General features: G+C 44.3%; 1 long non-coding RNA gene across 1 annotated transcript; it reads left to right on the top strand.

The window, feature by feature from the left end:
- The first annotated feature begins 22,935 nt into the window (after positions 1-22,935).
- Positions 22,936-39,253, top strand: LOC141420669 (uncharacterized). The gene is made up of 3 exons (XR_012445192.1): positions 22,936-22,999; positions 31,617-31,862; positions 35,002-39,253. It is a non-coding gene; the product is annotated as an uncharacterized lncRNA (long non-coding RNA).
- Positions 39,254-60,948: the final 21,695 nt, after the last annotated feature.

Below are 60,948 nucleotides of genomic sequence, written 5' to 3'. Positions count from 1 at the left end.
TCTCAGCACAGGGACAGTATGTGCGTCTGTGCTGTCAGTTTATATCCTGATCATAGAATGTCTCAAAGTCTTAGTCAATTGCCCCACTCTGTAAATGGTGATGGGTGAGGAGTAGAAAAATACCTTGACTGAAAAAACTAGCATAGTCTCCTCCCCCCGCAATCTTAATTTCTGTTTCAAATATGTGTTTTTTAGAACTCCCTCCTGCATATCATAATGCTAGGAATTCACAAAGCTGCAGTTCACACTGCTTGTGGGGCTCTCAAACCTCTGAAATTGTGTGGGAGACATTGCAGTCAGATGAGAGAGAGAGAAAGAGAGAGACTCTGAAAGTAGAGACAGATGGAGGCAGAGCCCCACAGCCAGCAAGAGAGATGGTGAGCCAAAGACAGAGTGCCAGAAATAAGAGCAACAAAGAGTGGGAAAGAGAGGCATGATGTGTTTGGGGGAGGAGAGGCTCATGCTGCTATGGGATGCTCAAAATGTCTGTTCCTAGCACAGATGAAGAACCAGGGCTCTGAACCTTGGAGCCCAGGTATAGGGGAAGCCGCAGCTAGGCCTTGGATGTTCTGGGAATGGCTAGTCCCTAGCTCTATAGCCCAGCCCCAGCCCTAGACCGAATTTCCTGGTCTCCTTCTTTCCCACCTCCTCCCCAGGAGGGTCCCTTTTCTGAATCACAGCTTCTGCCGAACATGCTACCCCAGGAGCAGGTGCCACCTGTCTGCAGGGAAGGCTGGCCTGGGCTCCTGCCTGCCCCTCCCAGGTGCACATTGGCTGCTCAGGGGAGGGGTCCCAGGACTCCCTCCCTCCCACCTCCTCCCATGGGTTCTCATGCTCACCTCTACCTGCTCAGTTTCACCTGTCTATGTCGATGGCCCCCACTCTAATCCATGCCCACACCCTTCCATTTTCCATCATCCCGCCTCAGTTATCATGCAAACAAATTACAATGATCATATCCAAATACAGAGCAATGGTGCGAGGAAGGTCCATGCTTGGCCACCTTGTCCCTGGGAAAAATGCAAGGAACAGAAGGAAAAGGACAATGCTGTGTCCCTTAACAAGACAACTTTTTTCATATATACTTTTATTGCTTTATAGCTGTGTAAAGAAACAAAGCTATTACATTATATTTGGACTGGGAATTTTAATTCCATAAAAATTTTATACCTTCTATAAAGTGAGGAAGGGAGCCCTTCCTTGCTCTTTTTTGGTTCATATTTTTATCGTAAGTCTCACTTAACCCAATGTACTGCTCCTTGATTTATGATTTTTATGTGAAGAAAGCACTAGAGATACTTCTTATCACCATTGCACAGAGGAAGTAGGTCACAAGCTTAATGTTAGGACCAGAAACTGCCCTGACTTTAGTATTTGCTCAGTTTTTAGCCACCTGAGACTAAAAATGACTCAACCATGTAATGAAGTAGACAAAGTCACAATTCTAATGAATCCAGAGCCTGAAGGCAGAAATGCTGTAAGAACTGGAATTTCCATTTTATTGCTAACAACAAATATCAATGTTCACTCAACATTTCCAGAGAAAACCAGGCAGAAGTGAAGGGGCTTTAAAATCATAACCACTCACCAATCCAATCACTGCCCTCGGATCCTCACTTTATTACTAGGAGAGCAATTCTTTCCATGTTGTCAGAGTTGTAGGGAAAAGTCCTTGGGGTTTTTTCCCGGGTAATTGGGAAAGTAAGTGTTAATGTCTGCTATGGAATTGGAAAGAATAATTTATGACTAATATTCAGGTGTTTATGTTGAATTGCCTGAGTTTGGAAGTCTCATCATTTGTTTATCCAAGGCTTTGTGAAAGCTTTAAAATACTTTGGAGTGTCAGGGAGAATCGGCAAACTACAGTTCTCCTTATCTCCCACTCTGAGTAACTGGGGTTATAGGTATAGCCACCATGCTCAGCCTTCATTGCATATACTCTTGGTGGGGTCTTAAGTATCTGTCATTTTTGCCTTTATCAAATTCCTTGTTAAGGGAAGGATCTGGGTGTGAGGATTGTGAGGAGTTAGATAAAGGCTGACAAGGGAAAACAATTAGAACTGTTACTGGGATGTCAATTAGACTGATTACAAAATGCCTTAAGTCACCTTTTCCAGAAGCCCTCTGGAGGGAACTGCAGAGGCCCACGTTTGGAGCCAAGCTTCCAGGACCCGGCAGGGTGGGTAGACAAACTGGAGCCATTTTTTTGAAAAGCAACTTGGAAATAGCTATTAAAATATAACATGCAAATACCCTTTGATCCAGCAGTTCTACTTTAAAAGATGTATCTAGTACTCATGCAAATGTAAATATACATGTATAATACGCAAATATTTATGTTAGAAAACACGAGAGGCCACTTACATCCATCAATAGCACACCACGTGGCATGAACGTGGAATATGAAGAAGAGAAAAAAATTACAGGACAAAATTTAATGTAAAAAAATTAGGAAAATTTGATGCCTTTGCCAAAGCTCACAGAACTAATGATCAATGACCTATCGGTAGCTGATAAAGCTTTGAGCTCAAGGATGGCAATCTGATGCAAAGCCAATTCTGCTAAACTGAGTGTGGCTGGTGGTTATGGGAGGACCTTCGATTCCAAGGTAGATATCACCTGTGATAGGTAAGCATGGGTTACTGTCTTTTGGCTAGCATCTTAAGATATGTGTGTATATTGAGACTGGCCTGAAATTAGGTGCTAGATTAAGTAGTCTGTGATTCTGGTAAATTGATCTGAGTATTTCCAACCCATAGAACACTCGAGGCAATGCAAATGCCATGGGGAAAGGTCTTGTTCCCTTGCCTTGTAAGGGGCTGGGGGCTGTGGATAGGGTCTTTCATATAATTTTCCTGTGGGTGTCTGGTGGGGTATAGGAGTTTGATAGAGTGGAAAGACAGCTTGGGTCTGTCACAGCCCAGCCTGGAATTGGGACCCCAGTCTCTTTATCTGTAAACTTAATGCTCCCACTGGGGAGAAAGGCTCAAATGAACAATTGAAGCACAAAGACTGCACTGCATGAACATCTGCAGGAGTGAGGGCATCTGTTCATTAGCTCAGAAACTTGAGCAGCTGCCAAGATGTGGTGCAAACTAGCCCATCAATCAACCAATTAATCCATCCATAGCAGTGGGTTGGGGACCAGAATCACTATGTGCCTCCTGGCACTACCTCAGGTACATGGTCCTTGGCTGTGATCTGTAAAATGGGAACCCCAGCAGGATTAGCATTCATGTAACTACAGATGCTGCTCCACTTACGATGGAGTTTGTAAGACAAGTGTTGCAAGTCAAAAATGCATTTAAGCAACCTTCCTAACATCATTGCTTAGCAGTCTACCCCAAACATGCTCAGAGCACGTCTGTTAGCTTAAGAGTCAGACAAGATCATCTGACACAAAGACCTCTTGATAGCAAGTGTTGAATATCTCATGTAATTTATTAAAGTCATGATGGGATGTGAAAACACAAAATGCAATTACCCCCAAAATGTGGGCGGCTCAGTCTACCGTAGAATCTCGCTTGTTTCCCTCCTGCCATGTTGCTGACTGCCTGGAGAGAGGACTGGACACACATTACTAGCCCAGGAGAAGATCTGAATTCAGGATTCAAAGTTTGATTCCTGTGGAATACCATCACTTTCAGATCATCCTAATGTCAAAAAATTAAGAGCTCCTAAGTAGACCGATCGTAAGTCAGGGAAGATCTGTATGAGCAGATATACACACGAGGCACCTTACCCCTGTTCTGTGAGTAGGAAGAGCCTGCACGTAAGTACACAGAATTCTTTCTCCTCATTTTTTAACTTTAAAAGTAGTGACTCCTGCTTCTTCCTCCTGGGCCTACCACTCATCTGATTCTGCTCTACTGCAAGTGTGACCTGGGGGTGGTCAGCCAGCCTGCACATAGAACATATCGAGAGGCAGGACTGGAGCATTTGCACCTCATAACCAGGGTCTGTACCCCAAAATGCTCTAGCTCTCTAATTCCATAGTTAGAGACTTGAAGGACCTGAAAAGCATGCGCACACACACACACACACACACACACACACACACACACACACAAACGAATTTTAAAAAATCTTTGTCTCTCTGTTACACTGTCCTTTTTAACATTGAAATGTGTTTGTTTCATTACTCCCCCTTGTGGTCGTATTTGGCTGCGGTGGGGTAGTTGTTGAGTAAGAATCTTTAATAGCCATCCCAGTGGGCTAAATTATAGGTGGGAAATGGCCCACCCTATCTGAGATTCAGAGAACAAGAAAGCTATCTAATGAGGTCCACATGTTTCCCAAGTGTTTCTCGGGGCCTGTGTTTCTTAGACTAAGGCCAGGGTTATAAATGATAATCTTTAATTAAACCTGCAGTCAGTCCCCCTGGGGCTTTGTGCTGTGTTCACCTCTTCAATTATGTCCTCCAATTAGCAGAATCCTGCCTCTTGGCCTTGAGGCTTTATTCTCAGTTCTGACCATTCTCTCACAGCTGTAATCTGTTTGACTCTCTCTGGAAGCATGCACTATAGAGATTCATTCCCTGTCGTCTTAGGTTGTGTTCTTTTTCTTTCCTGTCGAGTCTATTGTTGAGAACACCGCTGAGGGCAGTCTGCTCTCTCTCTTAAACCACCACATCCAGCCTAGCCCCCCCACCCCCATACTCTACCTTTCCCTGGATAGTTCCACCCATCCATAGCATCTGGAAATTATCCAGATTTCTTGCTGTATATTAACCAGCTTCTTCATCACTATGACAAAATATCCAGGAAAATCAACTTAAAGCTTATTTTGATTCATGATTTCAGAGGTTTCAGTTCATAGTCACTTGGCGCAATTGCTTTGGGCTTGTGGCAACACAGTGTAGTACATCGTGGTGTTGCGGGAAGCTGCTAGCTGAGATACCGGACATCGAGGCAGTTTAGCAGGAAGCAGTGTTTGTTGTGCCAGCACAGACCCCAGACTCGTGTCCAAAGGCTGAGCCCCAAGAACAAAGGGGTCTCACCTTGTATATCCTTGCAAGCAGGTTCAGAGACAAGAAAATTAAAAAACAAGGTTTAACCCATATGTAGCCACATGCAATTCTATATGAAGTAACATATGGTTACTTCAGCCTAGTGCCAAGTGCCCTTCCACACCTAGTGCTATGTGACCTTCTTCACCTTTGAATTCTTTAGGTTTTCTCTCTCTGCTATGCCATCCCTTCCCCCCCTGCTACTCTATCAGAACTCAGGCCTAATTTTTCTTCTGATCCTCCTCCCTGCTACAGTGGCACTAGGAATACAGTAAAGAAGGTCTTTTCACCTTTTCTGGTGGCCCAGAAGCAGAGAAAGGGAGGGAGGGCAGGGTCCCCCATATCCCTTTCAAGGACATCCTCCCAATGACCTAACTTACTTCCACTAACCCCACCTTCCAGCAGTGCCACAGGCTGAGGACCAAGCTTTCAACACGTGGACCCTTGAAGGACATTTAAAATCCTGACTATAACATGTGCTTCCAAAAAGAAGGTTCCAGAAGTGATGTTCTCTCCTTTAACTGGAACAACAAAACATCAAAGGCCTTCCAGGAGAAATGGAGGTGACTCCTTGATTAAGCATCTCCCTGTGAACTCTTCCTCTTAAAGTGACTGGAAAAGGTTAGTTGATTGATATATATGAAAAACTTCATCACTCAATAAATCAATCACTTAAAAAGACACAAGAAATATGGAGTTTCTTTCACATAATTCACATATTACCCCTAAAACACTTTGGCTTCCTGGAACTCACTCAGAGATACAAATTACTCTGTAATAATTTTTTTTTAAATTATGGTATTTCTGTATATAGAAAAATCCTAGGGAATAGTATTAAAATCTCTGTCTGTCATCTACCTATTTCCTACTTATCTATTTGACATTACACTTAAAAAAAAAACCTCTGCCAGGTGTGATAGCACATGTCTATGGTCCCAGCTTCTCTGGAGGCAGAGGTAGGAGGATCATGGTTCATGGCCAGCCTGGGCAAAGTGAGAAGAGAAGAGGATTATGGGTAAAAATGGAAGCCTTCTCTATATCCCTCCCTGACCCTTTCCTCCCCCTCCAGAAAAGTAACTACTGACCTGAAGTTGGTGTTTAGCCTTCCCATGTGTGTCTTTTTGCTTTTATTACCTGTGTAACATCCATACATAGTCAATCATATCTTAGGGATCTGTCTGCAACTTGCTTTATTCACGTGAGGATTTCCTGCATTAGTAATCACGACCTCCTCGTTTATTCTAAGGTTATGTCTAGTCTGTCCTGGATGGGTGTTCAGGCCAGTCCCAACTTGCAGAGATTAGGAACAATGCTATTATGGCCTCCCGGCCTCCTCCTCATCCATAAAAGTGATAATCTATTTTGAGCAGTGCTTTCCAAACTGCCTGATCTCGGGACTCTGTGTACAGTGTTAAACGACACAGACCCCTGAGCACCCTGTGCACCTGTCTCCCCACAAGCTGAATGAATGTAAGGCTGTCACCAGGGAGCCATCAGGTGATCGGGAAAATCTAGGAGCACTATATTGCTTCTTTTCTAGAAAGGGCCAGACCATACAGATTTTGTGCTTTGCAGGCCAAATCTAGGCTCTGTCACTATTCCTCTTCCCTCTTCCTCACAGCCCTGTAAAGATAGAAAAATCTATTTTTAACTCATAAGCCACATGGGAGCAGTCTCCTGTGGGGTCTTGCTTCTGGCATGGTGCAGTGGCCCTGCTGTGGCTGTTATGGGGTTGGGGTTGGGGTGCTCCATGTCTCTAAACTTACTAGAAATGCCACATGCGCAAGGTGACAATAGAGAATTACAAATCTGTCATTTCCCCATTCTCCTTGGTGATCCATGATTAGGTTAGTGTTCTCTCTCTCCCCCATTCCATGCAGTTTGTACATTGCATCATTTCTTATACTGCAAGCACTTCATCCTTCCTTTGAGCACAATTTTCCTTGCTTTACCTCAGATTTCCTGATTCTGATGTGTGGGAGCAGCGTGCCCCCGGAGGAGGCTCATCCCTACTGTGTGGAACTGTTTGCTGCCTACAGGAGTTTCAGCTCCCACACAGATGACATGATGGGGACAAAAGTGACAGGCATCCTCACTGAACACATAACATGCTTGACTTACAAGCGTATTCACTGCAGATGCTCATTAAGGCACTGAATTTCATGATTATTTAGGAGGAATATGAAACCAAGAAAATGTTACCGCTGGACAGTCTTGAAAACATGAAGGAAAGTGTGTCAAGTCTTGAGGGGGTCAATATGACATCACCATTTGTAATGGACAGTGTATAGTAAGGAGGTGCCAGAAAATGAGGAAGTCCTAGGCCAGGCACAGCCAGGCATCCAGGACAGTCACATGGGGTCATTTTTAAGTTAGAAAGATAATGTTAGAGCAGTGCGCTGGCTGTTTGGATAAGAGGGCAAGCATCTTTTTCTCAGATTCAGTTTGTTGGCTAGAATCAAATGTGGCATCCTGGAAGACCAGGGGAGTGTCACATGGCCCTGTGGCCATAAAGTGTATTGGCTTCACGACAGCATAGAGTAGGATGTACTGAAGTGTAGAAGGGACAGGCTGAAGTTTGCTGCCCAGAGACTGAAGCAATGATACTGGGCAGCACCCTGCACTCCCAGAAGGGAGAAAGGAAGGAAGTCACCACCAGACTGCCAGAGGACTCAAATTGGCAGCATTGGCTCATTCTAGTCAACTCACTGTTGGTGGGAGACAGAAGGAACGAAGATATTTTCCATTGGTCCTGCAGTCTCGTTAGGAGATGTGTGACCAGTAAAATGGACAGGCAATGTGGTTACTGCTCAGCCTTGTGGATAAAATTACTGTCCCCATGATGTGGCCATATGGAGCTTGTCCTAGGGGCTGTCCCTGAGCATCAGCTATGTGTGTAGCATCCTGTGCACCACCACGTGCATGTAGCCTCTGTGCATATGGTATCTTGTGCATGAATGCTTAGGTGCAGGATGGAAAGATAAGTGTGATAAACCTGTTGCAAACTGTCAGACTGCACCCTCGTCCCCATGCCTGGGACTTGCTCTTACTGTCTCCCTTTCTGCAAAACCCAGAGGCCAATGGGGCAAGGACAGCCCCGGGGCAGTGTATTGATTACTTCCTTGACTCGGCTCATGGTGACCTCCAGTCGCAAGGCGTGTGTGGTAGTCTTTCATGTGAAGCTGAATGTCCTCTTTTTACTGCTCCACTTGAAAGCCAGTTTTGCAAACTCTAAGTCAAAAAAGAAATGGTGCCAGGCACAGGTGGCTCACGCCTATAATCCTAGCTACTCAGGAGGCAGAGATCGGGGGAGTCACAGTTCAAAACCAGCCCGAGCAAATAGTTCATAAGACCCTATCTTAAACCCTTAACAAAACAGGGCTGGTGGAGTGGCTCAAGGTGTAGAACCTGAGTTCAAACTCCAGTACCACAAAAAAAATATGGTGGCTATTATCCATAAGAAATATGCACTTGGCATTTAATAACTGACTTTAGTGTGACATTTTATTGTTTAAAAAGTCTTCACCTCTGTCATCTTAAATTCACATTGACTCCATGAATTAGGGGACACAAGTATTGTTATTCAAAACATTTTTCATTGTCACTTCCTAGATGAGGAATTTAAAACTTCAAGAGAATTTCGGAATAGAATTTTAGGACTTCCAGAAATTTCTGAAGGTCCCAGAGCAGTGTGTGATGGATTTGGGACTCAGATGTAAATCTTCCACATTCAATCCTGTGATTTTTCCACTAGACTGTATCAGTCAGGGATCTCTGAAGAAACAACCAATAGAATACACTTGTACACATGCACACAAACATACACACATGCACCTTTGCATGTGCATATGTTTATATGTGTAGACACATATATGTGTATGTATACATGTGTACGGACACCTGCAATTTATTATTTTAAGAATTTGGCTCATGTGATTTTAAAGACTGGCAAGTTCAAAATCTGGGAACTCAGTCAGAAGTTAATGCTGCAATTTTGAGAGAAATTTTTCTTGTTTTGGAAAGCTTTAATTTTTGCTCTTATGACCTTCATCTGATTAAATAAGAACAGCTCACATATTGAGTGCAATCTCTTTTACTTGGATACCCCATTCCCAGCACAGTGTCTGGCCATGGTGGCTTATTATAACTATGTATTGAAAGGATAGACTTAAGCCCTCCTTACAACTCACAGATAGAATTAACCATAACTTATAAGACTGGTGACTTCCAGTTTTTTATGACTTTCTAGCCATGAGAGGTATGTCAGGAACCAGACTGACAGCATCAAACTATACTCATCTCTGCTTTCTTGCTATGCCACCTTAGATAAGTAACCAAACTTCTCTGTGCCCTATTTTCATCATTTGAAACACCAGAGTGACATTGTATCTCCTACATAGGGTTGTTATGCAAATTAAATGAGTCAATGTCTGTGATGTGCCTAACTCAGTGTCAGGCACACAGGAATACTCGATAAATGTTAGCTATTAATTTTGTTATTTACTCATATCTGTCAGTTCTTTCATCTGAAGCCTGACATTCTTTACTGTGGGAAGTTCAGACTGTTCCAGATTCTTCTTCTTCAAACAATCCCTAGATTCCTAGGTCAGCATTTCTAATTGTGCACATTGAAATAATGTTTAAATAATTGATAATTCTCCCTTATGAGAGATAATCCCTCCCAATTAAAATAGTCTAGAGTAGCCTAGACTATTTCATATTTATAGTGCACAAGTTTTCAGTTGCTATAACAAAGTTGGCCCAGACTGGTGGCTAAAACAGTAGAAATTTATCATCTCACAGTTCAGAAGGCAAAGGTCAAGGTGCTGGTAGGGTGGGTTCCTCTGATGGAGCATCTGTTTCATGGCTCTCCTGAGCTGTGGGTAGGGCAGCTTCAGCGTTCCTTGGTGTGTCCCAAAGCCTCCCTGTGTCTTCACATCGTCTTCCCTCCCTGCATGTCTGTTTCTTTGTTCAAATTTCCCCACCTAATAAGGGCTCTGGTTATAGTAGATTATAGATCACCTTATTGACCTCACTTTAACTTGATCATCTATGGAGATGCTATTTCCATATAAGGTTATATTCACAAGTGCTGGGGTTAGAACATCTTTTGAGAGGACACATTCAACCTGTAACACCCAGCTTTCATCCTGGGCCCAGGGAATAACAAGTTGTGCTTACACTCTGGCCCCAAGGCAGTGCCTCTTAGTTGACGAGCTGTCAGATTCCAAACCACACTGTGGTTATGTGGAGAGGAACACCAACCTGTGTATTGTGACAATTGCTCTCGCTATCTTACATCTTTTTTTGTGTGTGTCTTGCGATAAGCATTCATTTAGTCAGTGGTGCTCATGCTATAAAATGGGTTAAAATGGAAACTAGAAATAAAAAACTCTAATGAAGGCCAAACACCATAATCTCCATGATATTAGCTCCAGAGCAGAGGGAGCTCAGGGGAGTATCAGAGATGATGCTGGAATATTTTTTAGAGTGCTAGTACATGGTGGTTGATTTACATGTCCTGAGAAGTCATTCTCTCCACTTTACATTTATTTCCAGGAAGAAATGAGCTTTGGTTCCGCAGCACCGTTGAGGTGACTGTCTCTGCTTAAAGTAGGTGTAGCAATCCAGATGCACAGGGGCCAGGGCAGGTGGGCCAGGACAGAGCTGGCATTCTGGGGTTTGTTCCATGGCCTCATGTGGAAGACCGTGGTTGGAGAACAATAAAACCTTTCATGTCTGTGTATCTTGGAGTTCAGACTTACAAGGGATGAATTGGTTCCAAAGTCCTCAGGAGACAGAAGCATCCTTAATGATGGGAAATGAAATTGCTCAAGATGGACTCATTCCTCGGGGTGATATTTCTCCCTGAAGTGGAAATCAAATGCTGGATAATGACATGTCCTGAGGTCACCAATGACTGGCCAGAAATCAATTGCTTGACAGAAGTCAGTTTTGCTGGTGACTAGAGAGAAAGTCAGAGGGTGTGGGTCACTCAACAAAATTGTCCAGTCCCTGTTTGGAATGTCTCCTGGGCCAGCTGCTCTAACTGCCCCCTACTCTTACCACACTGCTTCCAGAGACAGCTGCCCACCCTGTCATCCTCATTCTGCAGAGGTGAACAGATGCTTTTGCTTCTTACTGAGCCCATTGGTAGAGAGCTACACAATGCAGCAGGTCCTAGAAGAGGGGTCCTGGTTGTTGTTGGGCACAGACATATCTGGCTACCAAAAGGATAGGAATTGGTAATGCCCTATTAGTCAATCAAGAGCTTATTGTGTGCAAGATAATGTTTCATGGTGAATTTGAGTAGTGGCTTCAGTTTTCTGAGGACCTGGGAGGTGCCAGCATAGCCCTAAAATCTCCACATACTTGATTTCTTCAATCGTCACAATTTCTGTGATGCTAATAGGTACTATTGCTGTTCTTTTTTGCAGATAAGTAAACTGAGACTCAACGTCATTAAGAGAGTTCCTTAAGTATCCAGCTAAATGTAGGACAGCCAATATGTCAGTCAGTTGGTCTGACTCCAGAACAAGGTCTTAAGTGTACAGTAAGGACATCATGAGTTTACGGTCTAGTGAGGAGGGTGAGATGCCAACAGGAATTGTGGCCTGATATCACATGGCATGACACAGACTGTGATGAGAGCTATGGGAACAGAGAGAAGGACACTGAATGCAGTCTTGAGAGGCAGGGTGATAATGGAAGAATTTCCAGATTTGAGGTTCTTTTTAGGCATCCCTGTGGTTCCATATGGTGGTTAATTTCATGCGTCAATTTGTCTGAGCCACGGGTGCCCCAGGTATTTGGTTAAGTATTCTTCTGAGTGTTTTGGATGAGATTTACATTTACTACATTTCCAGTCCCCCACACACATACACAAAAAGATTTAATTTGTTGAGTAGACTGAGTAATGCAGATGTCCTTCTGTAATGTGAGCGGGCCTCACCAAACAGCTGAAGGTCTGAATGGAACAAAGGCTGACTATCCAGGAAGAGAAGTCTTCCCACCTAACTGCCTTCAAATGGGGACAGACGCTTTTTCCAGAGACATCTGCTCTTCCTGGGCCCCCAAGCTTGCTGACTCACCCTGCAGATCATGGGGCCTGTCTACCTCCATAATTGCATGAACTACTTCCTTATAATAAATCTCTGTATGTTTGTGCACATAAATATCCTCTTGGTTCTGTTTCTCTGGAAAATGCTGATTTTAGATCCTGACACACCCTGTCCTTAATCTGTCACATCACCTATCACAGAGTTTTATCACTCACTGCCTGCTTAATTGCCTCTCTTCACTGCTTCACTAAGCCAGGATCTCTTGTTCATCCTCAGTGCCTGATACAGTGCACAGAGTTAAGTAGGTAAGGAGGCTGTGGACTGAGTGATCAACACAATGAACAAGGTGTGGGGACTGAGGTCTGTATGGAATAAACCAGGGAGAGATGTAGAAAGTAGTGGTTCTAGAAGACAGAGAATAGTATTCTAGCAGAGGTAACAGTGGGGGCCAATCATCTGGCTGAGAACAGGCTCAGTGAACTTCAAACAGTGGGAGCCTACAGGGAGAGGCAGGGAAGGCATGAGTCTGGACAGTCTTTCAGGAAGGGTTTGTGTTAAGCAGTGGGCATTTTATCTTAAGGGAAGTGGAGCCACTGAAGAGTTTAAGGATTCTGAACCTACTGTGCAGGTTGACCCTGGCTGAGTTATTTAACTCTATCTGTACTTGAGTTTTGTGAGCATTTGTTTTATTTTTTTCTTTTTGTCATTGGGGGGGAATGAGGAGAAATATCTGCCTATGGTAGTTGTGAGAACACCCTGAGAAGTCTTGGGTGCTATGTAAGGGAGGCATCCTGGAAATCTGAAGAGGGTTGGTGGGGACCCAGAGTGCCTATGGGGATAGGTCCTGTCTGACCCATGGCACATAGACAGCTTCACATCATCCATCTGCTCCAAAGGGTGGCATTTGACAGAATGTAATGAATGGGTGTCCAGGGGTCTCAGAGAGTTACAATGCCTTCCCTGAGTGTCTGGGATGAAGGGAGTCATTTCTGACTTGAGAGTAACCAGATGGGTAAGTGATGTCTGGGAAGAAACCCTGGGTCTCTCTGACACATGAGAAGAGAGTGTGTGAAAAGCAATGTCCACTGAATCCCAAGTTTATAAACACCTTGATGCATTAGAGAGCCACATGTCTTCCTGGGCTAGTTAGGTATTTATCCATGTTTGTAGTATGTCCAGGTTAACTGCTGGCAAGATATTTTCACTGGTCAAGTATAGGGGGAAATGTGGAGGCTTCAATATTTGTTTAATCTATGAATAGATTATATTTCTGTCTTAGGAGGATCCAGATGAATAAATGATATAAATTAAATCAAAGTAGATTAAATAAAAATTTAAATCTTCCAAAGCCCAGTTTGCTCCCAGGAGAAGTATTTTATGTTTCTGATCTTGTAGCAGGGAGGAGGGCCAAAAAAAAAAAAAAAAAAAAAAGAAACAAGTCTGTGTTCTGATAATGTAGCAGGGTGAGGGGATGGCATAGCAGGGAGATAAAGCTTAAATAATCTAAATGTGAAAAAGATTACATAGCACTGGGGGTAAAGTAGCCAATAGAGTTGCATGGAACCATATCTGAGTTAAACCTTGCTTTTTGCTTCTGTAACCTGCTTGCAAGACCTGTTAATCTGACAGATGGACTCACCTCTCCCAGCTGGAGAGCAAGTCTTGGTTGCACAAAGGAATCCAGAGAAGACTCGGGAACCAGTTGGGAGCCCCACCTGTCAGACTAGTAAGCTCCCGGTTCGAATAATAAACCTGCCTTTAGGAGACAGAAGGGTATCCTGATCACCTCCCAGAAGATACCTTAGTAACCCTGTCTGGGGTGAAACTGTGTCTCTCAGGTTTAGGGAGTGGGGTGAAAGTGTGTGAGATACCTCTGGAATTAGGGAGGTTGAGCACTTACTGGGTTTTCTCACCAGCAAGGTAGACCAGGATGAGAACAACACAAGTAAAAAGGAAGCACTTTGGGTAAAATGCAAAAAACCTCCAGTACTGGGGTGGGCTGGGGTTTAAGCTTTTCCAGGGAAATAGCCACAACTGAGATTAAGGGATGGGTAACAAAAACTCAGTTCCAAAGAGGGAGACTCACAGGAGAATAGATGCATCATCCACCATTCCACTGGATAGCCCTCAGGGTATAACTTAAAAGGGTTTTTTTTTTTTTTTTTTGAGAGTGCACTCTAATTTTGTGTGTGTTTCAATTTGTTTAAAGCATTATGCAAAATTTAATTTGCTCCTGGAATTCCACCTCATCTTATGCATGCTTGAGTTCACATTTTTTTTTTCTGGCATGCTTAATTTATAAAACTTTTGTGTGTGTGTGTATGGATGTGTAAGTATCTTCGAAATGGTTCTTAAATGCTATTATAAGGTTAACGTGATACTTAAGGTAACAAAAAACCAGGTGTTTGTTTTAAAGATCTTTGTTATAAACTTTTTGCATATGAATGTAGACATCTTGAGAATGGTTCTTATTATAGAGTCAATGTAAAAAAAAAGTTACTCTGTTCTACTACTTTTAAGAAAACCAGTTTTCAAACTTATTTCAGTCAGATCTTAGTAGGATGCAGGCTCTGGCTCAGACCAGAGGAGAAAAAAGAAAGGGTCAGGGGCAGGGCCACAACCTGCAGCTGGAATCTTAAAATTTGGGTAGTTAAAAAAATGACTTTAGCCTGTTTCATTCTGTCATAAATAAAATCTGGTATTTAATTCTGTCTTGTAATACATGGTTCTATTAGCAAATGGGCTTTCTATAAATTGTTTTTATACAAAAAATAATTTTAAGGTTGCTTTCTTTTGGTTTTTTCATGCAAATATAAGGCTCTAAGTTAAAATATTTTATGAGTTATTTTCAACAAGTAACAAAAAAATATATATATAAGGTATCAAGGATGTGGTTTTTAAAAATGAAAGGTTAAAAAAAAATTTAAATAAAAAAGGATAAAGACAAGTTCCCTCAGGGGATACCAAATAAGTTGTCATAAAGGTTCAGAGTAAATTGTTATAAAAATATGGAACTATAAATGCTTATATAAGTTATTGAGTTGATTAAAATCCAGTTATATTAAAGATTTTATAAGGTCAAAATTTAATGCACTGATGTTGAACTAAAACTTAATTCTCTATGCTTATAACAAGAAGTCTATCTTATACCTTAAAAGCAACTGAGGCCAATAGGAAAAGGGGACCAGCAACTAGAGAAAAGGTTAGATCAAAAAGAATTAACCTAGAAGGTAACACACACGCACAGGAAATTAATGTGAGTCAACTCCCTGTACAGCTATCCTTATCTCAACCAGCAAAAACACTTGTTCCTTCCTATTATTGCTTATACTCTCTCTACAACAAAATTAGAGATAAGGGCAAAATAGTTTCTGCTGGGTATTGCCGGGGGGGGGGGGGGGGGGGGTGAGAGGGAGGGGGCGGAGTGGGTGGTAAGGGAGGGGGTGGGGGCAGGAGGGAGAAATGACCCAAGCCTTGTATGCACATATGAATAATAAAACAATAAAAATAAAAAAAATTTAAAAAAAGAAGGCTATCTTAGAAATATTATATTGTTCTTGATAACATTTACAAAAAAAACTATCTTAAAAATGGTTTTTGTTTTGTCAAGATAACTCAGGAATTTTTGGTGCTACAGGTTAATCTACAAATTTATCAAGATAACAAGAGTTTATTTTATTTATTTATTTTTTCCTGTGCTGAGGACCGAACTCAGGGCCTTGCACTTGCCAGGCAAGCGCTCTTTCACTGAGCTAAATCCCCAACCTCTAACAAGAGTTTATTAAAACACAGAGAGGCAAGAGGCAGCTGAGCACAGGGAATGCTGCTGTACTGACATGAGGTTTGAGACAGATTTACTTATGTAAAGCAAAATCAAAAAAACCCCAAACAACAACAACAACACCAAAAATAAAACAAGCAAAGCCAAAGTGCACCCTCCAGATAGGATAAAGAAAAAAATACTCAAAAAGGAGCACTGTGCTGGAGGTCAAGACTTCCAGTTTTTATTGGAGTCAACAGAGTGGAGATGTAAGTCCTACTCCTGCCACATGTGTGATAGAGGAAATTTTTTGGCCTGGGATGACCAGATTGGACTTATTATTTTTAGGAGGGCTCCATTGACTACAGGGTGGTGGGATCCTGCTGTATGTCATGAGCCATGTATTAATGTCAACAATCTGGGTTGTGATTCCTTATCAACGTCTGAGCCATGATTCTTGGCCATTGGGTTTCCTAACTCCACACTTAGTCCCCATAAATATTTACCTGTGTTTGCTTGTGATTTTTGTCAGGGTTTTGACTGCTGAGGTAACTGAGTCATAACTAAATAAAAGTTCATTTAAGAGTTGGTTTGTGTAAAATTTTCTAGATGACCTCATGGTTAAGCAACTGTTGTCTTGGGTGATTCTAATGCAGTCGGTACCCTATATGTGTCTATGACTGGGCTATTTGGGGTCACTGACACTGTTCTCCAACCTCCAACTGATGAGAAAAATCTAAGGTTTTACTTCAAGAGCAACAAATAAACAAATATGTACATATAACCTCTACTGAGTTGTGATGCTGTTGCTGGTCCCTGTATACTAAATATGTTTATGTTTTTCAAGTTTATTAAGCCTAAAATACAAAATTTAGGTAAACACGGTAACAAAAAGTTAGTGGTACTGATATACTATTCTTTTAGTTACTAAATTGTCCATCAGAATTTTATGCATGGCTCTTTTAAGTTTTTGTCATTACAGTGCTGATCTTTCTGGGGTATTTACAATCAAGTCCATAAAAAATGACTCTAATAAATACTTATGTGTCAACCAAGTTATCTTTTTAGACGTCTGCTTTTGTTGGATTTTGTTTTGTCTAAAAGCCCACTGCCTAAAAGCCACTCCTTCTAAGCCTCTTTGTTGCCTAAATTTGGCCAAAAGGGTCTAATTGGCACTGACTCCCACCTGATCTGCTGGTTACTTCCCCCACACACACATGTGGGACCAAAACCAACCAACGAAAATCCAGGAAAGAGCAAACCCTCACAATGAGGGAAGAAAATGGCCAATCAAGATCGTCAATCTATGGCCAAACCACCCTAAATGTGCCAGATCTCATCTGGTCTTGGAAGCTAAGCAGGGTCAGGCCTGGTTAGTACTTGGATGGAAGAAAGATTTTCAGAGGAGACTGCTCAGAGACAAGTAGTTTGGAGACAGGGGGAATGCCATCAAGGTTCAAATGGAGTCACTGGTGCCAGACCTCTCAAAAATAACCAAGGCCTAGAGGATTAAAAAAATGGTTCTTATACATGTGTGGCTACCTGGCATTAAAGCCCTTCCAGACACAAACTCATATTTTTTAGACAGGGTCTTCTACTTAAATAGAGACAAGATGACTATCTTTACTGGCTCTAAACATGTCCTTTGATACTTAAACACGGTGTTTTTAACTTTTTTTAAATAATGTGTTCTTTTTTTTTTAACATATACACTAATAATATATTGTTGCCATGGTAATTCTACTCAGGAAAAAAAAAAAACCAGAAGATACTGTCTGAGTAAAAGAAGAAAGTATCCAACTATTAAAACCCCATTGGAAGAGCACTTTTGTTGTTGTCTTGTCTATCCCCACTGCAGTTAAAGTAGCAAAAATTGCTCCCTGGATCCACCACAGCTGAGTAAAGCCAGCCTCTCCAGAGTGGGAATGCATCCCTGACCCAGCTTCACCATGCAAGATCACCTTCCGAATGCCTGCGCCCTTCCTCAGCAGGACCTGCTTCCCAGGAAACAACAGGGGACAATGAACAATGGGACAAAAGCCCTGCTCTAGTCACTGCGAAAGCTGACTAGTCTATGCACAGTGGAAGCTTGAGCATGGGAGGCACCCCAGCTCTCCTCTACACACTTGGACTCTTACCTTTCGGTTTGGCCCTTGCAAGTTTTCCCCCATGTACTGAATGTTATAAGAGAGCCATTGTTGGGACCTCCACACAGCCGTACGTTGTATCGTGCACCCGCCAACAGGTCGGGTGTTACATCGGTTCATATGCTCCCCAGGTTTGTGAGGTTGCTGGTAAGCGATACCTAAAGTCCTGGAGTAAAGAAAATGCAGGCTACATTTGTCACAAACACGGGGAGATGGGTCTTGTCTTGGGAGCATGCTTGATGTGACCCTGCCTGGTTTCCTTGATATTGTGGTCCATCAGGACCATTATAGAGGGCACTACAGAGAGAAAAACAGCTGCCCATGTAATGATGCTGTGAAAATACAAACCCCTAAATCAAGATGATGCTCTTTGACCCTGGGTGGATCTCAGCATCAAAGGGGGGACTAATGTAGCAGGGAGGAGGCCCAAAAAAGAAACAAGCAGTCTGTGTTCTGATAATGTAGTGGGGGGGTGGGGGGGGCGGGGAGGGGATGGCATAGCAGGGAGATAAAACTTAATCTAAATGTGAAAAGGGTCACATAGCACTGGGAGTAAAGTAGCCAATAGAGTTGCATGGAACCATAAATGGGTTAAACCTTGCTTTTTGCTTCTGTAACCTGCTTGCAAGGGTATATAAGGTGAGACCTCTGTTCTCAGGGCTCAGCCTTTGGATGTGAATCTGCTGAGCTGCTGCTGGCACGCCAGTAAATATTACTTCCTGGAAAGCCTTGGTGTCCCGTGTCTCCGTTTGAGATTTCCATAACAAGCTCACAAGAGAAAGAGAAGAAGGTTTGTTTTTCCCAAAAGTGTGAAACTTCAGGAATCTTGGGTTCAGCAAGCCCCCATACCAACTGCAGGCTTCAGGACCCATCCCTCAGTGCTACTCCAAGGATCAGGAAGACCACCATTGCAAATGTGGGTCCTCGGAACACATTGTCCCTGCTAAGATCCAACGATCAAAAGCTGCCAGCAGACCTGTTGACTACAGACCCACTTACAAGCCTTGTCTCACTGCCCATTTAACTCAGCTCCTAACTTAAGGCTGCATGAGTGCATTAGGCAGAAATTCTCAATCATACAGTAAACCCTAGTTGCAGTTGTCTGCTATATTCAATTTGCCCCTAGAAGAATGGGAAAGAGATAAACAGATACGGTAATATTTGCTTCACTGTGTAAGTACCTGACTGTTTCTTTGTTCAGTATATGTCCTGAAAGATCAATGCTGGAAATTGGCGTGAGAGAAAATTCTCATTAACTTCCAATGTTGAGCATATGTGATTTAGCATATTGACCTAGAAAAATCTGAACACACCCTCTTGCCCAACCTCAGTCTGTGCTCAGAGCCACTACTGTCTGGAAGACTGATGTGCTAACCCAGTCTGGGAAAGTCACAGAGCATTGTTGACTGTGGCTGCTTTTCTCACTCAGAGGCAGCCCATTTATCGTTCCTTTCTCTTCTAGTCTTGCTCCCTAGCACCCTCCCTTGGGTAAGGGTACCCAAGACTGGATGGACCATGCTAGCTCTCAATAAGGTTGAAATTCTCAAGTTCCTAAGGAGGTTTCCAAAAGCCTGCACTGAACTGGTTTTATCAGAGTGGCAGGGTGGTTCCTCACCTTCCTGCTCCACACCTGGGTGGATTTGTGCATGTTCCTGAGCCAGGCAGCTCCTCCCACGTGCAGATTTCTGCTGCTGGATTCCAAATGCTTGATTCATGGAAATGCTGCTGCCATGCCTGCTCCCTGCCTTCCTAATGAGGCAGCTGCCATGACGTTCACTCGTTAAAGTGGTGTAGAATATTCTATTTTATGTTTAGGGTTCGGGCAGGGTGTCTTCTTTCCTACTAGAACTGTATTAGCTGCTGGTTATACAATATTGAAAAATATATCCAATAGGAGGAAAAAGAAAACTTCTAAAATTGCAACACACTATATATTTGTGTTATATTTTGGCACTTTCCTTCTTTTTGTCCTTTTTTTTTTTCTTTAAGATCACAGGATTCTCAAAAACAACCTAAGAGAATGAGTTTGTCCATCTGCACACATCTGCACATATTTCAGCAAGGACAGAGCCCTAGGTCTGTCCTCTGGAAGAGATAAAACCTTGGGCAACTTCACCACTTCCTAATGTAATATCCATTATGCTGCTGGAAGATTCTTTTTTGTATACAGCTAACTTAACAAACCGGAGTAGTGATAGCTCACTTTCTTGGTTGATTGCCCATTTGGCCCTCACTATTTGGAACATTTGACAACAAAGAGACTTCTCGATAAAATCATCAAGGGCTGATTGGCGTCTCGGGCTGTGAGCAAGAGCGTTGAATTACTGAGGGCTTTTTGTTCTCGGAAGAGTGTGTGGACAAAGGCTGTAAGTGGACAGCATCTCCAAAGCTGACTTGACATGTGCTCCTACTCCGCAGTTAAGCACACAGCATTAGCATATGGCCGTCCCTTTCAATCCCAGTGGAAAATGACCAGCCCAGGCAAGCCTGTCTAACCTGCAGGAGCTCTCAGTCTGGAAAAAGTATTTGAGGCATCACTGCCAGAAAGATTCTTGGAGGGACTCCCAGCAGGTCTGTCCTGGCTTGATTGGTAGTGGGTGAGGCAAAAGGGCAACTGACCCATTCCCTGGTCCATAGACTGTGTGGTCCTGGTTTGAGGTTACACATAGATAGCCCCACACTCTCCCACAGTCAAACTGGAAAAGCTTCAAAGGGCAGGCAGATCTTAAAATGATTTTCTCAGGGGAAAACTGCTTCCGTTCTCTGTCCTTGAGCTGTCCAGTGGGCCAGGGACAAGTGAATTCTGCAGTGAATGGTCTTTGAAGGTCTTTCTATTGGATCCATTGGTGCTGCCTCCAGGCTGATGGGAAGCAGCCACCTCAGCACTTCCTATTCTCCATCTCCCCTCTTCCCACTGAGTCTACCTTACACTTTTGCTTTTCCTTTTATTGCTGACAAGTCAGAAGCATCCAGGAAGCTCGCCAGAGCCAGAGAAGTTACCTCCTAAAGAAAGCAAGCCGGAGAGAGGAGAGGAGCCTAAGATTGGAAGTTGGGGATATATTAGTGGTGGGAGGGTAGCCGCCCTGGACACAGGGGAAACAAAGCAGCTACTCAGGCTTGCACTGCTCCTGGGGTGACATCATTCAGTCTGAACTGATTGATTTTGACAAAAACATATGTATATATAATATATAAAATTTATATAAAATATATAAATGACAGCATTTCTTTCTTGTTGTCCCACTCAATAGATTGAAGGCACTTTCTCCCCAAATCAAGCCATTAACAAAGAAAGCTAGCAAATATGTTTGTGATGGAATCATTTCGGGGTTTCCCAGCCTTATTGCTATTTTTGTTTTTTATGTCATGGCACACATAGAAAAAGGTATCTGAAGGCACCTGGAGTACAGGGGCATGGCTACATGCTGAAGGCAAGACCACCAGGAGATCAGGCAGATTCCAGTGAGGACAACACAACACCCTCTGAATTATGTGAACCTAGGCACCCTGAATTCCTGAGGAACGAGCAGGAGATGGTCAACCATTGCAGCTTAAAATCCTAAGATCTGATGACCGAGTGATTGACTCCTCCCTTCCTTGCTCTCCTTTGCCCTTCTTTGATTGATTAATTGCCTGATGGATTCTTTCATTAATCAGAATCTGTCCTCAGGGATCTTACTGTCAGCTTTAGGAAAAAGGCCCATTAAGTGACCACAAGACAGAGGAAAAGGCACAAAGAGAGAGGCTTGGGAAATACACTTGTTGACACCTGTTTCTAAGTCAGTCTTTCAACTGCTTGTTATGTAGTGGGGTAGCCTGGGTCCTTCATTGCCCTCTTTGCAGACCTCTGGATCTCAGATGGCCATCAGGAAGCTGCATTTTACCCCTCTGTTTGTTGGGATCCACAGCCCACACTGTGAGGGACCTGCTGGAAACAGATTCCCTGCTCCTCCTTCCTTCTCTTGTTAGCTGAAGTCAGGAAGCTCAGAGTTACACAGGACATGTGGTTAGTCTCCTGCCAGACTTGTTTTTCAGCACCAAGTGAACATTTTGAACCTTTCTGCTTTTCAAAGGGCAACTGATTTCCGAGCTGTTGCTGCTTGGGATGGCATCTGGGTCCCAGGGCTGTTTGAGCCGCAGTACAGGTGTGCTGCTGGTGGGTCTGCATGTGCCCCCGGCTGCCCCTGGGCTGCGTGTGGAGCCTGTGTGCATGCAGAAGGTTGCTGCAGAGTTGAGAGATCCCTTGGACCTGACTCATAGCTACAGTAACAGGTGGGAGATGGAAACAAGTGTGGTGTTAACAAGTTTCAAGCTATCTAATGGCGGCCTGCAGTCTTAAAACAGGACCACCTCACCTCTTGCTTGTCCCTGAGGCCTGACAGACAGGAGCAGTACATTAACTTCTTCACCTTCTTCAACAGGTCGAATACTAGGGTGACCACAGATTGCTCAAACCAGACACTGTCGTGAGTGAAAAGCATGTCATAGATGGACATAACACTGCCCTGGACTCTAAACCAAATGTCCCCTTCCTCAAGGGGAGGAACATGAGACTGCAGGGTAAATGGAGACAAATTCTGTGGATTGGGCCAGTTCAAAGGGAAAAGTATTTCTCCACCATGTCATTCCCAGCTTGCGGACACTGAGGGTCCGGCTCTCTCACTACCACAACTTAGTGTGGACCTTGGACATCCACTGACCTCTCTGGTCTTGGCTCCTCTGTAAAATGAGCTGGCCCTTTGCTCAGGTTTGAAGTCCCTCCTAAACTCAGGTTGAAATTTGGTTACCACTGTAACAGCGTGAAGGGGTGGGGACCTTTTAGATGTGACTACAGCATGGAGACTGTGCTCTCACGAGTGGGTTATTGAGTGTTATTCTCAAGGCAGGGGCTTCCTGATGTAAAGGATAGGTGTGGCCAGGTTTCCTCTCACTGCCGCACCCATGTAGCTTGCACTTCCTCCACGCTACAATGCAGCATGAAGGCCTCACCAGATACCAGCACTTGGACTTGGCCTTCAGAACTGTAAGCCAAATAAACTACTGTTTATCCATTGCCCCGTCTGTGGCATTTCTATTACAGCAGCAGATCATTTCTGAGGCTCAGGGCTACTTCAGGACAAGGGGTTTCCTTTCTCTTTTTCTTTTCTTTGTAGTTCCTGTTTTTGACACATGGTCTTGCTGTTTCTCAGGCTGGCCTTCAACTGCTGGGCTCCTGTGACCCTTTTGCCTCAGTCTCCCAAGTAGCCGTTACTACAGGTGCACACTGTATTTCCTCTTTTTTACCTTACGCTCCTCTATTCCTCTAGCACCCATTCATCTAGAACCATATTCTGCACACAGTAGGAATAGCAGCACCTGTGAATGCCATTCCCCAAATCAAAACTCCTGTTCCGACATGCAAACCAACTCAGTTACAAAATCGAAGACTACTTTAATTGTGGGCGTGCCATCCCTATATGGTCTCAGATTCTTAGGTGTTCACAATGTCACCATCTTCAAGAGCACGGTAAGTCCCTTCCCATGAGGCTGGGTGCTGATAGATTCCTTTAGTGGCATGACTCACATAATTAGAAGGTGCCATGGACAAAAGTTATAGCAATGGAACTGAGCTCATAGTTTTGGCGACAGTCTTGAGGCTAAAATAAGCCTCTCTTAACAGTAGCAGGAGCCCAGAGCTGGCTCTTTTTGGAGTGATTCAGATTTTTCTGAGTTTCACGGTACTGCTGTCTCAGACAGCAGCTGCTGCTGGTGGCGGGGGTGGGGTGGGGGGGTGGGGGAGACATTGCAAAGTGCACCGGGCAGTTGGAGGGGACGAGGAGACCACATGGCCTCCCTGAATCCTTGCTGCTTCTGCAGAGGATGCTGCACTTAGCTCCAGAAAATGAAGACTTGATGCTTAAGGTGTGTGATTTTCTAAGATTCAATGCAACCATCCATTAATACAGGAATGGGCCAACTATGGCCTGCAGGCCAAATCCAACTGGCTGGCTGTTCTTACAGGGTCTTGAAGCTAAGAACAGTTTTCCTTTTCTTAACTGGTTGGGATAGAATAAAGAGAATGTTTCATGACATTTAAAATTATGTGAAATTAAAAATTCCATGTCCATAAATAAAATTTTATTGAGACACACATCACACACATTCACTCACCTGCTGTCTGCAGTAAAGGCAGAGTTGTTGCTCTGCTGCTCTGCTCGGCGCACCATAAATCACAGAGGTGTGGCTGTGACTTGGAAGTGTCTGAAGTGCCACTCTGACTCTGGTACTGGGACGTCTTTATTGCCAGCTACTCCACAGTCTTCAAAGTACAGAGAATGGGAGAACAGCAGTAAGTCAGGGGCATTGCTTTCCAATCAGTAATTGCTGAAGATCTGCTAATAATCATAGGCTGCAGAAATCCTCAGTATACCTGGGCTGCTTGGCTCTGTTTTTAACCCATGCTTTAACTACAGCAGAGGGTCGACAATTGAGACAGGGTAGAATTAAACTACACAACTGCATTAGGCTTCCTAAATAGTTGTTTTTAAATCTATCTGGTGTTCAAGAATTCCAGCTTTTCAGAAAATCCACTTTTGTTCATGGAAATTTTACTCTTGTCTATAATTGCCTACATAATATCTTGGATTTTTTTTTTCTCTTGGCCTACAGTGCCTGCAATATTTACTATCTGGTCCTTTCTAGAAAAAGTCTGCCCACCATAGCTTTCTATATTCCTATCTATCCCTAGAAAGGCTGAGAGCCCTGGCTTGACGTCTTTCATTCCTGAGCCCATCTCTTCTGTCCCAATCTGATCTCACCTGATGTCCCCATGGGAACCTTATCTTCAGGCATAGCATTGACCCAAGACTCCCAGAAAGCTGCCCTTCTCATCTCCCTGCCCCAAGGGGCAGCTTTCAGATCCCCCATGCTGACCTCCTTCCCCTGGCTTTCTGTCTCCGTGACAGCAACAATAATGTCTTGTACCCACTGAGCACCTGGTACCCCTGTGTACCAGGGACTGTTTCAGCCATTTTACATGTAGTATCTTGTTTAATCCTCTCCTGGTTCATTCAGGTTGATATTATTGCCATTTCCATCTTACAGATCACAAAATGGAGACTCTGAGAGGTTCAGTAGCCTGCTAAGTTCACATGTGTAGACAGTGGCAGTCCCAGGCTTTCGGGTTCAGGCAGCTCGCTCCAGGATCCATACACTGTCTGCTTTGCTATGGGGCCTCTCTGGAAACACACCAGGCCTCTACCACTTTTCTCTGAGTCTCCATGGCTGAGCAGGTTCAATCAATTAAATGCTTTCAAGTTCTGGGATCTATTTTCTCCTTGTTGTCCTGGGCAGCAATCCCGGATCAGGGACTCTGCTCTGCAGTTCTCATATAGCCGCACTATGGTCTGTGCTTGGATGGGGAGGCTAGCACATGTGGGTATGCCCTCCATTTTTTCTTTTTAATAGTCTGTCTTTATCCAGTTTTAGTATTATAACAGAGTACCTGAGGCTTGGTAATTTATAAGGGAAAGAGATTTATGTTTCTGGAGGCTGGAAAGTCCAAGAGCATACCACCAGCGTCTGCTTAGCGTCTGGCGAGGGCCTCATGCTCTTCAGCTCGTGATGGAAAGTGGAAGGGCAAACAGGATAAAGCATGAGGGGACCCTGCTTTCTAACAACTCACTCTCGTCAAAACTAACCCAGGCCTAAGAGAACTACATTAATCCATCCGTGAAGCAGAGCTCTCATGACTCAAATGTTTCTTATTACCGTTATGTTGGCAATTAAAACATGAGTCTTGGCGGGACAACCACAGTAGGGTCTTTATTTTTTAGAACAATTTTAGATTTATGGAAAAGCTGAGAAGACAGTTCAGGGAAAATTCAGAAGACAGCTTCAGAGAGAAACCCATGCTGGGTTTCCCCTATTATTGACATCTTGCAATAGTATCATGCATTGTCACTGTTAATGACCATTGGCTCATTATTGATCATTTTATGATCATTACTATTGATATCAATTAATACATCATTAAAGTCCACAGTTAATTTAGAGTTCCTTAGGTATTATTGAATGTCCTCTTTCTGTTTCAGGATTCCATTTAGGACACAGCACTGTGACAGATATCAGGTTGCCATGTCTTCTTAGGGTCCTCTTGGCTGGGACCGTTTCTTGGGTTACTTTGTTTTTGATGACTTTGACAGTTTGGAGGAGTACTGGTCAGGAATTGTGTAGAAAGTCCCACAACTGGGATTTGTCTGATGTTTTTCTCATGATTATGGGTTGGGGAGAGGGAGACCACAAAGGTAAAACACCATTCACCTCATATCCTATCAAAGGTACCTGCTACCAACATGATTTATGACTCTTGACATTGGCGTTGGTTGCCTAGCCAAGGTGGGGATTGTCAGGTTTCTTCCTATAAAATTCCTCCTTATGTGGCATGGTCTTTTAACCATGTTCTTCAATTGTCTTTCTCAGCACTGAAGCTGACCTTTTGACCCCACTGGTTTGTCTTTGTGCTTGACTTTCATACTTGACTCCATACTTGGGATGGGGAGAAATAAGTGGATGCGATGTAGTGCATCTCTAAGACTCCAGCATTATGCACCTGGCGAAGCACTGGACGTCTTTTATGCCCACTGAAGCATCGCATTCTCTTTGAAGCCTTTCTTGATTTCCTGAGGCAGAGTCAATGTGTCCTCGCAGTCCTCTTCCTACCTTGACTGCCTTGCTTGTGGAGTTGGCACTTGGTTATCATAGCTCATTCTTCTTGCTCTTTTCTCCACTGAGATGTTCTGTTCATCTCTGTGTCCCTGCAACATGGTCCAGAGTTTGAAACTTCGGAGATACTTAGTAAATGTTTGCAGAATGGAAACCATTTATTTCAAATCTTCCAAAAGTGAAGGTTCCCTCACTCCTCCAGGATAGAGACAGTGGGACTCCCTTCAGTGATGGTTTGAGGAAAGCATCACCACACAAGAATCAGTTCTTTACAGCCTTTTGGGGAGGAGGCAGGGCCACCAAGCTGCCAATTGGAATTGGACTAACACTAGAGTCCAGGACTCAAGTTCAACTAGGACTTAGGACTCCATCAATACTCACATTTATTACTAAATGAACAGCTGAAGGAAAGTATCTTCCTTGGTTATTGTGCTTCCTGTAGGTTGAGTCCTAAAACGAAAACAAATCTCTAAAAAGGAATGTAGTCATAATAATAGCCAAAATTGTTGAATGAGTATCAGATGTCCCATGCCAGTTGTTTCACACATGTGATATTTAATTTTTACAACTCTGCATTCTGTTGACTTTACCTAAAGGTCATACAGTTAGAGGCTCAGAGAAACAAAGCAATTTGTTCAAGATAACACAGTTGTTAAAGATCTGAACCTAAGTGAGTCTATCTAATTCAAAATTCATTCTATTTCTAGTGATTCTATACTGATTCCCTTCAGAAACTTTCTACTTCTTCTGCAATTAGCTGAGTATAAGAAACTGATGTGAGAAAGGACACAGTATGGCTAACAGAACACAACAGATGGACAAAGCTCTGTTCTTGTTTCCTAAGTAAGACCATTTTCATCATCTTGCTATAAGGAATGCTGACTTGAAAATATTCCTGTTTGTCTTCACTTGACATGACTGGTTGATTTCTTGGTTTTAAGAGGCATATTTTCCTGATATTTTCACAACTTCTAAAATTGGAATCTGTCTTACAATTGTATTCATCTGGATTGAAATCAAGTTACTCTAGAGTATTTGTCGACAGTTCTAAATAAAGTTGTCTCCATAGTATGAGTTCAAATTTCCTAAGGAATAAATTTTTCCTACCTTGACCCAGTGCCAGTGTAACTTGTGAGATTTCTTTTACTTATTTCTGTGGATTTATTCTCATTTACCCCTGTTTTGAAGGTGTAGCCTTTGGTAGTCCAGTTTTACTTGGAGATGCTCCTCCATAGTTACATGAATAAAGATATCTTATGGTTAATATTATTCTAGGTCCGATAGGGAAATTCAACATATGTGGAAATCTGATGTTAGTTTTAAGCAATATTTATTTATTTTATTCATTTGTAATTGACACATAATATTTGTACATGTTTATGGGTACAAGGAATTATGATCATTTGATATACATATACAATGTCTAAAGCTCAAAAGAGGTAATTAACTTTTCCATCTCCCAAACATCTGTCATTTCTATGATTGGGGCTCTTCAGAGTCTTCCAGTTACATTGAAATATAGCCTGGTAGTTTCCCTGAGGAGCTTTTTCTACTGATGAATAGAAGTAGGAATGAAAATATATCTCATTTTTAGATTTGGTAAAGAATTGGTTAAATTATTTTTAATCTAATGAGATATTTTACTTCCCTGGGTACAAGAGGCTTCAGATAAAGAAATAGCTGTGCATTGCAGTAGCAGAATTTCTGAGTTAGGGGCACACAATCTGAGTAAGAGGAGGTATTTTCATTTGTTATATAGTCCATTATAGAGTCCACTCTGGCCTTGAACTCAAGATCTTCCTGCTTCATCCTCCCAAGGGCTAACTGATGGAACTTAAAGGCAAGTAAAAGGTCGCAGGACACCTGTGAAGCCTGGAAGGGAAGGAAGGCCCACAAGGAGTCTCTGTCGTGAGGGCGGCTGGGGAAATGGGAGACCAGGGTAGCTCACATGAATTTTGAAAGAGACAAATATGTTTTTGTATGCTAATGATGTGACTGTGCCCTGGGGCTCCTAGACAGTCCTGGACTATCTAGAGCATGGGTCTGATTGCCAGAGGAACCAACTTTGCAGTAGCAGGGTTGCAATTTTTAGGTCCTTCCATCTGACCTCCTGGGAACGGAAAGAGGCCAGACGATGAGTTGATCAATGGCCAGTGATTCAATTGTTCATGCATATGTAATGAAGACTCCAGACAAATTCTCAGCCTAGGGCTCAGAGAGCTTCCAGTTTGCCAAACACAGAGAGGATATCATGCTCTGAAAAGAGCATGGAACCTTGCCCTGGGCATCTCTTCTGTGTGGCTTTTCTTGAGTTTTATCTGTTCTAGCAAAGGACAGACCTCAAGGCTATATGGTGGAAATGCCTCAATTCATAGCCAGTTTGCCCTAGCTTTTCCATTGGCATCCAAAATGTGTGTGTGTGTGTTTGCACGTGTGTATGTTTGTGTGGTGGATCTCATAGAACTGAACCCTTAACCTCTGGGATTCAATTGGAGAACTGATTGGTGTGAAAACAAAACAAACAAATAAATAAAACCAAGAAAACCACACACATCTGGTCACAGAAGTGTTCTGTGTTGAAGTGTTGAGAGTGTTGTAGGAGGAAACAGACATTTTTGTGTTCTCATATCTGCATGCTCATTTGTATGTTATCACCTGAATTGGGCTAAAATTCTTTTGTCCATTCTTGCAATTTTCACTAAAATGTCTTTTCCACACTTTAGGAATGAAGGAAGAGGAACAGTATAGGAATAGGGTGAAGAGGCATAAGTAGAAAAGGAAGATGAGAGAGAGAGAGAGAGAGAGAGAGAGAGAGAGAGAGAGAGAGAACACCAAGAGGAATCTAATTTCTTTGAGACTCCCAGCAGACATGGCTCTGGGCTTCACAATGAATATTAGGTGGACTCAGGTTACTCTTCTGGGATATTAAAGGAAAGGATGACCTTCAGAAGAAAACTGACATCCCAATAGCAGGCTCTTGGATTATATCAGAAGGGTTCTATGAAATGAAAGAGCTTCCTGTCACCCTACACATTCCTGCCATGGAAGCCTCAGGCCCTGATGGTCACTCCCCCCAGAGGTGGAGACCGCCCTCCCTCGTGCACATCCAGCTGTTCCTTGGACTACATTTCAGTGCTCTTCAGAGAATAGAGCCACAAGTACTCCATCATAAGGAAGACAGGTTTACAATAGCTGGAGCCAAATGCTTCATTTAAATCCCAAGATGGGGCCAGGGTTGTCAAGGGAAAAGTGAGGGATCCCCTAGCTCTTCCCAGCCTTTGTATTCTGTGAGTCTTAGCAAGAGAGGGGCCAAAGTCTGGTTTTGTACAGTGATGAATAAAATGGCCTGGCTGAGTGTCAGTTGGCCTTCCAAATCTGGCAGCTGATGGGGAAAGAATGGAGAACTTCCAAGGAGCTGGCTCAATCTGCATGAGATTTGTCCGTACACACTGCTTTCCTATAGATTATATAATACTCATGACATGCACAGAGGGGCCTAGAATTCTTGGAAATGGAAGAAGCTTAGAAGTGGACCATTTCTAGGGCAACACAAATCAGGATAGAGATTCGGGTCTCACGTACAGAGTGGCCACAGCTTAGCCGCCAGGCAGGCACATGTGAGGACACAGGAAGCCATTTCATAGTCAGGGCCCCAACCGGAAGCTGGAGGGGTGTTGCCTGGCAACAGCAGTCTTCCTGTCTTTCCATTTGCCCTCCTCAAGAGCACAGTAAGATGTCTGCTCCATTCTTCTTCCTCCTTGGCCCTTTGTTTTTCACATAATTTCATCTGAAAATTATTGGGAGTCAAGTATAATTTATTTGAGGTCTCACTGGGATGCTGGTTAGCGATAGGTCATTCTTCACAGGAAAACTGGGCCCAAGGAGCTAAAGCCACTTTCTGTGAAGCATCTGGCTGCCCGTTCAGGTCAGCCAACTTCCACTGTGGGCAAAATGTGGACCGGTCACAGCCAGTCACAGCTAGCAGAGGGGAGATGACATGATCCCGAATGCCTGTAGAAATGGCAGGCAATTTATTGATGAGTTAGCAGGATCATTCCTACTGCAGGCTGTCTTGATGTTTCAGAGAGCTTTTAGAGAACACTGATTTCTAGCCCAGCATTCGCCCTGACTGGCTGTGGTCACTTTGCCTGATGAGGCCTTGAACTCCCAGCAGCTTCAGGAAACCAACTCTCAGCTGCGCTCGGTGCGGTTATGTTTTGAGACTTGGTGAGAGAGTGAAAGAAAACTCATTGGATTATCAAGAGTCTGGAGAGATGTAGCGGGCACCTTGCAAGGCATCCTTAAATATGTTAGATATTCAAAAACATCCATTTTGTCACTGGAAGCAACTGTATTTTTGTTGGGGTGCATTGACCTTGACCTTTCCCATTCCATCTGCACATTTCATTTGAATGTTAAAGGAAAGGGTGATTTCCAGAAGAAAGGCTTTGAAAGTGTTATCTTTGCAGAAAATGCCTGGGTTATATTATAAAAAATTTTAGAGTAAGCAGGACGAGGTGGCTCCTGCTTGTAATTTCAGCTAAAAGGGAAACGGAAACCAGGAGGATTAAGGCTAGCCCAGCCAAAAAATTAGTGAGACTCCATTTCAATCAATGAGATGAGTGTGGTGGCATGTGCCTGTTTTCCTAGCTACATGGGAGGCATAAAAAGGAGGATTACAATTCAGACCAGCTGGGGCAAAATGAGAGCCCTCCCCCCTCCCCCGCCATTTGATAATAACTAAAGCAGAAAGGGCCACGGACTTGGGCTCAAGTGGTAGATTGCCTGCCTAGCAAACATGAGAACTTGAGTTCAAACTTCAGTACTGAAAAAACAATGAAATGATTTGGGAGAGATGAGATCTTGATAGCACGTGCTATGTATGCTGAGGAATCTGACTATGTACTTACCCCGTGCATTTCTGCTGCGCCACGCAGGATTCAATATTGCCAGCAGCTTCAAGCATGATGGAAGTTCATTGAGCTGTCGTGCTCAGGTCATATCCCGGGATGATCCATGGACAGATGTCCTTCATTTCCTAGAAGCTTTGAACTCTTGAACTGGGGAGAGGACAGAGCTCTGCTGGGGCAGGAAGCATTGCTGTGACTGTGGAACAATTCCTGCAAAGCTGGAAGCACATAAAGGGAAGGAGTTCCTGTGGAAGGCATGTGACTTGGAGCTGGGTGAGTCTCACTCAGGGGAGACTCGCGCTGCTGATGAGGGACTCTCACATCAAGCTTATATTGTGTTCCTCCAAGTGAGACCCAGTAACTTTGCATTTTTGTCTTCTCCCACTGATTTTAAGTTATTATTGTTTTCTCTTGGTAGATCTGAACTGTTTTTGTTTTTTTTAAGTGAGCATTTATCCTTTAGCTACACCCCTGGTTTCTGAGTCTGGTGAAAATTCTGTCCCAAACAAAGACAGAGTAGAAGTAGGGACACAGTTCACTTCCTCCTGAGCAGGTCAGCTTTGTGCCAGATGACCCAGCAGAAGCAGAGCACAACCTGTGGAACTGAACCAGAGCCTCGTCTTAGTTTTCTGATGAGAATTGAGGTGTTTTTTTTTTTCCCCCTTTGCTTTTCTTCAGGAATGATGGCAGTGGTGCCTGTCAATTTCGCTAGATTGGGAATGGCTTTTCTGAAGGTCTCCGGTCATTCCATCAGAAATGTTGAGAAAGCCTGTATGCAGGTGATTTGTGTAAAGCACTCTTCTTTAGTATTTTCTCAAATAGACTGACAGTATTAATGCGTAACTGTGAAAGCTGATGCTTATGAAGAATTTATCTCCTTACAAAAACTAAACATTGATCCTTTAAAAGTTACTTCAGAGCATTCAAGGTGATTTTCTATAGAAAAAGACAAAATGATAACTACGTAGAGGGTAACTGTTTAGTCCTGATAGCACATTAGATTAGCAGTGTTTCTGAACGTGTAGGGGCAGCTGGCAGGTCCATGCCCAGCAGGTGAGGAAGCCTATGTGCACTGAGAGGTGGGCTTAGTCTATGGAAATATAACTGAGTCCCAAATGGGATATCACAATTTAGTTGTTTCCGTATTCTATATATGCTTATTATGAATATTTAAAAGCATGGCAGCAAAGTCAAACATGAAATACATACAGATAGCAGTATTCTGAGGCTACTTCATGAATATTGAGAGTTTATGAAAGTCCCGGTTGTTGATGGTGATGACAAGGGACAAGAGCTCTCCTGCACAGCTGGTGGGAATAGAAACTGCTACAGCCTCCTTGGAAAACATTTGGGCACTATTTATTCACAGTGAAGATATACACACATGCTGTAGTCCAGCAATTTCACTCTTATGTACCATACAGAAATGGTGCCTGTGAACACAGAGAGATAATAAAGAGCATTCATGGTATCATTATGTTGAAATAACCCATAAGTCCATAGTCAGTAGGATGGATGGATGATGGTATACAGTGGAGTTCTGAAGGGCAGTTACAATAAATCCCTTACAACTATACTCTAAAAAGAATACATCTCAAAAACATGTTGAGTAAAAGAAGCCAGATACAAAGAAGCAAACAGCAAAACTAAAGTTTACCGTACAAGTCAAGATGGTGGTTGCTTCTGAGGTAGGGAGGAAAGGGGTAACAGCCAGGAGGGACACAGGTGTCTTCTGTGACACTGCATTTTTTTATTTATTCACCTGAGTGGTTGTTTCATGGGTGTTCATTTGGTGATCTATTGAGATATTTCACTATGAAAGTATAAAGTTATACCATTTGCACACTTCCCCAGAAGAGCATCATAAGCCACAATAATTAAGAGCCAGAAGGGACTAAAATTTCAACTCCTACTGTCCTCTGTGCCTGAAAGGAAAACCTGGATAGTTTTCTGAAATCAACAGTGGGAGGGACACACGTTAACAAGAATGCACTGACTACATAAAATACCAAATGACACTTTAATTTCAAGGCTAACTTGATTCAGATGATATAATGCTCCAAAGAAAGACAACAGTCATATAGAAGCCACAGTGCCCCCAGCTCCATTTAGCTTCTGTAGCAGTCCTGAGAGGGGGAGCAGGCTCTCCTTTGTCACATGGTTGGTGACTGTGGGAGGGCAGCCCAAGCCTAGTATGTCCAAATCATCTCCCAAAGCCACAGAGTGACCCTCTTGGTGACCACACTCCCAGAGCCACACTCTGAGCCTTTCTATTTCTTCCCACTGAGCTGAACTAACTAGCAGATTGAGAAAAGTTGCCCCTTTTTTCCAAATGAAGGTCGGATAGGCAGGCTCCAAGGTCTGACCATATGAATCAACAAATGATTGAGAGGCTACTGTGTCCTTCTGTGTTCTAACTCAGATATAGATATCTGATATAGCCAGAATGTCCTTCATGTGCCATCAAGAAGAGGCATCTCAAAACACAGAGTGAGAAAGGTCAAAGTCTCAGGAATGGGAAGGATTCAGACAGAAGCCTCTGGGTACCAGAGAAACTGCTCAGAAGCCGTGTTGGAGCCCTGGGCAGAAGAATGGTGGTGGGACAGAGGATTCGGAAGGAAGGGTGAGGTAAGAACAGAGATTCCAGTACCTGGAGAAGCACTGGCTGCATTGGGAGGCCAGTGTGGTTCACTGGACTCTGTCCAAAGCATTGATAAAAATTTTCCTGTTATAAAACCATTAACAACCATTTCAGTCCTCTGAATTTGAAATACAGTCTGTGGCAAGCTTATGTCATAAAGTTAACAAGTTTGTTTATAGATCAGCCTCTTAGGAGAGTGTTAGTGAGTCCTTTCACCAAAGCCTGAGTGGGATACATGAAAATCCTGTTTCCAAAAGTACCAATTTGAGGACCGAGGCTCTGTGAAAAAATTCCTGAGGTGCAACAAGGATGTAGCTGTATGATATAGACACCCAAACTGCCTCCAGACCCTTGAATTGTTTGCACTGGCATCCCAACCTTCCCTTTGGCACTACTGAGTGATTTAAAGTGATTTGAGAGAGGATGCCAGTTTTTCAGCTGGTCCCAATTTCTGTAGTCACAAGAAAGAGGAAGCTAGGGGAATGTCTTTTTCTCTAGCCTCTCTTCATGCCAACAACAGCAAAGAAGGCACTTGGTATGCTCTGGGTTTCTTGGAGCAGAGCCTAGGGTCCAGTGTCCAATGGGGATAGGATAACTGTGATCAAATGGGACTTCAGTCATATCCAGAATGTCATGTGCTATGCTGGGAGAAAGGTCCTTGCTCACACTGAGCATTGCTTTTGCTATCCTATCTCTTGACCCTTTATACTACAGTTCAACACAATTCACACTTCATTGTTGTGTGAAAGAAAAATTTGTTTCCTCACACAGGTCTTGAAGACAGCAGTCTGTGAGCCTTGGCCCTGGCATGCTGTGAGAAGCATGTTTTCATAAGACTCTGCTTTTTTTCTAAATTTTGCTCCAGTGAGTGAGGCAGCAGACAGGGAGGTGGAGAAGAAATCACTGTGATCCTCGGAGGAACTGTGAAGGCTGGTGAAGGGTTGGGACTTCCCTCAGAAAGCATGTTTTCATGTTATTTGTGATGCCTGGGCCAGAAGTTTCCAATTGATGATGACAGAGATCCAGCTCTCAGGAACCAGACTAGCCTTGAAATGTGAAATGTGTTATGTAACACAGTCTAGATGGCTGTGTTGGCAATCTGGCTAATGCTGCCTTCCTAACTGTATTAGGCCATGTTCTGTGCTTTAACAAAATACCATAGACTAGGTAAGTTTTAAACAAGGTTTATTTTGGCTCATGGTTCTGGAGGCCCAAGGTCAAGACATCATATCTGTTGGCCTTCTTGCTGGCAGCACCTTGAGGTAGAGCAGGGCATCATGTGGTGAAAGACAGGGGGCATGTGCATATATTCAGGTTTCTTCTCATCTCCCTCCCTCTTCTTTTTACTTTTTTTGAAGTTGGTGACTTGGGTATTTAATATCATACAATAATAATGATAAAAATAACAAAGATAAAAATGACAATGACGGTAAAAAACAATATCAAATTTCATTTACAAAGTAAACTTTGTCTTGAAAATCAGCCAGGACAAAGTCAATACTGCAGGCCACAGAACACACACTTATTACTGTAAACACAGTTCAGCCATGGGATCTCCACTCCACTGACTTCACTCCTAATCACCACCTAGAGGCCCCATCTCTAAACACCACAGGTGGATTAAATTCCCATCCTCTTCCTACCTCATAATGATGCTGTCTGACCCAAGTTCGTCACTATTGGGAGACAAGAGTTGGTGGGAACAAAATCAGGATTACTGAAGGACTGATACCCTGGAAGATGAGGAGGTAACTCAGTTACAAGAAAGGGAGGGAAAGGAGGTGCTGGGCTCGATGACAGGAAGACTGTGTGCGGGGTCTTCCTCATTCAGGACACGTTCTCTCTCTCTCTCTCTCTGTCCAGATTTTTCTGGGGTTTGTAAATTTGAAGGAAGATTATTTGGCAGTAACATCTTAATTATGGTGGTGCAGCTTTTCCTTAAAATTTAGAATGCTGGGCCAAGGGGAAGAAATTCTGCAGATGAAAACTTGAGAAGAACCAGTCACTGCTTCAGTGGGGATGGCATTAGCAAGTCCTCAGTAACTGCTTCAATAGCACAAGGAGGCAGGCATTATTCACATCCCCATGTTAGAAATGAGAAACCCGGGGTCTGGGAGTGTAGTTCAGTGGTTGTGAGGCCCTGGGTTTCATCCCCAGTCCTAAAAAGAAAATACAGATGCAAAACCCAAGATTCAGAGAAGTTAAGACGTTTTCTAAGATGTGGAGCTAATCCAGCTAGTGAGTGACAAAGATGATGAAAAAGATAGACAACGGGGAGAGGTGGCCTGGCCATGCCTGTAATCCCAGCCACTCAGTAGGTGGAGGTAGGAGGATCTCAGTCCAAGACCAGCCCAGGCAAAAGTTTGAGTCCTTACTGGAAAAAAAAAATCCAAAAACAACAACAACAAAAACTGAAAAGCCAAAGAACTGGGAGTATATCCCAAGTGGTAGGGCTCTTGCCTAGCAAGTACAAAGCCCTGAGTTCAATGCCCAGTGCCTCTGAAAAGCAAGCAAACAAGTATACAGACAAAAACAAAACAAGCAGAAAGAGAAAATGAAAAAAAAAATAACATTAAGTTTTTAAAGATTAACAAGAGTTTAAAAGGCGAGGATCTAAAGGTAGCACATGCCTCTAATCCCAGTACTGGGTGCTACGTAGTGAGGCCTGGTCTCAAAACAAAACAACCCTAAAATTCCAAAATAAAAGCAAAGATAAAGAGAAGACAAAGAGAAAGTAAAGAATCAAGAAATTTAAACAGTATGAGATTTAGAAATTTCAAAAAAGAATAAAATAAACAAAAAGAGTAAGGACATAAACTGGGGAGAATTAATATTTTTTAAAAGGTGAGATAGTTAAACTAAGAATTTGAAAAGCATGACAATAATCCTGAGGTCATATTAAAAGTTCCAGTCAAGGGCTGCAGTTGAAAGGTGACCCCACTGTAGGTTGAACCCTGCTCATTCTCTGGACTGGAGACATGCAGCCTTCCTGATTAGGGACAGTTGTCACCAACACCTGAGGACCTGCCCCTGGTTGTAGCCCTGGACACCCAGCACTGCCCCGCCTAACCCCAGGGATTTCTGCAACTAATTAGCCTCTGTCCTGGTCCTTGGTGGTCTTACCTCCTCCCACTGGAACCTGGGACAGCCACACCTGTCTTGACCCATATACCCACTTCTTAGGAACCTTTCTGACAGGAAGCTGGCCCTGTTCTGGGTTGGACCAGATGTCAAATCCTGTGGGGCTTTGGAATTACAACCCTGCTCCCATGATTTATGGGGTCCCCTGCTTCTTAGAGGCTCCAGGGCTCCCTAGTTCCTCACCCCTTAGGGTAGACTCCCTGGATCTCTGGCCTGGGGATTCTGATATGAAGAATCTATAATCCCTGGGGATTCTGATATGAAGAATCTATGGCACTGGGACAGACGGGATGGAGGATGTCAGGTAATAGTTCACAACAGAGATTGGGGCACAGACTAAAAACTAGACCATTCTCCACAAGACTCAGTCAGGCAATGAGCCCCAAACCAGGGGTGGTGATAGTGGGGCTCGATACAGGAAGAGCCCTTTAAACCAAAATGTGCCTCAGGTCTAGTCAAGGGCCAAAAGTCTCCACATGGTGGTTCTGAGAGAGGAGGAAGGCAGCTGGCACACTGGCCTGTGGAGTGAGCAGTTGATTTCCCAGGCAGTGACCAGCAGGGAAGATGAGGTGAGTTTAGATTAGTCAAACCCAAATCATGGAGCTGCTATCCCTCTAAGGACAAAAAGGTCTCATTTAGAAGAAGGGGCACACAGCTGGCCAAGAAGTCTTGCAATTTGCTGAAGAGGCTGTCAAGTGTGATGAAAGACCTCAGCCCAGAGAGGAAGATCTGAGCATGACCTACTTCTCCCACCACTCATGGCTAATTATGGGCGGCGTGCTGGCTGGCATGTGTAAGTCACTGTCAGAAAACTACTCACATGAGTGCTAAGCAGTGTCTTTTTCTATCTCTTCCAGCATAATTCTAGCTTTACTGTGGCACCACACTAACAAGGATATCCCAGTCATAAGACATGAGCAGAGATTTTCTTAGCAAAAGATTTAGAGATCATCCTCCTTCTACAATGCCTTCTAAGTAAGAAACCAGGTGTTGGGGTTTGGGTATAAAGGGGCCCCAAAGGCTCATGTGTTGAGGGCGTGGTTGCCAGCTGGTGGTGGTATTGGGAGAGGATTGGTTCATGAAGGTGTTAATCTCATCCACGGATTAATCCACTGATGAGCTCATACTGAATGGCATGCCTCTTATTTATTTATTTATGGGACGGGGGTTTGAACTTGGGGCAATGCGCTTGCAAAGTGGGTGCTGTATTGCTTGAGCCGCACCTCCGGTCTGAGTTCATACTAAATGGACTATTAGGAGCTGAGACCTCATTGAAGGAAGTGGATCACTGGGGCGTGACTTTGAAGGGTAAATCTTGTCCTTGGCTCCCCCACCCCCTTTTCTCTCTGCTTCTTGGCCATCATGACGTAAGCAGCTTTGTCCTACCATACTCTTCCTCACCACAGGCCCAGAAGCAATATCAGCCAGCCTGGGTTGAAACCTCTAAAACTGTGAGTCAAAATAAATTTCTTTCCTTAAGTTCTTTTCTCAGGCATTTTGTCACAGTGACAAAAAACAACTACTACCAATAAACTGACTAACATGCTAAGGTTCTGGCAGGTTAACTGAAGCCCCCAAGTCTCTGTGTTATAGGGGACAGATCTGTCCTCAGGACTCCTAACTTCTGACCTCCAAGCCAGCACTCTTTCCATTTTACTGCTGGAGATAACTGGGCAAGGCCTTACCAATGAACTGCCAAAGCACAAGCTCACGTTCACCCACTTAGAGCTGCAACATAGCTCGAAGCATCCTTTTATCAGCAGACTCAAGAACAAGAAAATTGCTTGGGTTGCTAATGGATTTTTCTTACACAAGCCCAGTGTACTGTAAGCCCTTCCTCTCATGTGACACAGGACACAGCAGAGGCCTGCTAACACCACCAACCCCTCCTGAAGGAATAAATGATTTGTGAAAAAAGCCTTTGGCTCAGAGCGTCTGGTGGCTTTGTGCAGCTGTCCTGGATTCCTGGAAGCTTGCCTTCCTGTGATCTCTGTGGGGGGAAGTGGTAAAAGCCCAAGTACCTTCTTCCATCCTTTTAGTACACAAGCAGCCTGCAGCAACTCGGGCCACCCAGCCCAGCCCTACTGCTGCCTGAACAATGCATGTCTCTACTTCCCCAGGTCTTGGAGGCCCCACATGGGTTGCAGCATGGACTCCAGGCTACTTCCCTGATGAAAGCGAGTTGACGGACTTCACCCACACATTAGTGTCAGCTTTTCAGAATCACATGAAGATGTGTTCATGTTACATTGGTCTTGACAGTGAATAATAAGACTTTGTGACTTGCTTTGTGAAGGCTGAGCAGGGAGACCAGAGGCAATGGAGAACCCAGCTCTTACAAAAGCGAATCATTCACTGGCAGGGCTTGCTTTCTCTACTGTTCACACACCAAGGCCCTGGCTGGCTTTACAAGGAGGGGAGGAAGTCAGTGCATGCATTTCCAGGCTGATGGGCCCTTTAGGGGTATCCACAGGTGGGAATAGCTTTAAATATTAGCCTGTGCCCCTGGATCCTAACCCTGAGCCATTTCTCACCCTCCCACTACCATTCCTTAGGTGATAATTACTGAGTATCCTTTAGATGTGTGGTTCATCCACCTTGCTCCAAGATGAGGGTTCAAAACATTTATTGTCCCCTTGGTCCCACAATTCATTTAGGTCTTCCTGTGTCTAGCTGTGGCCATTGAAGCATTGGAGTCTACTCATCTAGGGGATTGACTGGCAAAAACTGGCAACTTCAGAGGTCTGGGGACCAGGATCAAAAGCCAGCAGTCACAGGTTTATTGCAAGTGAGAGTTGAGTTTCACTCTGACATGGGATGCATGGCAGAAGCAGCAGGAATCAAACAGTTGGGAAGTGTCGCCAGCTGCAATTACTGGGTGGCAGCTCTGTGGGTTTCCACAGGCAGGGGTGTGCTAAATTCAACACCTTATTTTATTGGTGTTGACAGTAATGTCTCAAGGATACAGGATGCTGGACACAGCATGGGTTTGGTATTGAGGCTGGAAGCCCATTTGGCCCAGGGAACAAGTAGAGCTCCAGCTGTTCAGCAGGTCTCTGAGCTGTGGAGGTGGGACTGGTGGTAGAAGATCAGCTGGAGCCCGGTGGGAGCCAATGGTCCCCTTCAAGATACCACCTGTGTGATGTATTTCAACAGCATTGGCACATAGGGATCCAGGACTGTTTGAAATATTTGTATCACAAAGAACTTTAGCATAAGCAATTAAAAATACACTTCTTTCTCTAGAATTACATAAACTGCACTCATTAAACAAATATCAGATTCTCACAACGTGATATCTGGAGAAGAGGTAGGCAAATTGTGGTGTGCGTGGACCAGTCGACTGTGTAAATAAGCTTGAATGGAACACAGCCACACCCATCAGTCTAAGAATAATCTTTGGCTGCTGTCAGGTCACAACCAAGTGTTGGATACATGTGACAGAGACCAAACACTTTGAAAAGCCTGGAATGTTTACTATAGAGCCCTTTGAGAAAGTCAGCTGACCTTGCTCTAGAGCAACAGTCCCTGGGCCAGCTGCTTTTAGAAGTTCAAGAGCCTCATGACCTGGCTTCAGGGAGTGACTACAGTAGGAATATCAAACTGGCGAGATAGAGTCTAATCCAGTCTGTGGGTATGTGGTCTTTGGACAGCAAAGGTGTATTTTGCAAAAATTAGGAATATCGTGAGATCAGGAGATTTCACATGAAATGTCTGATTAGGTCTGTTTCTGAAAAATCAGGCAATTGCTACCCCTGGCTCCACCTTTCCGCATGAAAATTCTAGGGCAAATGCAGTTCTCCTTTGTCACAATGCCCATCATTTACTGTGTCTCTGTCACTAGGTGCCATTTATCATGATTGGGGTCCTGCTGGGTGCATACCCTAGAAATCTTTATTAGATGTTATCTGCCAGCTGGCAGGGGAGATTGTTTACTTTGGACTTGAGCTCTCTCTGGCTACTCTAGAGAGAGCCACATGTGTCATGCAGATTAGAAGCTCTGTCACTATGAACTACTCACATTCTGTTGACTGATATCATATTAATAAGTTATCCCAAAGAAAATCATAAAACTGACACCTCATAATGAAAATATGGGGGACCATGGTACTACGACAGCTAAGAAAGCAAAATGCACCATCCAATTAGAGACATACAATCTTTCTTTTCCAATTATTAGTCACTAATAGACTGTCAACTCCAAGACGACAAAGGCTTCAGCCACTTCTGATGTTTCCTTTTCAACCAGATGGTCCATTTGCTTGCTAACATTTTTTCCCAGGGATTGCTCTGGGTGAGTATTCTCCAAAATGTGGTCCCTGGGCTACCTGTGTAGACTTACCTGGAGTGTTGTTGAGACACACATTCCTGAATCCATCTGAGGCCAACAGAATCAAAAGCTGTCGTGACAGGAGTCACGCCAACATCAATGCATCCAAGGGACTATTGCCTATGCTGCAATTCTGAACAATTTTATATGCCTGTGGTATTCCAAGGATAGTGAAACATTTTGCCCTTTTGAGAAAATTGAAGACTTTACCTATCATTACTAGCATCGACTAGTTTTGTATTCTGAGAGGAAAAAAATTATGTTTTAAATGATTTTTTAAAATCATAATTGTATCTCCTTGCCATCTGCTTGTTTACCCGTTTTTTCACAGAAAGGGTTGAATTCCTTATTTAGGACCTGCTAGAAGTGAGATATAATCTTCCAAATGCTGTGACTGACCAAAAAGATGTTTAAGGTTCTGTAACCAGTTTGCATCAAAAAGCACTTGGGCAGAACCTTCATTTTCTTCAGCACGGAAGCCAGTGCCCGAGAAACTGGATTCAGACACAAAGGCTCTTGAAGGTGAAAATGGCCTTAGTGAAGCTGGGGACTAGGAGGAGACAAATCATGCTCCCACCCTTGAAATTTTCTTATATGTCAAGCAACACCATTTGTACTTTTCAAAAATGCAAAGTGACATAGAATGTTAGAAAATATAACTCTCTACCCAAAGGCTGGGTTATTTCTGTGTGGAATTCATGAATAAAGTTACAGTTTTATTTTATTTTTAGAAACTTCATAGATTTACTAGGAACTCATTCTAAGAAGACATCATTCAAAGTATCCAGTTCAGAATCTGCACCGGCTCAGAGCATAGACTCCAAGTGGATCTCAGATTATCTTGGTTTGCACAATTAATTCAGCAGAGAGGGGGAGAGGTGTAGGAAAAGTTTGGGGAATCACTGCCTGAATTACTGGCAGGGCTGACTGGGATACTGGCCCTTTATGGTTGTCTTATTTTTATCACTCATAATTAGATCATTAATTTTCCTTTTACAGCCCTCCCTCTACTCTTCCATTCATTCGATCAAAGCATTTTCTTACTTAAAGGGAACATTGAAGCCAGAAGTGTGAACTCTTTTTATGGGGGGAGAGTGTTTCGCCCATCTTGATCTACTTTTTCAAGGCTGCCATATATGCACTTTTATTTTTCTTAATTCTAACTCGGAGGGAGTTATTTCCTTTAATCCTTTTTAAAAACTAGGTTTCTCCATTTCTTTTCCTAATCATTTCCATCTTGTCTCCTGTGACGTGGATTGTATTCCTAGGGTGTATCTCTCCCATCCCTCTGCCTCCTGTTTCTCCTTTAAATTTGTAGTCAACAGGGACGCAGGAATGATTACTGTGGTGGTGGATGTTTCTTTTGGCAGCCCTCCCCCATTCTGTCTTCCCCTCCTCCTCCACCTTCCATCCAAGAACTCGGGAGAATTCTTCACTGCTCTGATTCATATCTCACCTTTTCTGCTTTCACTTGCACGGCCTTTTTCAAGTTAATTTTCAGACCTCAGACTCTACAGGAACTTCCATTCTCACTACCCAGGATGTGAGGACCTGAAATCACATCAGACTCCCTCCCCTAGTTTGTAAATAGTCTGAAAGCAGCATCATTTGTTATGTGATCAGATTCAATGCAACGTGGAGCTCTGGTCCCAAGACTCACTTCATGCTCTGCGAAATGCTTATAGGCCCCTCAGCTGTGAGTTTGCAACACAGATCAGTTCAAAAGAAAGCCTATCCAGTCAAGAGATAACAATAACTTAAAAATAGCAACCACACTTTTGGATTCATGAATAAAAATTTTAAAAGCCTGTTGGATTAAAACTAAGAAAATCCTTTAAAGGATGAGGTCTCTCTTCTGGTTATTATAGCATTATTATACAACTTTGAGACTCCAGGCAAGTCAGAGTTCTCCTATCTACAAAGTGGCAACTAAGTGGTTCTGAGGATCCTTAGCGGCTGGTGAAGGTGAAGAGGAGGACTCCTCACCCAGCTCCAGTGTAGAATACTCTCCCCACCTAGTCAGAGTGAGTCTTTTTCTCTGCTTGGCTTGTACCTCTGTAGTTTACATCATATTACAGCCCTCCAGATTTCCCTACCAAACCATGACCCAATTCTATTATTGTGATGCAAGTAAGAAAGAGTCCAAACCAAGCCACGCTTAGAAAATAAAGATAACTTGTTGTCTCATAAAGCTGAAAGGCCCAGTCACTGCTCAGCTTCAGATGTGGGTCTGCATTCACAGCTCAAGAGGTGTGACCTGGCCCCAAGTTCTTTCCTTCCTTTGACCCTGCTTCCTTGATGGTGACCTGACTCTCAGGGGACATGAGATGACTATTGCCATTATATCAATCTTCAAGCATATCCAAAGGGAATGAGAGTGTTTCTTCCTTCCCAGAAGTCCCTGCATACCTCCTCCAGCCATATTGGCTGCTGGGACCACATGACTACCCCTGAACCAATGGCTAAAGCTAATAAGCTGAGGTATGCTGATTAGCACAGGCCACTCAGGCTCCCTGCCTCATGGCAGGTGGGGGTGGAATCACCCCTGTGAAACAGGTTAGGACAGAATCCCTAGTGAGATGTCAGGGTGATGGAAGAGGAGTGGAGGGGGTGGAGGGGCAGGGGGGTGGGGGGGCAGAGGAAGGCAGTACATTCTCCCTCCATACCTTAGCACTTCCTCTACCGTATCCAGCAGTGCTCGCTCTGTGTGCTGGTTTCCTGTCTCCTTTAGATGGTGAAAACCTGGGCACTGTGCCATTCATTTCTGCTCTCCCAGGGCCCAGCACACACCACGTGTTCAGCATAGGCTCTGGTGACTTATTTTTTTCAGCTGCCTCTTCAGAGTTGGCTTTCAGATGATGCCTCTTGGCTGTTCCCAGAGGACTCTGAAGTCCACTTCCTGATGGGGCAAAGTGGGATGATAAGTGGTCTTTAGATGGAGTAGGTATGGTGGGTGAGCAGCAGTTCCCTGTGTCTCTGGGGTTATCCTTGTCTTCCTCCTGGCCATATTCAGAGCGTAAGGACTCCATCCCTTGATCCTATAGCAACACTGGTGTGGTCTAGCATCACGAGAAATAAGGAAGAAAATGACCCCACATCTGGCTTTGGATGTGACTTTTACCACTATAGGACCCAGGTGAGCATAAAAATAGAAAACAAAAACCAGGCTGCCTTCCTTCTCCCATTATAAAATTGCCTGGGCTGAGCTTCTAACTGAAAGAGACAGGTGAAAGGCAGGAGTGAGAATTAGCTTTCTTCACCAGTCTTGCAGAGCAACCTGCAGCGGCAGCTACTGTAAAAAGATTTGTGGCAGTGTCTGTGAAAAGGAAATGAAATGTCCATGGCGGGGCAGTGTCAGGGCAGTGCAGATGGCATCCTCCACCATGCAGCCTGATGAAAATGTATTTTAAAGGGTGTACTGGTGACATAGTAAAGTATGGTACCTGGGAATAATGGAATAGAAGCTAGTAAGATGCTATGTGGAAATGTTGATTGATGTGGGGTTGTAGGTAAAATAATGTTAAAGGTATAAGCTAAAGGAAAAAAACCAGAACTCAAAATAGCATGAATATTCTGATTATAGCTCCATGAAACTTGTGCTCATTTTAAAATATCTGAAAGGATGTTTGGAGTAAATTAAACAGTTTGTTAGGTTGGATTCTTTTTAAAGGGCCTGTGTGAACAATTTTGATTGTCAACTTGATTGGCTTGAGAAGTACCTATGAGATTGGTAAAACACATCCTGGTGTGTCTGTGAGGATTTTTCAGAAGGGAGTAACTAAGGGGAAAGACCCCACCCCGATGTAGACAGCATCATCCCATAGACGATGGAATAAAAGGGAAAAAGACCATAATACAGTCTATCCTTCCTTCCTTCTCCCCCTCCCGCCCCCTCTCTCCTAACCAGCTGCCATGATGTGAGCTGCTCTGCTCTGCCATGGCCTCATCTCTGTGATGGACTGAAACTTCTGAAACCATGAGCTGAAATAATCATTCCTTGCTTACACTGTAGTACTCAAGTATCTGTCACAGTAACAGAAAACTGACAAACACTGTCAAATAATAAACGTGTAAGTAGGAAAGATTTATTTTGGTTTGCCATTTCAGTCCAGGATGGGTGGCCTGTGTGAGGCCTCATAGGCCTCACAGTAGCCAGGAAACAAAAAGAGATCGAGGAAGGGGTTGGCATACCAGCATCTTCTTCAAGGACACACTCCATGTCCCAGCTTCCTTTCACTAGGCCCTGCCTCTTAAAGTCTCCCCACCTCACGACAGTACCACAGGCTGGTGACCAAGCCTTCAGCATATGGGCCTTTGGGGGACATCTAAGATTCAAACCATAGAACCTAGACTAGTCACTTTATTTCCGCAGATCCTCAGTTTTCTCATTTGTGAAAAATGGACTAACCAGAAGAGTTCTGAAGTTCAGTGAAACATGAATTATTGGTATTGAAGTTGGCTGATTCTTTTTTACATCTTTACTGACTTCAGTCATTGTAAGTCACACAATAGCATATGTTTTCTCTGGATACCAATGTTCTCAAACCTAAGTTGCTTTTAATTTTGTACCTATGCCAACTTTGTGTTCCAGCAAGAGCACCCATGTGGCTCCTAGTCCTAAAAAATCATCACCTTCAGAAGGTATCTGGGTCACACCCTGAGAGGGCTATAATAAAATATTCCGTGGACCCTGGAGAATTCTTTTCTCTTGCATAAGCCACCCAAACTCCATGCCAGGATTAGCTGAGAGGACACAGGGAAGCCACTGCTGACAGGCTGAAACTCTACCTGGGCTTGGGCTCAGCTGATGGGTACGGTGAAGGGCCATTTAGTGTGTGGCCTGGCTTGCTGCCTGGACACAGGCTACAGTCAGCCTCCCCTGCTGCTGTAATTAGACTGCATTCCCCATTGCATATCCTAAACTGCAGGCCAGGTCATGTCACTGGAGGCTGCATTTTGAGTCTAATTTGACTGACATGCTGCATTATCAAACTATAGGCTCTGTCCATCCACATATGTTCTCTTTATTTATTTATTTTTGTGGTACTGGGGCTTGAACTCAGGACTTTCACCTTGAGCTACTCCACCAGCCCAATATTTTGTGACAGGTTTTTCAAGATAGGGTCTCGGGAACTATTTGCCCAGGCTGGCTTCAAGCCATGATCCTCCTGATGTCTGCCTCCTGAGTAGCTGGGATTACAGATGTGAGCCACTGTGCTGGCTCATCCACATATGTCTCTTGCCAAGTTCAAGGTAAGCTCTGTGTTGAGAAGATGCGGCCTCCAGAAGGACATGAGCAGGAACCCTTCATCCATAGAAAGATCTCAAGGAGCTAGAAACTCTGCCCAAGTACATCATAGGATCGTCTCCCCTTTGTCTCAGCGGACATTCAGTGAGAGCCCAATGTGTGACAGGCATGTGCAGGTGGACAGCTTTATGGGGTCTTGTTGGGCTGAGGATGTAGCTCAGTGGCTTAGCAAGGCCCTGGGGTCCATCCCTACCACAAGAAAGCAACAACAACAACAAAAACTTCTCTAGGGAGTCTTGCTTAGGCCTTTAGTCCTAGAGAGAAACACCCACAAACTCAGTCCTGGGAACCCCTTGCTCAATGGGAAATTGCTTTTCAGACCACAGGTCCTCAGATTTCTCAGGCTGAGGTGTCTGGATGACAGTGACAGTAAAAAACCCAGTGAATCTGAGAGCAGACAATCTTTATTTAAAAGAGGTAACTCTGAATCCTTGCAGTCTAAATGCCCTACGTAAAACCTCCTGCTCATTTGCCTCCCCTACTTTTCAGCTGTTTTCCATAGTAAATAATTGCTTCATGTCAGGCATTGTTCTAAAATCCTTGCTGGGGAGACTAAGTCCTTGTGGCAGTCCTATGAGATGGACATTATTATCTCCAGGAGGAAATTGAGGCACAGAAAGTTGAAGTAACTCACAGCTAGAAAGTGGTCAAGAAGGCCATGTGGCTCCAGTGTTGTTGTGGACTAGCCACTGGCAGCCCTGTTACTATACCACAGAGCTCCGAGAGATGTGGAGGTAACCTAAGAGTCAGAATCCCATTCTGACTCCAGTGCATATAGTTTCCCAAGTGCTGTACTTTGGATTTTTCTTCAGTGGGGGATCAAACCTAGGGCCTCAAACATGCACGGCAACTGCTTTACCATTGAGCTACATCTCTGGCTCCTGTAGTGTGAATCTTAAGTGTCCCCCAAAGCCCCATGTGTTGAAAACTTGGCCACTGGCGTGTGGAACTTATTGGGAGGTGGTGGGACTTTTAGGAGGTGCCTAGTGCAGGTTTAGGTCACTGGGGATATTGGGACACTGATCTCTTCTTTCTCTCTGTCTCTTCCTGGCTGTCAGAAGGTGGAAGTTGCTCCTCTGCTGTATACTCCCTCCATGATGTACTGTGTTGCCATAGGCCCAAAGCAACAGACCAAGTGACCATGGGGTGCAACTTCTGAAACTGTGAGTTAAAATAACTCTTTCCTCCTTTTAAGTTGATTATCTCAGATATTTTGTCAGGGCAATGGAAAACTGTCTAATGCACTGTCCTGAAGATGGATGGAATGGAAGCAGAAGGCCTTCAGAGCGCACATGCTGCCTGGCTGTGCAAAGACCCCTCACCTCTGTGGATGCTCTACTGAGCTATGCTGCAGAAGCAGTATTCCTCTGAGGAGTGGTCAGATGTGTGACAGCCATTACCCAAGGCACACTTGACTTTGTCAGGGCTCTATAGCCAGCACACTAACCGAGAGTGCCAGACTTGCTTCTGATCTCTTGCTTCCAGGTGCAAGGGACCAGGGATCTAAATGCTACCTCTGAGGTTTGGTTGAATGCAGTGTAGCCTGACCTTGAGCTCAAACCTAGTGGACGCACGTGGTCACCACCAGACCCTGCTGCTTGCAACATCATCTCCTACAAGAAATGTCGGGGAAGCCATGGAGGTAGAAGATATGTAAACGTCATCATTCTGCAACAAGAGGTCTGAGCAGTTCAGGATCCAGGTTCTTCCAGAGAGTTCCAAGGACAGACTCACCAGGCACCAGCTGTGGGCACTGACTGTGCATGGGTGGGCAACTGAGAGGCTGCAGGAGTCTAAGGGCATTGGAGACCACTATCTCCTGACATAAGCTGACTCTGATGGACACCCCTATCAAAGGAGAGGTCCTGCATCAGAAAGAGCACAGCAATCTCGGGTAAAGTCCATACACTTTTTGTAAACAAACATCTGTAACATTCAACTCTTTTAACTTACTTAATTGGGGTCATTTATTTCTCAGAAGTTCTATTCCAAAAGTAGATGATCCAACAATTTGGTTTCTTAGAACCAGTATAGATAGTCATATTAGTTTCACCTGTGGCAATGACCCTGAGCCCCAGGTTCCGCAGCCCCATGCAGCATCCCACAAGTTCCTCACCAGAGCCATGTATCCTTCGAGTGAACCCGGGAGACCTAGGGGGCCAACTGGCTGACAGCAGGCCTTAGCAACAGGTAGTAAATGTGGCCAGATCGTCTGTTAGGTACTAAGGAAGTCAGTGGAGATTGTCTGGAATCCACTTCTGAATCCAGACTGGAAAGGCAGACATGGTCCCCTGAAAGACCCAAGACACCTAGACAATACAGGGGATGTCTCTGAAGGTCAGTGTGTGGTTATCTACAAGTGACGAGAGCTGTCTGGGCACTCCTTTTCATCTGCATATTATTCCCCATTTGGGTCCCTGAAAGGCTAGCATGCTTCGGTCAGTGCCCTGATAGTTAAAGGAAAAAAGGGACAATGTCTCAGGAGTGACTTCCTGCACTTGGCAATTCATCTGAGTTGCTATTTACACACAGACCATTGAACAAAATGGCAGCCACCCACAATCTCTGACAGGCACCCACTCTCTGTAGCCTCCATCAGGACTTCATGCTTCTAGCAGTAACATAGCACTCGCATGGTAAGTAACTCACTGGGGGTATCACCTAGCACTTCATGGCTGCTTAGTGTCCCCTGTTGAACATGTGACTAGATCAGCAAACACAGAGTCGCCAAAAGCCGTTCAAAGTTTACCACTAACTGGGCATCAAGAAGTCGCTTCTGTCTTTGGTCCCCTCCCCATTTTCCTCATCTAGGGCCCCTTGGCCTTTCTGGTTTTAGTTCCCATCCTTCCCTGGGGTCCCAGCTCTGGGTCACTTGGTTTCAACCTGGAGGAGCGAAGGTGGCTCTGTTGAATCCAAGCTCAACAGGAGGTCCAGGCACTTAAGGTGAAATGTCACACCTCCACATGACTCTTATGCATTATTGTCTTACAGAGCCTCCATTACTTTCTTTTTCTAAGCCAAAAAAAAAAAAAATCCATAGTGGACGAATGCAGGTGACAGGTGATAAGGTGACAGGTGGCCACACCAGAAATCAGACTCGCTGTGAGTTCAAGAAATGAGGAAGGGCTTAATCTTACCGCTGTGGGTAGAAAACATGGGAATGAGGATATTGTCTGGTCCTCTAGGGAGCTGGGAAAAGCTGAACCTCCAGTCCCCTGGCCACAGGGACCTGCAGCAGCCACTGGATGCCAGCCTCAAAGGGAACCAGATCCTGACAGAGTGGAGGCTGGAAAGAGCTTCCAATTAAAGACCACTCTCATGGTCAGGTAGCCAAAGCATGGTGACTCCATCCTAAGGTGAGCCAGTCCTCTGTGCATCCCCCCTCTGCTCTGCACCAACAGGGAGCCATCTCTCCTCACCCAGTTTCTTTCTTGGTCCTCCTGCCTCTGCCTCTACTCTCTTCAGCTCACTCCTGATCCTGGTGCAGGTGTACAGTCTTCTCAGACAATCCATCACTAGCCACATGATTTCCACCCATTTCTCCAGTGCAAATTCAGGAGGCAGAATGGCTTCATCCATTTTTGCGTTGCTGTAACAAAGTACCTGAGTCTGGGTAGTTTATAAAGAGGTTTATTTTGCGCAATTCTGGTGGCTGGAGGGTCCAAACAGCCACTAGTGTCCTTACGAGGGCCCCCTTGGTTGCATGACAACATGATGGAGAAGCAGAAACAGATACAGTGGTGGGCAGAAGGGGCCAGGGCATGGTGGGTCCTTGATTTATAGCCACTCATTCTCGTAGGACTAATCTAGTTCCACGAGAGCTAGAAGTCCCACCAGACAGCAAAAAGCAAGTCCAAAATTCCAACACATGAACCTTTGGGGACAAACCACATCCAGTTAGAGACTGATTGTAATCCCTTGGCCCTTCTTGGGTAAGGCTTACTCCTAAACTTCCCAGTGAGTTGGAATCAGGTCTCCTCCCAAGTCCAAGTGTCTGGCAAGGAGCAGGATTGGGACAGGAAGTTTCTGGTGGGGCCCTGCAGCCCAGACAAGGAACACAGGGCAAGAAAACTGTTTCCTTTGAAAGTGGCTGAGTATGGGGTGTTCTGAGAACGGTTATGTTTGGTATAGAGGAAGGGCCTGGGTATTACTTGGAAAGACTCAGGAGGAAGGTGAGGTTCAGGTGCTGAGGACAAGCCACCCACCTCTGAGTTTCACTGGGGGCATCATCCACATGACATGGAGATGCACCTGGACTGCCTGGAGGAGGTAGACAAGAAACTCCACAGGCATTTTCCTTCACCACTTCATACATTCACTGTCTGAATGTAAAATGTTCACACAAGTATCTACTAAGCAAGACTTTTTGTTCTGATCCTGAAGATGCTTACTTAAAAAACAAAAGGCCAAAGTCTGAAGGTCGGTGTGCAAAAGAGATGGGGCCCAGGAATTCCAGTGACTGCATCCCCACCCCCACCCCCCCGCCCCCGGATGCAACCACAGGCCAGACTGTGACATATGCCTTAAGGAGGCAAGCTAACTTTGGGGCCTCAGATACTGCTCCAGCTCCTGTGTCTCTGCTGAGTCAGAGACAATAAAGTGAACTGCCTTGAAACCACTTCAGAGTCTAAAAATGGCTTTCAAAAAATAATGTCATGAAAATCATCCAGGCAGGGGCTCATACATGTCACTTGGAAAAAGAAAACTTGGTCACTGACCTTCTTTTCCTTCTCCTGATCCTCCCCTTCTTCCTCCTCCCTCTCATTCTGCAGGTGCTCTGAAATCTGAGATGAAATCCCCAAGTAGAGCAGACAGGACTAATGGCTTTACTCACTCCAGTAATGGATCAAGCACCAGAGAGAGCTAGGGGTTTAAAACTCTCTGTGTGGCTTTCTTCCTGAGCCAGGAATTCCCCATGTGTCTGCAATTTCCTGAGGTAGAGTCTGTCATCAGGATTAATGTCCCTTTGAAAGAGGTTGAGATGTTATATTTAACAAAAGCGACTTATCTTTCATCAAAGAAGAAGAGAGTTGGCTTTCCCCCAGACGTTTCTGAAAAAAAATTAAGTGGGTAGATATCTTCTTAAAACCTCCCAGTAATGAACTCTTACAGTCACTGCTGTCGGACAGCATTGCTATCCCAGGCAGTGAGAGAGGCAGATGAAGCCAGCTGGACGTGGGGAGGACTTGCTGTCTTATGGACATGCCTTCATTGTGAGCCTGCCATGAGCTAGGGTACAGAGGGCAGCAGATACAGTCACCAATCTCAGGAGATAATAAGAGCTGCTTTTACCGTGCACCTGCTCTGGGCCTTCTACACCTGGACCCTAATCCCCAAAACAGCTTTTTTATGCAGGCAATTTATAACTTAACTGGAGAACATGCTAAGCATATGATTGATGAATAATGTGGGGAGTGGATTATGAGAAGCCTCTGAGAACTTGACACAAGCACAGTTGTGCCCACTTATCTACAGGCTGAGTTTGGCACAGCCCCAGCCACAAAAGAGAGTGAGAGGCAGAATACAGCATAGCTGCTTTTCCTAAGTTGTTTAAGTTCAGAGAAGAAGGAACACAGGTTCCTTTTGTTACAATGTCACGCCCCTCCCTGAGAACTGTTGCTCCACCTCCTTGTTTACCACTGTATATAAAAGACTTGCTGAAGGAGGACATGGGGATTTTTTGATGGAGGTTTTTTGATGGGGGTTTTGATTGGCTGCCGCTGCTGCTAGCAGGTGTGTCTCCACCAGAGCAGCTTTCTGCACTGAGAACATAGGTTTTAGAAAAGCTAAGCTAAAGAAAAGCTAAAGAGAACATGGGACAGTGCAAGTCTAAGGATGGAGACTGTAAGAGTTATGCTAATGCAGGTTTTAGACGCAGCTGCTGTTGTTTGCAAGTCTGAGCACTGAGGCTTTAAGAAAGCTAAAGAGAGCACATGGGACAGTGCAAGTCTGATGGGACAGGACAAGTCTGAGGGCAAATACTCTAAAAGAGATTATGATAAAGAAAATCTAAGAGGAAACATGGGACAGAGCAAGTCTAAGGAAAGAGACTTTAAAGACAGAAAAGAAGACTTTAGAGGCAAGGTTTTAAAGAAAGACTTTAGAAGCAAGGCCTTAAAGAATAAAAGATAGAGAAAAGAAGCACAGTAAAGAGAAGAGAAGTAAAAAAGCAACAAGGAGGTTGTACGTTTTCATCAGAGCGCCAAGCACACCTGGCCCCAGCTTTGTCTTCTATCCTATGTCCTTTCTGCATCTCCCGTCACCCCCAGTTAGGCTCAGTAGTAACAGGAGCAAGAGAAAGCTCACTCCAGAATAGCAATGTGAAGAAAGAGCTAAAGTTTCAAGTAGAGAAAGCTAAGAAGCTGTAGTTGTGACAAAGGAGAGGTCACCTAGGCTGTCCTGCTTCCAAAAAACATGATAGCAGGAAAGGAAGGGGAGGCAAGGGAGGGCAGTCTGGCCAGGTTCTAGAGGCAGAACTCCCAGGGGAACTGGAGGCAGAAGAATTTGGAGGAGGTGGGGAGGTGGTCCTGGGGAGACAACTCTAGCTGGCTGGGGTAGAGAAGAGAATCCTACCATGGGGTGTATCAGTCCCCCACCTCATTTCTATACATATATCTCTGCTAAAGGTCCCCTGAATGCACTGAAGTTGGCTCAAAGTCCCCAGGGCCACCTTTGCTAGGCGCAGTGCCTCTCCCTCTAGCAAGGCTCTAGTGGCCGTTCTATCTCTTGACAACTGTCTTCCTGACCACCTGCAACACTCACAGGCTGTAAAATGGGGTGGGTTTCCCTGAGTTACTCCTCATGTTATAGACAATTTTAGGCCCTAGGCCTAAACTCCTGCATTCCATAGGTCAGGTCCATCCACACCCCAGACAAAAAGATGAGTAACTTTGGAGGTCAGAGAAAGGAAGTTTGTTAGGTGGCACGGGCGGCCAGGGGAAAAGTATGCATTTCAGCCCATCTTCCCAAAAGACACGTGCTTTAGGTTTTAATAGGAGGAAGAACTGTGGGAAGAGGGAGAGGAATGCTTAATTATTAAGTGCATAAGCATGTTCCCATAGTCATAGGTGGCCAGGTAGCTCATTGTCTCAGGATTGGGGCCTTGTTACAGTAAGTCATCAACACCTGGCAGGTGATCTTTGTCTCTTGTCCAGTCCTTTCTGAATTCCAAGACGGTTGCCAGTGGCTGCATGAAAGAATGGCTCAGAGCAAAGGACACAGATGCAAAATGGAGGTTGGTTTGCCTCGCTTTTCTCCTGCTTTCAGGCAGCTTTTATGTACCTGTTACACTCAGTCTTCCGTGATGCACTTGGTTAGTGTCTCCAAGATGTCACGCTCTTTGAGTTCCGAGGTGGCATTTTATACTTTTCATCTTCAAGTCTCTACCTCTGGATTTGCTCAGGGCTCAACCCCTTGCTACTCTAACCGTCCTCTGCAGTGCCCTCTTGGGGTCTGTTTTTTATCTACCGTTAATCTGCACCTGACTCCTGAACCTTTGTCTCCAGCTGTAGTCCTTGTCTCTCACCCGAGTTCTAGTCCTGAATCTGCAGTTGTCTGTGAGATGGTTCCACATGTCTTGTCATCACCTCAAATATGACACATCCGAAATAGAATCATCAATATTCAGTGCAAACCAGCTCCTACAATCAACTTCGTCACCTTTGTCAAATATATTACAGATCACTCAATCATTCAATCTTTTTACAGAAATACACATTGTAGATGAAATTATTTATTTAACTGAGAACGACACCCTGAGGCTGATTCCATGTGTCCCCATCAGGCATGGTGATGCTTCCAGTAGCTGAAACGTAACATCTGATCTCTTCAGCCACGGCTAACCCACAGCCTCCTAGAACATAGCTGAAAGCCCAGGTGTGAAACACAAGCTCTTCATGCATGATTACTTTTATTAACTAAAATTAGCAGTGAAAGCAAAACAATCATGTTCTAAAGTTCTTGCTTTGTCCATAGGCGATACCCTCAGAGTCTATTCTTGCTTTGCACAAGGTTCTAACAAAGCTGGTGGTCTGGTTTACAGCTCCACAACAAAAGCATAAAAATACAAGGGAGGAGGAAGCGCGCAGGGTTGAGCAGCAGAAGCAGAATAACCCTGTGGGACAAAGGGAAAGACTTCAAAGCCCTGACTGAAGCTAGCCAGAGTGACAATCTGAGACACTTGAGAAAGAGGCAGACTGCACCTCCTTCTCACAGCCCGGGTTCTACAGCGCAGGCCAGGAATACCGCGCGGCTGCCTGAAACTTACATTTTGCAAAATGTTTCCAAATTATGGTGCTTTCCTCGGGCATCTTTTGAAGGAAATAAAAGGCAAGTATGATTCAGATTTTGCGTAGAAGGAGACCAAACTAGAGGAATCCGTCCCAGGCCTTAGAGGTAGGAGGTGACAGAGGCAGGAAACTCAGTCACTCCATCTTATACCCTCAGTCCACAGAGGAGAAGGAGGCTGCTTGGTTCTTTGTGATTTCCTTCTCCATTCTCCTTTCCAGTCTCTGGAGAGCCCAGAGACCCTGCCTCCTGCCCCTAACACCTGAAATTCTGCAAACTTCCCCTGGCTTCTTCCCCATCCCTGTCCACTAAATCCATGCCTTCCCCATTAACTCCTGCCTCTGACTTTCTAGTAATAAATCCTCTACCAGTCCCTTCTCTCCTGTTGAATCAACTAAATCTCTCAAGGACCTCCGGTATCTACCTCCTTCCTTTGCGCCAGTTTAGTGTCTCTTCTGCTCTCCCCACACCACCCCAGCCAGTTAGGCTCATCACCCTTGATCCCTTTGCTCACTGTCTCCTGCCACCTTAAAGATAATAATCCAAAACATAGCCATATTTAAGACTCAGCCTAATTGTCACCTCCTCTCAGGAGCCTTCCTTGATTGCTCAGCATTCTTTCTCTTTTTAATTATAGACCTTTTTTTGCTTTTCTTGGTACTTTCTGATCTTGCTCTTCATTGTGTGTTTTTTTTAGCTTCTTAATACATGTTTGGGTTGTCTCTAATGAGACAGAAAGTGTACTAATGACAGGAACCAAGTCTTACTGGTGTTTTGGTCCTTGTAACAGCTCCCAGCACAGGCATGGAAGGAGACCATGTGTTAATGTGAGGATTAACAGTAGGCTCCTGAAAATGCACAGTTGCTTGAGAAGGGGCTTCGGTGACTGGGCATAGAAACCTGTCTGGTTCCTCTGAGTTGCTGGCACAAGTTCAGAAGTTTCTGGGTTAGCACAACTGCACGGTGATCGTTTGGAGATTTCAGATCTTTAGATGGGGAAACCGTAAGTGCCGTTTCTTTCTTCCTTGCTGTTCATCCTTCCTTTCTGGTCTGGGATGAGCATAATTCACTTCCAGCTAGAACCATTCTGAAAAAAATCCTCTAAAGTTAAGAACTGAGGCACTGCTGTAGTTCAGATCCTAACTGTCCTCAAAGGACCATGTGTTGAAGATTTGGTTGTTGGCCCATGGCACTATTGGGAGGTGGCGGAAGCTTTGGGGGGGGGGGCCTTGTGGGGGGAGGGAGGTCACTGGGGGCATGTCCTTGAAGGGGATACTGGGATTCTGGCCCCTGGCTCCCTCCTGGCTTCTGGCTGCCATGGGGTGAGCGGCCCTGCCCTGGTGTACTCTGCCACCACAGGCCCAGAGCCATGTGGCCAAGTGACTGTGGATTGGAGCCTGTGAGACTGAACTCAGATAGAGCTGCCCTTCTTTACGTCATTCGTCTCAGGTATCTTGTGACAGTGATGGAAATCTGACTCACGGAGGGTCACAATCCTAGTGGCACACGACTACAAGCCAGATTTTCCAACTCCAATTCAACTCCTGCACTAAAATCTTACCCTTTGTCCCAAAGGGTACTAATAATATGTCACGGAGCAGATGTTTGGGTTTGTTCTTTTCAAGCGACAGGCAATTGGGAACATTTTTTCCAAAGATAATTTTTTCAGGAAAAAAAACTACAGAATACCACTCCATCTATCCAGTTGCTTAAGCCATAAATTTCTGAGTTCGCCTTGATTCACCTCCTCTTCACCCAGCAGCTAATCTATGGGGAGGTCCTGTGTGTCCTGCTTTTCAAATGCATTTCCGATCCATCTGTCTGTGTGGGTTCCCCTCGGCACAGCCTTTGTACTAAGCCATATCTTCCTTCATCCACTGTGACAGTCTCCCGTTCCTTCTCTGTACTGAGCCAGAAAAATCTTGTAATTCTAAAAACTTGAAATCTTGAAATCATTGTGAATCACGGGAAGTGAAAAAAAAAAAGATCAAAACCTAGACAATGTTCAGGGAGCTCCCCACACCCATGTGCAAGATGGAAACCAACTGGAAGAGCTATCAAAGCTAGGAAACTGACATGGGTGCAATCCAGAGAAATCATCAGGTCTCTGTGGGTGTGTGAGGGTGTGTGTGCATACAATCCTATCACTTGTGGGATCACTGACGTGGTTTGAAGGTGTCCCCCAAAAGCTCCTGTGCTGGAAGCCTGGTTCTCAACGTGGTGGTGTGGGAGGCGGTGGAACCTTCAACAGGTGGAGTCCAGAGAGGTTCTTGTAAAACAGCAAGTTTGGCCCTCTCTCAGGCTTCTTGTCTCACCATGTGCTCCCTTTACACATGCTCCATCGTGATGTCATCTACTGTGATGTGATGTGTTCAGGGAGGCCCTCTCAAACACCAGAGTCATGCTGTTTGGACTTTCAGCCTCCAAAAGTGTGGGCTAATAAACCTCTTTTCTTTATAAAGTACCTAGAGTCAGGTATTTTATTATAGCAATGAAAAACAGATTAATACAACTGCAATTGCACCCCATGCCACCAAGAGGAAGCTCTTTCAACATAATATGTCAGTTATATTATTTCCTCGATTAAATCTTTCAGGGACCTCTCGTGCTTCTTAGAATATACTCAAGCCCAAGTGACAGTTCAGCTTCCTCCCCCACCCAAGCACCCTTCTCTGTTCACCACCTGGGACTCCACATGTCCTCCCAGCTTTTGACCTTGCTGGTTGCTCTGTCTGGTCGACTTGGTTCTTGACTCTTTTCTTGTCCGCCTCATTCTCCTCCTCAGGCCCCAGTTGTCCTGCCGCCTCCTCTGACCCTGGCCTGTGAATTGGCCTCCCCCACTTCCCCTCTGCCCAGCTCCTGCCCTGCTTCTGCACAGTGCTTTCCAGGACCCTCACTGCTCTGCTGTTTTATTTATTTATTGGTGGTACTGGGGCTTGAACCAACAGCCTTGCACTTGCTAGGCAAGCGCTCTACCTCTTTTGTTTTTATTTTATTTCAGGAGATAGCATCTCACAAACTTCGCCCTGGCTGGCCTTGAAATTGCAACCCCCCTGCCTCTGCCTCCTGAGCTACCTCGTCCTTCTTGACACGGTCTTCACAGAACTAACCACAGACCAGCAGCCATCGAGCCTGTGGAACGAGGACGGCCAGTGCCACCATGCCTCTTGATGTTGAGTCAACAAAGAGAACAAGGACTGAGTTTGCTTGAATGGAAAAGAACTGCATGGTGAGATACGAAGAGAAGACCTCATATAACAAAAACAAAAAAGGGTTCCTGTGCTGACTGTGAATCAGGCTTTAAGACTACAAAGGAATAAACCTGTGTAGTTTTTCTTTTTCACAAGTCCGTATCCAATACTTCTGAGGAGCTGAAAGGAAAATTGTTCTTTACCAAACTGTTCCTAGTAAATGGTTAAGAATGTTTTGTTTCTTTCTCTGTGTTCTATTTTGTATCTTAAGAAAAGATTCAAACTCATCTCACTCTCTCTATCTATACTAAATGACCCAAATAATGCAATGTTGCCCGGATGACAAAGTGTGAGCTTCCATTGACGCATTGTGTTGCCTATATTTGCCTCAGTGTCCTCAGCAAATTGCACGCAGCAGGACTTCATGGCTGGTGACAGTTTTTAGGTCTAGTCCTAAATGTCTGACTGCAGAGTCTCCCTTAATTAAGCAAATATACTGAAGATTTTGTGCCAACTGCCTGTCACCATGAGCTTTAGCAGTAAGCATTCATTAGACCCTTACATACATTGTTCTCTTCTCACAGCCCTCGGGATGCATGGAGGCTAATAAAACAATTTTGAACAATTTTCAGCTTTTCTCATTGTGAGATGTACACTTAAGCAGTGAGCATGTTTAGGTCGGAGTAGCTGAATTATCTTAAGTGCTGCCGTTAAATCACATTACACTGAGCACCATTTGGATGCGTGTTGAAAGCCACTCTTTTTATAAAACTCAGTATAGGAACTGTGTCTGCAATTAAAAATGGAACATTTGCATGTTTGTTAATTCTGATTTCACTTGCATGGCACATACGTTAAAGCTTTTTTAAAGTTAATGGGGAAATTTTGAGATGAAGTAATGATACTTTGGTAAGATTTTGGTCTTTATGTTGGTATAAATTCTGAGGCCTTGCTTTAAATCTTTCATGGTATTGTAATTTCCTTTTAAATGTGTTATACTAAATGAAACTTATCAAGTAAATCTTCCTTTAAAATATTACAAAAAAATGTAGCTGTCACAGAAACTCTCATTTTTCTGCAAGGCTGAATCAGGACTTAAGAGTTAGGGCTGAACCCCAGAAGGCAGTGGGGCCTGTGTTGTTGGGACAAGGTGAGCTTTCTTCTTACACTTGGCATTGAAGGGGTCAGCAGAAAGGACAGGGAACACAGGACAGGGAACCCTGGAAACACAGGTGGTTATGTGAAGGGTTGTTGGTGATGTCCCTACAGGTGGACCCACTTCTGGGAACTCTGGGCAAGACTGAGAAGGACAGGAAATTCACCTTTCCATTTCTACATGTTTCCCCTTTCAGTCTGGTCTCACGAGAGGCTGTTCATGCCTGCCTTCTCCCACCTCCTCTCTATCAGAAGCCCACTTGCTCTGTTAATTTTCTTCATATCTCCTGAGGCAAGTTAATCTATAGTGCTAATCCCTTATTCCATTAAACACCCTTTAACTGACACTATTGTGGGTCAGATGTAGTGTCAGGGACTGGAGGTGAGAAGATAAAGGATATGGAAATTTGGGCCTTCTAGAATTTTCCAGGCCCAGCAGGCAGGATGCAGACAAATGGGCTGATAATCACAGTAATACAGGAAGGGATGCTCCTTATGTGCCTTAGGAACAAAGGCTCCCAGGGACTTGGGCTCAGTAAAGCCAGGTGAGAAGGAAAAAGGGAGACTTACAAGCTTCAAGGGAGGTGGCTTCCTGCGAATGCAATCCAAGCTGGCCATTAAAACTTCCTGCAGACAAGCTTGGGGACAATCTGTCCCCTCCCCCCCTTTTCTCATCTGACAGCAGGACCAGCAAGTATGGCCAGGGGTGGCAGAGGATTCCTCTCCCACTTCTCAGCTACCTCATGTGGGCCTTCTGTATTGTACCTGCCTCCTTCTCCATTAGAGCCCAGATGTGGCTTGAAGGGCAGGAAGGTGGGTCAGGCCCCACGTGTGGCCTTGGCACTGCCCTCTGTGGCCAAAGAAAAGACCCCAGCAGAACCCTCTTCCCTCATCTCTGTACTTGATCAAGTTCCAGCTGGAGGGAACCTGTGTTTACAGCCAGGGTTCTCTCCTGGTTTATTAAAATATACTTCATGCTTTGCTGATCTTTCTCTTCTTAGAAATGTTTTCTTCATTGAAATTTAAAAATTAGTAAAATTGAGCCTATTTATTTTCTCTTTTATCCAACAGGAAACAGCAAAGGGCTAAGCTCCTTCCAGACACAGTGCTGGCCCCTCATTACTGGAAGCAAATTGCTCTTTTTCTCCACCACAGGGTGTGGGACATTGCTGGCACCCCAAGGCTGCTCCCTTCAGGTGTGTCAGGGGTTGAAAGACGGAGATGAGAAGGCGCAGGTGACCAAGCTCTAGGTGTCCGGTGCTGCATCTGCCATGTGACTGCCTCTGTTTCTTGACTTTGCTGAATGT

Source organism: Castor canadensis, chromosome 1 (genome assembly GCF_047511655.1).
Source record: "Castor canadensis chromosome 1, mCasCan1.hap1v2, whole genome shotgun sequence".
Taxonomy (NCBI): domain Eukaryota; kingdom Metazoa; phylum Chordata; class Mammalia; order Rodentia; family Castoridae; genus Castor; species Castor canadensis.
The sequence above is the reverse complement of the archived record's forward strand: the minus strand, read 5'-3'. Positions and strand labels throughout refer to the sequence as shown.